Below are 72089 nucleotides of genomic sequence, written 5' to 3'. Positions count from 1 at the left end.
ACTTATGTCCTAGACTTTCCCACCATGTGATACATCCTTTCCACACCTACGATGTCTAGACCTTCCAGCATTCGAAAGGCTTCAGTGAGAACTCCAGCCCCCCCCAGCCCCCCCGACACACAGTGACACGTCATCCTTCTGAAATCCTGCGAGTACAGTCCAAGAGGCGTCAAAAGTCCCTCGTATGATAACCCTTTAATTCCTGGAATCATCATTGAACCACCTCCTTTGGTCCCCTTCGAACACTAGCACATATACTTTAAGAGGGAAGGGGGCCCAAAATTGTTCATAATACTCAAAGTGAGGTCTTGCCAATGCCTTAAAAAGCCTTAGAATCGCATCGTTGATCCTGTATTGTATGACAATTAGCTTCGTCACCACCGACTCAACCTACAAGTTAACCTTTAAGATGTTTTGCACCCGGGTTCCCAAGTCCCTTTATATCCAGGATTCCTTGTTTTTCTCACCATTTAGAAAAAAAAAAGTACACACTTTTATTTCTATTACCAAAGTTCAAGACCATGCAATTTCCAATATCGTATTTCATTTGCCACTTGTTTGCTCATTCTCCTAATCTGTCCAAATCCTTCTGCATCATGCCTGTTTCCTCAACAATACCAGCCCCTCCACCAATCGTTCTATAATTTGTAAAATTGGCAACAAAGCCTTCGAGTCCAACATCTAAATAATTTATAAACAGCAGAAAAATAAGTGCCCCGAAAAGCGACCCTTGCGGAAAACCACTCGCCACTTGCCGCCAGCCAGAAAAGGATTGATTTATTCCGACTTGCTGCCTCCCACAAATCCACCAATGCTCTGCCCATGTTAGCTACTTCCCTGTAATACCATGGCCTCTCAACGTGGTAGTTAGCTTCATGATGTGCCGCATCATGTCAAAGGCCGAAGTCCAAATATACAACATCAACTGCATTCGCTTTATCTATCCTACTAATGTACTCAAATAATTCCAACAGATTCTACCTGCAGGATTTTGCCTGAAGATAGCCATGCCAACTTTCTTCTATCTTGTTCCGTGTCAGCAACCATTCCATAACCTCATCCTTAACAATTGACTCTGACATCTTCCCAACAATTGGCGTCAGGAGAACTGGTCTATAATTTCCTTTTTGCTGTCTGTCTCCTTATAAGCAGTGGAGTAACATGTGAAATTTTCCAGTCCTCTGTCACTATGCCAGAGCCAAATTATTTTTTAAAGATCATTTCAAATGCCACATCAATCTAAATCTACCTGCTTCAGAACCCTGGGGTGCAGTTACGCTGGTCCGGTTGACCTACGTACCTCTAGATCTTTTAGATTTTTGAACACCTTTTGTGTAACAGTATCTACACTCACTTTTCTTCATTCACACATATTCATTTAGTTGATCAGTCATCTCTTAATTCCCCCCCCCCTTATTATTTCTCCTCCCTCACGTTCTAGTGGTCCTACATCCACTCTCCTTTCTCTTCTATGTTTCATGCACTTGAAACCACTTTTACGATCCACTAGGATATTGTATGTGACCTTGCTTTCATATCTTATCTCTTTTTCGTGGTGATGATATTTTAGTTCGTCTCTGTAGGTTTTTGAAAGCCTCCCAATCCTCTATCTTCCCACTATTTCTTTGCTTCATGGTCTGCACTTTCTTTTGCTTTTACAATAGCTTTGACTTCCCTTGTCAGCCACCGTTGTACTATTTTACCATTTGAATATTTCTTCAGCTTTTGAATACACATTTGCTGCACTTTCATAATTTTTCCCTAGACACGCACGCCATTGTTGCTCTGCTGACATTCCTTCCAGCAGCTTCTTCCAATTTACTTTGGGCAACTTCTCTCTCGTACCACTGTAATTTCCCTTACTCTGCTGAAATACTGCTACATCAAACTTTACTTTCTCCCTGTCAAATTTCAATTTGAGCACAATCACATTGTGATCACTGGTATCACTGGTTTTTAAGGTTTTTTTTCTCTTTTTTTTTTCTTTATTCCCTACGGGTCAAATCGCCTCCGGTTCATTACATAACACCCAGTACCATAAAATCCAGTATCGATGATCACCTTGTAGGCTCTACGGCACACTGCTCCAAAAAAAAAAGCTATTACTTAAGCATTCAACAAACTCACTCTCTTGAGATCTATTTACCAATGTATTTTTCCAATAGATCTGCATTTTTAAATGTCCCATGACTACCATAGCATCGCCCCATTAGCTCGCCTTTTCTATTAAATGTTTTAATTTTTGGTCCACCTCCTATCCACTGTTAGGAGACCTGTATATATATGCCAACGACGTCCTTTCTGCCTTGCAGTTTTCTTTTCACTCATTCCAGAGATTCAACATCTTCCGATACTGTGACTCATCTTTATACTGATTTGATGCCAATCTTTACCAGTAGAGGCAAACAATCCCCTCTGCACTATCCCTTCGATCTACCCTGTAACCTTGGACATTCAGCTCCCAACTACAACCATTATTCAGCTACGATTCAGTGGTAGATATAACATCATACCTGGCAATTTGTAATATTGCAACAAAATCATTCGCCTTACTCTTTATACTGCGTGCAGTTAGATGCAACACCTTGAGAAAGGTATTTGCTATCCTTTCTGACTGCATCCCTCATAATTTGTCAGTACGCTGGAGCAGGGATCTAATTGCAGACCCGGTACTGTGCACACAGTGATATTAATTGAATAACAAATCCCGTGCTGCAAACCAAGTCGGCGTCAAAGTTCAGGCAAAGATCAAAACATCCACAGAAATCCAAAAATCTGAATCGGGAAACAGGTTGAGTCTATATTCAGACAGATAGAGTACAGATTCAAATGCTTGAAAGACTCAGGAAAATTCATTGGCACACTCTGGCAACACGCAGGTGAACACAGGAGTAAAATACACTGAGTAATCAACAGAGAGGCAGATGATAGGTGGAGCACAATGAGACACAGATGGCAAAAATACAGGTAATAATGAGCAGCTGATGAGAGGCAGAGTCCTCAGTAATACAAGGACAGGAGTATAGCAGAGGGAGCGGAAGAACCACACGGTATTACAAAACCACAGACTGATTGCTATGGGGAAACACACTAAAAGACGAAATTAACCTGGAGGTACTGCCTGAATCTTCCCCCTACGGACGCCTCCTGCCGTCACGGCAGGGTGAGCTGGGTTCTGGCGATGAAAGTCCCTGTTCGGAGAGGTTTCCATGATATTATGGGTGGGGACACAGCACCCCTCCTCCGGATTGTAGCCCTCCCATTCCACAACGTACTGGAGGCTACAGCCCCGGCGATGAATGTCCAATAGAGGACGCACCGTGAAAGTCTGTGACCCATAGATAAGCTGTGGCAGAGGGGAGGTCTTTGGGTCAGTGCACAGGGGGTTGCTCTTGAAAGGCTTGGTTCGGGGCAATGAAAGGTGGGATTAATGCGGCGGGGAGTGGATGGGAGGTTGAGACGGACATCATCAGGGCTGATAATTTTAGCAATGGGAAAGGGGCCGATGAAACGAGTGGCGAGCATACAGGAATCTACCTTGAGGGTTAGGTCTCGGGTTGAAAACCCTGCTGTCCATGGCAGTAACGTGGGGCCTTTGAACGATGGCGGTCAGCTTGAAACTTGATTCTAGCATGGCAAGGAGAAGGGACTGCGAATGCGTCTCCACATACGCTGACAACGGCGGATGAATGCCTCGGCAGATGGAACTCCAACCTCTTCCTCCTGAGTAGGAAACAGTGGGGATTGGTAGCCAAGGCAACACTCGAAATGAAACAGACCGGTGGATGATGACGGATGAGAGTTTATGGTGTACTCGGCCCAGGGTCGCTGCTGACCGCACGCAGAGGGGTACTGTGAGGACATTCGCCACAATAGTCTCTCTAGCTGTTGGTTGGGCCGCTCGGTCTGGCCATTGGTCTGTGGGTGGGATTCTGAAGACACACTCACGGAGATACCCAGAAGATTACAGAATGCCCTCCAAAAGTTGGATGTGAATTGAGAGCAACATCTGAAGATGAACCATGGAATTTATAAATATGTTGTACTAGCAATTTGGCTGTTTCATTGGCCAACGGGAGTTTAGGTAAAGGAATGAAGTATACAGGATTTGAGAAGCGATCGACTACTTTGGGAATGGTGGTATTAACACCCGATGGGGAAAGACCGGAGAGAAAATATAGGTCAATGTGGGACCAGGATCTCTTGGGGATATAATGGACCAGCCGGTGACCGGTTCGAGTCCTTGCTTTGAGAACAGACCGAGCAAGCTGAGACAAAGTTGCGGATGTGATTCCCCCAAAGAGATCCAGCAGAACCAACGACTGATGGAGGCCTGAGTACGCTCGGTTCCATGGTGACAGGATAACCAAGAAGAATGATCTTACTGCCATACCTGTGAGCGGCAGAGCTGGAACATAAACACGGTTACTGGTACATTGACTAGGAACTGCCTCAGTCTGTTGAATAGCTAGCACCATGACTTCTATGTCCCATTGTACTGCACCCACGATACAGTGAGCAGGGAGGACGACATCGGGTACCTCAGGCGCCCTAGAGGAAGGAAATATTCCGGAGAGGGCATCGGGTTTTCCATTTGCGGAACAGGGACAGAAGGACAGAGTAAAATTGAATTTTGAGAAAAACAGGGACCAAAGAGCTTGACGGGAGTTGAGACGCTTGACTGTACGGATATATTCCAGATTATTGTGGTCAGTCCAGATTAAGAATGGCATCTTTGCTCTCTCCAGCCAATGCGACCACTTATCCACCACTTCACAGCTTGCAGCTCCCGGTTTTCGACATCGTAATTCCACTCCGTGTGAGTGAGGAGGTGACAGAAATCTCAGTTGTGCACCTTCGCATCCTTAGCAGAGCGCTCAGGAGAACAACTCCTACATCAATGTCAGACGCATCCACTACCATAATGAACCTCCGTCAGTTTCAGGTTGAATCAGGATGGGGGCAGAGTTGAAACATCCCTTCAGGTCAGAGAATGTTTTTTTTTAGCAGCAGGGACCAGGAGAATCTGGCAGCCGATGAGGAAAGAGCAGTGAGTGGTGCAGCCACTGTACTGTAATTTCTGACGAAGTGGTGATAGGTAGTGATGCCCAAGGAGCGTTGCAACTCCCGACGAGTCGAAGGTTCTGGCCATTCGACCACCACTTTAACCTGTTGGTCCATCTGAATGGAACCGCTTGAAATTACATGCTCCAGGAAGGAGACTGTTTTACGCCGAAAATCACATTTCTCAGCATTCACAGAGAGCTGGTTGTCCACAAGGCTCTGCAGAAACCTGGGGACGTGACCTCTGTGTTCAGCAAAATACTTAGAAAAAATCAGTGTGTCGTCAAGATGCACAAAAAAAATTGATTCAGCATGTCCCTCAGCACGTCATTTACCAGGGCTTGGTAGATGGCGGAGGCATTGGTGAGGTCGAAATGCCTGACCAGATACTCGTAGTGGAAGAGATGGAGTTGAAAACCGTTTTCCGGATGCGGCCAAATTGGTAGGTGTTACGGAGAACAAGCTTGATGAGAACTGAGACTCCTTCTAGTCGTTCAAATGTCGAGGTCATGAGCGGAAGAGAGTAATGGTTCTTAACAGTGACTTTATTCAGTCACAGATAATCAATCCCTGGACGCAAGAAGCCGTCTTTCTCTTCAACAAAGAAAATACAAGAACCAGCAGGGGAGAGAGACAGCCGGATGGTGCATGCACCCGGAGACTCTTGAATATATTCATTATTGGCTCCAGTTTCAGGTACGGAAAAGGAATACACGCTGTCCCTGAACCGGAAATGTGCCAGGCAAGAAGTCAATGGTGCATTCATATGGACGATGAAGCGGTAGGAAGTGGCGCAGACTTGTTGAGCTAAGCCTTGAGGTCCACGTATTCAGGAGGCATGGCACTAATTTCGGAAAATTCCTCGGGATGATCTGGGTTTGGAGACAAGGGGATCTGTGCATGAAGAGTGTAGTGAGAGCGACAGAATGGGCTGCAACCTACAATCTTGCGACTGAGCCAGTCAATGTGGGGATTGTGTCTGACTAACAGGGAATGGCCCAGGGTAATGGGAGCTTGAGAAAAATCAGTAACATGATGGTTTCCGAATAAATTGAGACTCACCGGGGCCGTGTCATGGGTGATGTTCGCCAGTCTCTGAACATCCAACGCTTTGCCCATTCATAGTGACTGCAGAGCAGATGTGGGTACCCCAGTGGGCAGCGAAGCTGGAATCGATAAAACCCCCCTTCGCACCAGAATCGACCAAGACAGAAACTGGTCGACGTTGGACAACCCAATCCAGAGGAGCTGGTGAGAAAGTGAGTGGTATCGAGAAGGGTAGGACAGGGGTAACGTTGGCCAGTACTCCTCGTCCTCCTGGTGAGCGCTGGCTTTTACTGGGACGCTGGACATGAAATTGCCCGGTTGGTCACAATAGAGACAGGACCGAGTGCAGAATCTGCTTTGTCTTTGAGTCGGCGTCAGGCCGGTACGGTCAACATGTATTGCCTCGGTTTCTGGAACGGGAATTGTAGCTTGAGGCGAACGACAGGTCAATGCACACTGACGAGGAGCTTGGAACTCACCCAGTGCCACAAGGGACCTTCTGGAACTCCACCCTCTGCGGACCTGCTGAAGGCGTACAGCAATATGAATGGTCCAATCCACCAGGGCTTCAAAGGTGTAGGAAGATCCTAGGTGACCAGCTCATCTTTAACGTTTTCGGAGAAGCCTTTCAGGAAGGTGTCGTACTGTGCCTCTAAGTCCCAGCTGCTTGAGGTGTCTAGCACACTGATCTGCGCCCCGGTGAATCTGTAGCAGTTCACAGTCAGCCTGTTTCCCATGCGATCATACATTCTTCTCATCTCCTCCGAAAATAACTGAAAATTGCTGCAGAAAGGGGAGCCTGCCTCCCAGATGACTCTTCCCCATTTTCTCGCCCGACCGGACAGTTGGCTCGATCTGTCGGAAATGTTGTTGGTCTTAATTCAAAAATTAACGTACACTGGGAAAGAAAAGTGTGGCAGGTTATGGACGCAGCTGAGCACTTTTCTGGAGGAGACAGTCAGGGCGCAGAGGACGGGGCGGAAGATGCCGTCGCAGAATGTTGATGGGCGCTTTGAGATAGCTGGAGTGACTGCGTCCGGACCCGAAGATCGGCCACATAGGCGGAAAGTGACTCTGCTGCCCTGAACGCAGACTCCAGTTGTTTCTGGATTCTCACCAGGATTATTCCCTGTTTTTCCAGGGCAGCTCGCAGACGAACTGGGTCCGCTGGATCCATTTTGAGCAGATTGTACTGTCAGGGCACTGCAGCAGAGATCCAATTGCGGACCCAGTACTGTGCACACAGCGACATTAATACAATAACAAATCCCGAGATGCAAACCAGGTCGGCGTCAAAGTTCAGGCAGAGATCAAATCTTCCAGATAAATCCAAAAACTAGAATCCGGAAACAGGGAGAGTCGACATTCAGACGGACAGAATACAGATACCAATGCTGGTAAGGCTCGGGAAAACTCACTGGCACAATAAGGCAACAATCAGGTGAAATCACAGGACAAAAATACACTAAGCAATAAACAGAGAAGCAGATGATCAGTGGAGCACAATGAGACACAAATGGCAACAACATTGGTAATAGTGTGAAGCAGATGAGAAACGGAGTACTCAATAACACAAGGGCCGGAGTAGAGCAGGAGCGGGAACAGGAACACATTGCAATACAAAACCACAGTCTGGCAGCGAGGGTAAACACACAAATGAACCGAGTTCAACTGGACGTACTGAAATGATTGATACTCAGCCTACTGGCAGCTACCGAGCCCCAACACATGCCTGCCCTTACGGACATTCTGACTGTACAGTATCTTTTCTACCAGCTGTCTTTTCCTAAATCCCAACATGCCGTTTCCCAGTCCCTGCCAGTTAGCTTTAACACACTCTAGCAGCTCAAGCAAACCTGCCCATGAGAATATTGGTCCCACTGGGGTTCAGATGCATCTCAATAGACAACAGACAACAGAATGGTGCAGAATGGTGCAGGAGTAGGCCATTCGGCCCTTCTAGTCGCCATTCACTATCATGGCTGATCATAGACAATCAGTGCCCCGTTCCTGCCCTTTCCCCATATCCCTTGACTCCGCTATCTATAAGAGCTGTATCTAACTCTCTCTTGAATGCATCCAGAGAATTGGCCTCCACTGCCTTCTGGGGCAGAGCATTCCACATATCCACCACTCTCTGGGTGAAAAAGTTTTTCCACATCTCTGTTCTAAATGGCATAACACTTATTCTAAAAATGTGGTCTCTAGTTCTGCTCTCACACATCAGCGGGAACATGCTTCCTGCCTTCTGAGTGTCCAATCCCTTAACAATCTTATCTGTTTCAATCAGATCCCCTCTCATCCTTCTAAATTCCAGTGTATACAAGCCCAGTCGCTCCAATCTTTCAACATATGACAGTCCCACCATTCCGGGAATTAACCTTGTGAACCTAAGCTGCACTCCCTCAATAGCAAGAATGTCCTTCCTCAAATTTGGAGACCAAAATTGCACACAATACACCAGGTGGGGTCTTACCAGGGCCCTGTACAGCTGCAGAAGGACCTCTTTACTCCTATATTCAATTCCTCTTGTTATAAATGCCAGCATACCATTAGCTTTCTTCACTGCCTGCTGTACCTGCATGCTTGCTTTCATTGACTGATGTACAAGAACACCAAAATCTCGTTGCACTTCCCCTTTTCCTAACTTGACTCCGTTTAGATAGTCATCTGCCTTCCTGTTCTTGCCACCAAAGTGGATAAGCTGACATTTATCCATACTGAACTGCATCTGCCATACATTTGCCCACTGATGCAACCTGTCCAAGTCACCCTGCATTCTCATAACGTCCTCCTGACACTTCACACTGCCACCCAGTTTTGTGTCAGCAGCAAATTTGCTAATGTTACTTGTAATCCCTTCATCTAAATCATTAATGTATATTGTAAACAGCTGCGGTCCCAGCACCGAACCTTGCGGTACCCCACTGGTCACAGCCTACCATTCTGAAAGGGACCCGTTAATCGCTACACCTTGTTTCCTGCCAGCCAGCCCATTTTCAATCCATGTCAGTACTCTGCCCGCAATACCCTAATTTTGCCCACTAATCTCCTGTGTGCGACTTTATCAAAAGCTTTCTGGAAGTCCAGGTACACTACATCCACTGGCTCTCCCTCGTCCATTTTCATAGCTACATCCTTAAAAACCTCCAGAAGATTAGTCAAGCACGATTTCCCCTTCATTAATCCATGCTGACTCGGACTGATCCTTCTACTGCTATCCAAATGTGTCGTAATTTCCTCTTTTATAATTGACTCCAGCATCTTTCCCACCACTGATGTCGGGCTAACAGGTCTATAATTCCCTGTTTTCTCTCTCCCTCATTTCTTGAAAAGTGGGACAACATTAGCCACCCTCTAATCAGCACGAACTGTTCCTGAATCTATAGAACATTGGGAAATGATTACCAATGTGTCCACGATTTCTAGCGCCACCTCTTTAAGTACTCTGGAATGCAGACTATCAGGTCCCGGGGACTTATCAGCCTTCAGACTCAGCAGTCTATCCAACACTGTTTTTTTGCCTAATATAAATTTCCTTCAGTTCATCCTTTACTCTAGTTCCTTTGGCTACTATTATATCTAGGAGATTGTTTGTGTCTTCCCTAGTGAAGTCAGATCCAAAGTACCTGTTCAACTCGTCTGCCATTTCCTTGTTCCCCATAATAAATTAACCCGTTTCTGTCTTCAATGGCCCAATTTTGGTCTTAACTATTTTTTTGCAATTCTCATACCAAAAGAAGCTTTTACTATCCTCCTTTATATTCTTGGCTAGTTTTCCTTCGTACCTCAGTTTTTCTTGGCGTATTGCCTTTTTTGTTATCTTCTGTTGCTCTTTAAAAGCTTCCCAGTCCTCCGGTTTCTTGCTCATTTTTGCTATTTTATACTTCTTCCCTTTTATTTTTATACTGCCCTTTACTTCCCTCGTCAGCCACGACCTCTCCTTACTTCCCTTAGGATCTTTCTTCCTCTTTGGAATGAACCAATACTGCACCTTCTGCATTATTCCAAGAAACACCTGCCATTGCTATTTCACTGTCTTCCCTGCTAGGGTATTGTTCCATTGAACTTTTGTTCGTCACCTTTGAACGGGTCATACCTCCTCCAGAAGAGATCCCAATTATCCAAGAACTTGATGTCCTGTCCCCTGCAGCAGCATCTCAGCGACACATTTATCTGCAAAATCAGCCTGTTTCCTTCCTCACTGGCGCGTGTCACAGGCAGCAATCCGGAAAAAAATAGCTGCAAGGGAGGTTCTGCTTCTAGGTCTTCTACCTAGCTCTGCAAATTCACTTTTCAGGACTTAATTAACTTAATTCCTATGGCAAATGTACCAATGTACCATTAAGTACCAAGACATTTGGCTGCTCGCCCTTTCCTCCTCAAAATATTGTGGACGCGATCTGAGAAATCACTGACCCTTGCACCTGGGAGGAAACATACCATGCGGGTGTCCCGTTCACGTCCACAAAAGCTCCCGACTGTTCCTCTCACTATCGAGTCTCCTCTCACTACCGGACCCTTCTTTTCTCTCTTTGCCTTTTGCAACACGGAGCCATGCTCGATGACCGTCACTCGGTCGCCAGATATTTCTCCCGGGAGTACATCCCACACTAAATCATCTAAAGCGGTACACTTGTTTTTGAGGGAAATGTCTACAGGGGTGCTCTGCTCTAACAGCTATTTCCATTTCTTCTCACGGTCTCCCAACTACTGGCCTCATGCAACTTCGGGGTGAGTACTTCAATGATGAAATAGATGATAAGCGGAAGTAGGTGTCAGCAAGCTGTTTGTGTGAATCGGCGAGCTATCGCTTCATGTCAGCGAATAATTTCTTTGATAAGCTAGAGAGAGAGAGATCAAGAAAGGGAGAGAATTGTCTGATATGGATTCTGAGATTTTATGGGGATGATAAAGTTGGTAGCGAATAAGATCAATTTATTCAGTTTTCACCGGCGTAGGGGAACGCATTTACTTGCCAACGGAAAAGCGCCAACGTAGACTTCAACTATGGATTGCTCTACGTAGCTAACAAATCGATATGCATATCTGGAGTCAATGCAGGTCATTAAAGTTTTCCGTAGATTCACTATGTTGTTGAGAGTTCTTAAGTTATTGAGGGTTAGGGCAAGTTCTTCCAGCGAAGTTGGGCGTTCGTGGAGGTGATCTGGTTGAGCCTGAGTTCTAGAAATAAGCAGAAGTCCCTTGGAAATTTTTGCTGGGAATCTCCAAGTGCAGTGGACATCCATGTAAAAATTAAATAGTGGGGGATTGGGAATTGAAAGTTGTCAAAGTGGTCGTGGGCATACATAGTTAAAAGTTCGAAAGTGTAAGTTTTTTTTACAGAAATAAGTAGATGGCACGATATACTGAATGGATATTCATTTACTTGGTGTCATTTACAGGAAAGCAAAAAATGACAAAAAAAAACTTGAAAAGAAGAGATACCCTAGATTTTTTTTAAAGTGAATACCTAATACTGAGAACATGAAACGCAGATTTATTGAAAGTTAAAGATCTGTTTTTCACAGACAGAAAATTACATTACTGGTTATAACTGCTTCTGTACTAGGACATGTTGCAACTAATGAAGGTATTCTCCACTAGCTATCTATAACAGTTTGTCAAAGTTTTAGATGGATTACTGAATCTACACATACCTCTGAAAAACTGAAGGTAGTTTCATGCTTTCTTTTTGCTGTCACTGGCCTTTGTGTAGCTCTCTATAACAGTTTGTCAAAGTTTTAGATGGATTACTGAATCTGCACATACCTCTATAAAACTGGAGGTACTTTCATGCTTTCTTTTTGCTGTCACTGGCCTTTGTAACATGTCCTCCGGACAGCATATTCGTCCTTGTCAGCAGATTTGATAGTGATTTTGAGATTTCTTCGAAGAGATTGGAGAGCAGTTAGTTCAGAGGTAGTGGGGCAAAGCTGAGAGTGGAGTAATTTGATCGTGAAGAGACTATTCATTCTCACGGTGGGCGAATCTGTTATAGCAGCCGGACATTGAGGGTTGGTATGGAACCATCTGCTGCTTTGACTAGAAAGACAATTCTATAACTTTAAGGATGTCTGGGATGTTGCGTGATTTGTTACTTGGATCAACTCTTTGAAATCTGGTGTCATTTCCTGTGAGACGATACCGACCAGTTCAGTGCTCGCGAAAATTTCCAAGCCTGTTTCTTTTGAACTTCAAAGGGCACTTTTGAGACATTTATCAACCAATTTGTGCGCGAGCGCGCGCTTGTATGTGTGTGAGTGCATGTGTAAATAATATACAACGTTGTATTTTTTTAACTCGAACTGACCAATCAGTGTGCGTTGCGCTGGGTTGAGATGGGAATTATTTTTTTTTCCTGTTTGCTCAATTCATAAGGTGTTGATCATCTTACACAATTCGTACAAACGTTGTTCAGGTTTGAATCTGTAACGTGATCTGCTTTCCATTGTAAGCAACATTTTAAGATTTGGATTGCAATTCCTGATACTATCAAATTGTTTCTTGTAGTGATTGAACAGACTATCAGAATGCAATGTCTACATATTATAGTGTTATAGAATCCAGGTCCTGCAGTTCAAATGTCATTTATCCTTATGGTGCCATTGAAGTTAACTACTCAATTGATGTGACACTTCCTCGAGAAAAAAATCCCCTTCTGTGCCACTTGGCAACACGTGTCAAATTTGCCAATCCTTTCCTTTCACCGTTGTTATCGAGAATGTTGCAGCTTTTTTGTGGTTGTTGTTCGATTTCTCTTGTATTACACTGTGCTATCTTGCTAGTCTCCTAGTTTTCATCCGTTGAATTCTGAACTTTACTTGTTTTTTTACCTGATAGATAATTTTGTTTTAACTACATTCCTGAAATCTGCTAACTAGCTGCACGAGGGGCAAGTTGTTTCTGTCCTTTGATAGAACGATCCTTTTGTCCGGCCATCTTACAGAAGCTTATAAATTTTTTTGGACAATAGAAAATATAGGATATTTCGAAAACTCCTGTTAAATGTGCTTCTATTGCTCTTTCCGTCAATGCATTACATTCTTCATGTTTGATTCATTGATCCATGCATTAACAAAGAAAGCAAGGACGCTTTTCAATTTAGAATATGTATAGTGAAAAGTGATATAATAAATGTATTTAAAGTATTTCAAAATTCATTCGTAAATCTCTATATCCAATTACAATCTTCGATTACATTACTTTTCATAAAGGACAATAACGTATCTATAACCGGCAAGGTATTATATCCGAAGTTTTCTTTATCAAAAATATATCTCACAGTCTATAATTCACAAATTTATGAACTTTCACTTTATTGTTTACCTTCACTGTAGCTTTTTATGTTATTGCTACTCTTTATTGTTTATTATATTTGTTTAACCTTGTTCAAATTCAAGAATTTCATCAATCTGAAAAGCATGCGAACCCAGATTTTCATTGTATCAAGGTACATATGACAATAATATACAAATACAAGTGATACTTAACGCTTTTATGAAGCCACTTTCCCCATTAAGTGTCGTTTTGAATTCCTCTCCGGCTTGAACAAAATGATGTAACATTTTGGCGCAAATATGCAGAACAGTAAGCCAAAGCTGGAAACCAAAATGGCAAACTCTTCCACGGCCACAGTGTATTTCCCGGGAGAACTGACATAAGCTGGAATGAAAGATATCCAAACAGCGCAGAATATCAGCATGCTAAATGTGATGTACTTCGCCTCATTGAAGTTGTCCGGTAAGTTTCGTGCCAAAAAGGCAACGGCAAAACAAAACAATGACAGGCACCCAATATAACCCAGGACGCAGTAAAATGTCACATTGGACCCCACATCACATTCTAGAAGGATCACTTTCTTCGAATATGTCATGTTTCTAACGGGGAGTGGTGGGGTTTTGATGAGCCAGACTGTACAAATTAAGCACTGTAGCAGTGTAAGAAGAAACACAGTGAGGCGTTGTTGAAGGGGACCAAACCACTTCGCCACATTATTGCTGGGCAGCTTAGCCTGAAATGCCATCACCACAACGATAGTCTTTCCTAACACACAAGAGACGCAGAGAACAAAAGTAACACCAAACATGGTGTGCCGTAACATACAGGACCACGCCGACGGCTCGCCAATGAATGCGATTGAACAGAGGAAGCAAAGACTCAATGCGAGGAGAAGAAGGAAGCTGAGCTCGGAATTGTTAGCCTTCACAATCGGAGTGTCTTTGTGACGGAAGAAAATGCCCCCAATCGTGGCAGTGATGCAAGTTCCGATCAGCGCCAGCGAGGTCAAAACAATCCCCATCACTTCGGTAAATGACAGAAAGTCCAGCCGCTTCTGTATGCATTGGTCCTGCCGGTCGTTGGACCAGGAATCCCTGGGGCACATCATGCACACAACTGAATCTTGAAAGAGGTAAGGAAAAGTAGATTTATAAGAGGTCTGAATACGCCAATCATCACTTGAATAATAGAGATATTACTTGTCCGTTACCTGTGGTGTTACTTATCGCCCCTTCTGCGCACAGAATGCAATCAAAGCAACAAATAGGCTGTCCCCTGCGAGCTGCCTTTCTTGTTCCAGGGGAACAGCTGTTAGAACATACCGCCCTGGGGACCTTGTAGCAGAGAACGGTAACGAGTTAGTTTTCCTTTCAAAGAATTATCATTTGGGGTGCAAAAGTTATAGGGCACAGGTTTTTCACACAGAGAATGCGGGTTAATGGAACAAGTTACAAGGGAAAGTGGTTGACGCACGTGCAATATCGACATTTACAATTCACCACGATAAGAATATAATGATGAAAGCTTTAAAGCCATATGGGTCAAAGGCGGGCATATTGGGCAATCTTTGATCTCATTTGGCACCAATTCCTTGTTGGATACGGTCTCATTCGAGAGCACTGATTTTGTCTACAATGGTGATCGTGTCTACACGTTTGTATCCAGAAAATCTCTAATAATTCAGAGAGAGTATAAGGGCACATCAGTATCATTGAGAATAGGAAATGGCATCGCAAAGACATCTGTGATATCAAGTTCTAAAGTTAGGGAGAAAGCGAAGTAGATAGGAATACAGATAGCTGGAGATTGCGTTTGTGTTTGTATTGGTGTATGCATGCACGCACGCGCGCATGAGTAAGAGAGGGAGAGAGAGGGGGGAAAGAATGAGCAAGAGACAGACAGACAGGTAGAGAGACTTAGTGAACTATTACGCCGGTCGTAAAAACATGATGAGTACATAGGATGTTTAAAGATCTCAATGTTCGTTTTTGTACAGCGATGTCAATTAATTCGGCCGTTGAAAACTGGAGGGCCGCCTGTAGTTTGCGGTTCAATAAATTCACCAACTATGCTGCTAAATTACAGAAATAAATTTGGCATTTAAAGATCAAACTTAGTTTGTTAAAGCTACAACAACATTTACACACATTACCTCTCTGCGACCACCAGTCCAAACAATCGCCCCTTCATTTATCATGACTTGTTCGGCTGAAGCCGCGGATCCGTCATAATGTCCAACTGTCAGTACAACAGCATTTCCTTTGCTACTCATTTGCCAGTTCACAATATCATACGTCGCTACCGAATCCCGTTTTCGCCGAACTGTACTCTTTCCCCGACCTTCGTGGTGAAATTTAATGATTGCATGTAATGCAAAACCTACCAGAGGAGGGCACAGACGATGAAATATGACATTGGTTACCCAACGGTTTACTTAAACAAGTAATTTTAATTCGACGGTGTTCGAATTAATTGACTAGTTCTACGTACCTGCCACGGCTGAAAGTTAGTAATATTTGCGCAAGTCTGATTGACAAATGGACCTTTGCCGCTTTTACATGAAAGCATATTGTGAAGTGCATGGGCTATAGCATAAGTCGCCTCATAAACTTTGTTGGTCACCCTCAGCTGAGATGTGTCTGTGTAAGTGTTAGACACAGTCTTTAGGCTCTCCGTTCCTGAACATTCATGAGGCTGTGCAATGGCCGTCAGGTTCTCTGTGTTATTGTCCATTCTTTTCAGGCTACAGCCGAAAGTCTTTTCCCAAAATTCTTCCACTAAAACATTACCGGGATAGACAGACGGATGAAGACGTGTTAAGAATTCTTTGAACCCCGGGATATTAACATTACGTATCGCGACCCCGATGGCCCCAATAACGAATCTTTTGTTCTCCTCAGGAGACAGAAATGATGTTGCGATCCACGCCTCACTGCCCACCCACTGGATACCAGAAATGTTTTGTCGAGCAATCTCCTTCAATAAAATTGCCATGTCCGCTTGTGTGAGAAAAGCCACCACGACTTTCGTGGACGCTGTCCGAATAACGCGGATAACGTGAAGTAGTCTTTCTCTCGAATATCTCCTGTGAAAAGACTCGGAGAAAGCAATGCAAACTCCATGCTGCTGAACCGCCTTAGTGAAGGCCTGCATCCCAAAGTTGCCGTAATCGTTGTCGCTCCTTACCGTTCCAATCCAAGTCCATCCAAACCGCTTGATAAGTTGTGCCAACGCTTTGGTCTGAAAGTAATCGCTTGGAATCGTTCGAAAAAATGAGAGGAATTCTCGCCGGTTGCTGAGACAGGCACACGTAGAGAAATAGCTAACCTGGTTAAAAAAAAAACACATGGAAAACAGGAGAACAGCGAAATTAATTTGGTCTCTGGGGGAAATGACAGAGCGGAGACCATTATCTATAAACAACAACAAATGCCCTATTGGATACAGTAAGAATCATAGTACAGACACGAACTTCACGTCAATCCATGACGATAATAATAGTCAATGGTCAAAGCACTTTTATTTTAGTCCTGACAGTATTCTATAATTTTAATTTTGTCATGGTCCGTCCGTAAAATCGACGTTCCGGCTCAAGGTCCCGTCCGTGGACTCCAGACTTCGGGTCTTTCGGCTGTCCATTGTCTCATTTGGGGCTTAATCGTCGGCACCTGATTCTTGTCATGAAGCCGGGAACTAAGTGGCCCGTGTTCGCGTGTAGGGGCTGGTTCATCATGTCAATATTCTGTCCTTGTTTCTGTGGGGTTGGCTTGTCAGTATCCTGTCCTTGCCTCTGTGTGGGTTTGTCCCGTTCGTATCCTGTCCTCACCTCAGTGGGGTAAATCACGCTATCCTTGCAGTTTCCCTACGGTGGGATCAGTCCCTCCTGGTCCTTGCCTCCATTGGCTAAGTCAAGCCGTCATTGCCGTTACCCTGAGGCTGGACTGTTCCCTTTCTTCCCTCCGAAGTCCTGCCCTGCAACCTGTGTCTGGTGCCATGGCTCTGCCTGGAGCCTTGCCTTGCCTCGCCTTGCCTATACCAGACACTTATTGGCCTTGCCTGTGTCTGGAGCCTCGCCCTGTTTGGAGCTGTCTGTCTGTGTCCACGCCTTCTCAAGGTAGGTCCGGCAGATTTGCCGATACCTAGCATTGGGAACTGTTTCGCCGTGTTCTGCGTTCTGTGTAATTAGTCCCAGTTCTACATCGGGTATCCAAGGAGGGGTCCAGGCTCTGCGTTCTGAGTAATGAGTCCCGGCCCTACGTCCCGTATCCAAGGAGGGGTCACGGCTCGGTGTTCAATGTTCCTGTCTCTCCCTAGGCTTTGAGTTCAACGTTCTTGTTGTCCCTCGACCAAGGCTCTGTGGTCTCCTCTTGTCAATGTTCCTCGGCCAACCCAGAAGTATCTTGCCCAACCCGGTGCTGGGATTCTCTCTTCCTGTGATGGGGGCCCTTGTCCTGTCCAGGAGTCTTCGCCCTGTCCTATGCCTCACTATTTCCTGTAGCCACGTCTTGTCCTCGCCTGGTTCTGGAGTCCGAGCCCGAGTCAAGACCAAGGTTCTGGGTCCTTGTCCAGTTACTGGCTCGGAGTCAAAACCCATTTTCCTCGTTCCCAGTTCCATGTCCTGGTTCCGCTATCCTCGTAAAGTCCTAGTTTAGGCCCGGAATCCTTGTCTCGTCCGGGGTCTGTGTCATGTCTAGCGTCCTTACTTCACCACTTTCCTTGCTCCCTTCTCACGCCTAGTCCTGTTCCTGGAAATTCAGTGTCGGTGTCTTGCTTTTGGGTCCACTCCCTTCGCCTCACTTATGACAAATTTCTGATTTCTAGTTTCGACAACATCCTGGTTTCTGACTTTTTCTTTATCCTAGTATGAGTAAAGGTAAAATTCTTACAATCCATCCTCGTGTTTTAAGACTGGTCTAGCATCATGGCAGCTTTCCCACATAAAACAGTTCATGCCACATAAATATCACATGCTTCTAACTAATATCTCCCAAGAGAATCAAGACCTTGGGGTGGTTTTCAGGCTTGTCTGCTCACTGACCCGGCGAGCTATGTTGGCTGGAGTCAGGGCCATGTGTTTTGGCTCTTGGTAGTGTCTGCCATGGCAAACGGGCCACAATGGAGAAGCCCGACTGAGAGTGGGGAGTTCTCCAAGTCCTCAAATTCAGCTTATATCTAACAATCCTGACTGTTCAAACAAAACTTAACGGATACAACAATGAAGAATTACTCTACATATGTGTGTGGGTGTATTCCTGACTTTCCATCCGAAACCTACATGGCTGACTTCCGTGTAAACCGAGGAAGATAATTGTGCGATGCACAAAGTACAGAAGACAGCCAAAAATCAAGACAAAAATGGAGAGACAAATAAAGGAGAGACAGATATGATGGATATTCATAGCTGCTCGAAACGTCAGTGGCGTGCTGACAGAAAGTGAGTGAGAAGGATAACTGGTGTTAAGTTTGAATTGAATTCAGGTATTATTTGCAAATACCGATTATCTGCTTCTACATGCCTTTAATCATCCTCCAGGTAATTTTTATTTTCTCTGCAGCTATCCACATCTTCATACTTATACCAATTAGAAAAAAGCAACGCGCACAAAACACACAGAATGATGGCGAACTAAACAAGCAGGGAGGCACCTATGATGAAGGATACATTCGACGTTTCCGCCCGAGACCCTTCAATAGGAGGGCCCTAAACGTCGGCTGTACATTTTTTCCGGGCATGCTACCTGGCCTGCTGAGTTCCTGCAGCATTTTGCGTGTGGTGTTTCGATTTCCAGCATCTGGCGGTTTTCTCTATGTTACATAGAAACACTGAAAACCTACAGCACAATGCAGGCCCTTCAGCCTTCAAAGTTGTGCCAAACATGTCCCCACCTTTGAAAGTACGAGGCTTACCCATAGCCTTCTATTTTCTAAGCTCCCTGTACTTATCCAAAAAATCTCATAAAAGATCCTATCATGTCAGTCTCCACTACTGATGCTGGAAGACCAGTCGACGCATTCACCACTCTCTGCGTACAAAAAAAAAAAAAAACACCTGACACTTCCTCTGTACTTAACCCCAGGCACCTTAACCCTGTCCCCTCTTGTGGCAGCCATTTCAGCCTGTGAAGTTCAGCCATTTCAACCATTTTAGCCCTGTTAGCCTAACGTCAGTCGTGGGGAAGATGCTTGAGTCCATTATTCAGGACGAAGTAGTGGCACATCTTGATGGCAGTAATAGGATTAGGCCGAGCTAGCATGGATTTACCAAGGGCAAATCATGCTTGACTAATCTGTTGGAGTTTTCTGAGGGTGTAACAAGGATGTTAGACGAGGGTAAGCCAGTGGATGTTGTGTACCTAGATTTTCAGAAGGCATTCGATAAGGTGCCACATAGGAGACTGGTGAGTAAAATCAGAGCTCATGGCATTGGGGGCAGGGTTTCAACATGGATAGAAAACTGGTTGGCAGATAGAAAGCAAAGGGTAGCAGCGAATGGGTGTTTCTCGGACTGGCTGGAGGTGACTAGTGGGGTACCACAGGGCTCTGTATTGGGACAACAGCTCTTTGCGATTTATGTCAACGATTTAGATGAGTGCATTGAAAACTATATCAGCAAGTTTGCTGAGGAGACTAAACTGGGTGGCAGTGTGACATGCGAAGAAGACGTTAGGAGAATACAGGGAGACTTGGATAGGCTGGGTGAGTGGGCAGATACTTGGCAGATGTCATTCAATGTGAATATATGTGAAGTTATCCACTTTGGAAGCAGGAACAAGAGGGCAGAGTATTGTCTGAACAGTGTAGAGTTAGGTAAGGAAGAAATGCAAAGAGACCTAGGAGTCCTAGTTCATCAGTCAATGAAGGTGAATGAGCAAGTGCAACAGGCAGTGAAGAGGGCAAATGGAATGTTGGCCTTTATTACAAGGGGAATTGAGTACAAGAGCAAGGATGTCCTTTTGCATTTGTACAGGGCCTTGGTGAGACCACACCTGGAATATTGTGTAAAGTTTTGGTCTCCAGGTTTGAGGAAGGACATTCTGGCAATTGAGGAAGTGCAGCGTAGATTCACTAGGTTGATTCCTGGGATGGCAGGGCTGTCTTACGCAGAGAGATTAGAGAGATTGGGCTTGTACACACTGGAATTGAGGAGATTGAGAGGGGATCTGATTGAAACGTTTAAGATAATTAAAGGATTTGATAGGATTGAGGCAGGAAATATGTGCCAGATGTTGTGAGAGTCCAGTACCAGACGGCATGGATTGAGAATAAGAAGTCAGTTATTTAAAACAGAGTTGAGGAAGAATTTCTTCTCCCAGAGATTTTTGGAGGTGTGGAATGCACTGCCTCGGAAGATGGTGGAGGCCAATTCTCTGGATTCTTTCAAGAAGAAGCTAGATATATATCTGATGGATAGGGGAATCAAGGGATATGGGGACAAGGCAGGGACTGGGTATTAATAGTGAATGATGAACCATGATCTCAGAATGGCGGCGCAGACTCGAGGGGCCGAATGGTCTACTTCTGCACCTATTGTCTATTGTCTATTGTCTGTTGAAGTAAAACCTCTGACTATCCACACGATCAATGACTCTCGTCATCGTATACACGACTATCAGGTCATCTCTCATCCTCTGTCTTTCCAAGGAGAAAAGACCGTGTTCTCTTAAACTGTTTTCATAAGGCATGCTGCCCAATCCAGGCAAAATCTTTGTAAATCTCTGTTGCACCCTTTCTATGGTTTCCACATCATTCCTGTAGCGATGCTAACAGAACTGAGCACACTACTACAAGTGAGGTTTGACAAGGTTCCTGTATAGCTGCAACATTACCTCTCGGTGCCCAAATTGAGTTCGCGATTGATGAAGGCCAATATACCATATGCCTTCTTAACCGCAGTGTCAACCTGCGCAGCTGCTTTGAGCATCCTGTAGACTCGGACCGCAGTATCCACCTGATCCTGCATACTGCCAAGAGTCTTACAATTAATACTATCTTCTGCCATCATATTTGACCTACCGAAATGAACCACTTCACACTCTTCTGGGCTGAAATCCATCTGTTACCTATCAGCCCAGTTTTGCATCCTATCAATGTCCCGCTCTAAACTCTGAGAGCCCTCCACCCTATGCAAAACGCTACCCAAAATCTGTGTCATCAGCAAACCTACTAACCCATCCCTTCACTTCCTTATCCAGGTCAAATATGAAAATCACGAACTGTGACACCACTGGTCCCCGACGTCAATGCTAAATATTTTCCTGTCTACACCCTAACTTTGCCTTCTGTGGACAAGTCAGTTCTGGATCCACAATGCTATATCCCCTTGGATCCCATGCCTTCTTACTTTCTGAACAAGCTATACAGGGTACCTTATCAAATGCCTTCGTGAAATCCATTGCACTACATCTACTGCTCTTCCTTTGTTAATGTGTTTAGTCACATCCTCAAAAAAATCGATCAGGCTCGTAAGCCACGACCTACCCTTAACAAAGCCATTCTAACTATTCCTAATCACATTATACCTCTCCAAGTGTTCATACATCCTGCCTCTCAGGATCTTCTCAATCAACATACCAAACATTTACAGATTAGAATCAAAACACTCTGAGGAACGAATGTTTCTGAGGATGGTTCTTCTGTCTAACGTCATAGTCATAGAGCCGTAGAGTACCAGAACTCAGAAACGGGCCCCCGGCGCCACCTAGACCGCAATGTTCATCTGTCTAGATGACAGACACCTCAGTGGTATGACTTCTCTATCCGTTGCCTGAGTAAATAAAGATAATAAAAATACTTTTAAGATTTCCTATCACTTCTGACCCCAGGCACAAATGATCACGCTGACCTTCAGGAGGATCCATTTGGCTGCCATTGTAACTTCGTGACTTGATTAAGCCTTACTGGGCTCTTCTATTTCGTCCGCTCCCAAACCTGTTATCATCGCGATTTACTCTAAAAGGATCAAACAAACTTTGTAATCTCATTTTTTTCCACTTTTGAAGGCGTCCCTGTTACCAAATGTCTCCTTGTCAGATAATCATCTGTCCCAATCCGCACTTGCCAGACCTTTTCTGATGTCACGGTAAAGAACCATTTTCCAGTTTTGAATTTCAACCTGGGAGACTCTCGTTCCCATAATTAGTATTAAGCTAATAGTATTATAGTTACTAGTTGGAAAATATTCCTCTACACACACTTCTGTCACCTTATTAATTACGGAATTTTTCCAGAAACTATTTGACAGACATTATCTTGTCTAGTCCTTGCACAAAGAATGATTCGAGGTAAAATGCCTCATATGCACTTTTAGTACCTAGTTTCTTTTCCAACACTCCTTCAGAACTGCACAGGAGAAACCGCCGTCCATTTCCCTCCACGGGCCTGGATGACCTGTTTAGTCCTTCCAACATCTATTTCATCCTCCAGCTAGTACTGCTGCTAAGCCTCTTAATTTGAGGTCAACCTCCGGTTACATGCGTGTGGATTTTTTTTAATATAACTTCCTATCGTTGGTGACATTACCCTGGGTACTCTAATTTCACCCCCATCGCAAATGTGATGCAGGTGAATTCATCACTTTAAAGTACTGTCCAATACATATAAGGAGCATGGGGTAAAAGAGAAGCTGTTAGAAAGTAAGTACCTATCAACTTCAGGAATGCGGTTAATTCAGGCGAGACTAAGGCAAGCGAAGCTATTGAGCTGCGGTGATTCCCGAGCACAATAGACGGAATAGCTATTTTCTGTGTAGGATTAAGTTTTTTTTTAAGTGCTTGCTATATAAACTAAAAAGATGTTCATTCGTGTGTTGAATCCCTAGACAACAGTAAACTGAAATCTTGCAATAAAAATAGCGTAAAATTTAGTATTGAATCCTGAGGAAAGTAAAGCACTACGTGTTCTATCAAGTTCTTATCTTGAGTCCGTAGATCAACTGTAAGGATTTGAAATGAACGATCCCTAAAGACAAGGCAGAGACAGTAAGAGAGAATCCTTACCATGGGGACTTGGAAAGGACCTATTGACGCCGCCACTGCCAGCGACTGTGAAGATCCCGATTCAGCCACGATGGCTGGAACGATTGAGCGCGGGAGACAAGAGTTCCATTGGGATGTTGGGTCATGTCCATTAATCATTTCAAAAGCCGCTTTAATTGACAAGCGGGCCAGATTACATGAATCATAAATCCTGTAGCCCAGTGTTATATTTGGGAGGAGAACGGGACTCCTGTTTATCTCTTCAATCGCAAATATCATCGCCTGAATGAAGCGGAACATTTGGAGTTCTAATCTGCAAGGAGAACATATTTCGTAAATCAGCAATTTGTTAAATAGTTTTATTGTTGTCAAAAGTGCCCTGGTACTGTGGTAAAATTTGCTTTGCATGCTATCTACACAATTTATTACATTACAGTTCATTAAGGAAGAACAAACGAAACCAATAACAGAATGCACAGAATAAAGTGCGACTTATCATTAAAGTGCAGTAAAGGCAGACAATAAGGTACAAGGTTATAATGAGGCAGATTTGGAGGTTAAGGGTCTCTTATTGTAGTAGGGGGGGTTTTAATAGTTATGTTGCAGTTGACTGGATGCCGACCTTGAGCACGTATTGACCTTTCTAATTTCGGACGTATGGGAGTCAGGAAAGCGATTTGTTGGGGTGGATGAGGTGTGGGATTACATAGGCACGAGGCACGAAGAAGTGATGATAGATTCAGTTATTTTCCTTTCTAAAGTCCACGGAGTATTTAGCTGCAGTATCGCATCTTTCAAGTACACGTACTTGGCTGATGGATAATTTATGCAGGTTGTGGACGTGGACGATTGGCGAAGACTCGACAATGATACTCTAACGGCCCAGAGAAAGATTCCAAAGCATGCTTAGTTTTAATTTAGCAAGGTTCAGCACTTTTTGTCTTTTATTTCGAATTTCAAAATTTATGGATAGGTATTATATGCTTCTAGAACATAAAGGAACATTGCCATAATGGCCACTGAACTACTGGTTGGTCGCAAAGGTTGAGCTCCAGGAAGGCCACAGCTTGTCGGGTAGTAATTGTGGGGCGAAATGGATAGTAGACACTTGGGATCGAACCCTAATTGGCGTGTGTGCCCTGTTGCCATTGTGCTAACGGTGCCTCCTACAACTGATTATAAGTCACTGTTTCTCTTCGTCAGATGCGTGGACAAGTGGAGCATGTTACATGGACAACAGCTTGCCTTCCATATTGTACTGCCCTCGCTTGCGTACCGAGAAAGCAAGTACGTGATATCCATGATCGACCCTGACCGGAGGCGACGTCATCGGTGTATTATGAAGTCAAGTAACCACCTTATCATATGAGTAACTATGGAACAATCTAACTCCATGTACCAATCTAAATGCTCTTAAAATACCCTATTGTATCCGCTTCCACTACCTCCTCCGGCAGTGCATTCCACGCACTGACCACTCTCCGTGTGAAAAATAAACCCTGACATCCCCTCGGTATTACTTCCAAGCACCTTAAAAACTGTGCCTCCTTGTGTTAGCCATTTCAGTCCTGGGAAAAAGCCCACATGATAAATGCCCCTCAACATCTTATAGAGCTCTATCAGGTCCTCCTTTGTTCCAAGGAAAAAGGGCCAAGTACACATAATCTATTCTCATAAGGCAGGCGCTCCAATCCAGGCAAAATCCTTGTAAATCTTATCTTCCCTCTATCTATAGTATCCACATCCTTTGTAGTGAAGTGACCAAAACTGAACACCGTACTGCAAGAGGTGTCTGACTAACGTCTTAAATAGTCGTAACATTATCTCACGACTCTTGAACTCATACCCACGGTTGATAAATGGTAACACACCATAAGCCTTTTTTAACAACACTGTCAACCTGCACAGCAGCTATAAGTGTCCTGTCGACACGGACCCAAGGACCTCTCAGTCTTCTACACTCCCAGAAGTCTTACAATTTATATCATATTCTGTACTCAAATTGGTGCTACCAAAATGAACCATTTCACACTTATCTGGATTGACGTCCTCTGCCACTTCTCAGCCCATTTCTGTATCCTATCGATAGCCCGTTTTAACCGCTGACCACCCAGCAGACTATCCACAACGCTCTTAACTTTCGTGTCATCAGCAAACGCACTAATCCACCTTCTACCTCATCATCCAGGTCACTTATAACTATCAGAAAGAGGAGGGGTCCCACAACAGATCACTGTGGAACACTAGTGATCACCGACCACCATGCAGAATATGAACTATCCACAAACACCCTTTGCCTTCTGTTAGAAAGGCAATTCTGGATCGGCAAAGCAAGGTCTCCTTGTATCCTATGCCTTTTAGTTTTCTGAAGGAACCTTACATGGGGAAACTTATCAAATACCTTACTGATATAAAATACACGTACTGCTCTCCTTCATCAATGTGCTTGTTTACATCCTCAACGATTTCAAACGGGCTCGTAAGGCAAGAACAGCCTTTCACAAAGCTATGCTCAACATCCCTAGTCAGATGATGTCTCTCCAAGTGCGGACAATCCTGCTTCTCAGGATATTCTCCAAAAACCTGCCCACCACTAAAATCAAATTCACTGGTCTATAATTTCCTCGGTTGCCTTTACTCCCTTTCTTGAACAAGGGAACGACATTTGCAACCCTCCAAGCCTCCGGTACTTCTGCTCTGTCTATTTATGACGTAAAGATCATCGCAAGAGTCTCAGCAATCTCTTCCCTTAATTCCCTGAGTAACCCGGGTTATATCTCATCCCGTCCCAGCGACTTTCCTAACTTAGTGCTTTCCCAAACCCTTGCACATACTATATTTTTTAAAGTCTAAGTGCTCAAGCGTTTTAGTCCGCTGTAAGTCATCTCCACAATTGCCATGGTTCTTTTCTTCCTGGTGAATACTGAAGCACAATGATCCAAAAATCTGAATCGATGCCCCCTTTTCAAATGTTTCAGCCTTACATTTATCCGCCACCTTAGTCTATTGCAATACTCACTGATCTGTGGCACAGACATCAATTATGAGACTACTACTTTTAAGGTCCTACTTCTCAACTTCCTTCCAAACACCCTAAAGTCTGCTTTCAGGACCTCCACCTTTTTCTGCCAATGTCGTTGGTACCAATAGGTACCACGACCTCTGACTGCTCACCTTTCTATTTCTGGAAATCGCGCCCAGAAATATCACAAACCCTGGCACCTGGAAGGCAAACTACTGTCCTTGTTTAATTTGGCGTCCGAAGAATCATCTAACTCTCCCTCTAACCATAGAATACCCTATTACCGCTGCCCTCCTCTTCTGTCCCCTAATCTTTTCAGCCATCTGACCAGACTCAGTGGCAGAGTGCGGCCAATGTTGCTTCTGTCAGGTAGGTCGTCTCCCCACCACCCCCAGTAGCATTCAAAATGGAGTACTTATTGTTAAGGGGACAGCCACAGTGACGCATTCACGCCTTCCCGTCCCTCTTCTGAGAATCACCTACTTGTGTTTGTCCTGTGGCTCCAGGGTGACCACCTGCCTATAACTCCTGTCTATCACCTTCTTCACCCTAAAGAGCCGAAGCTTCGATTCCCTAACTCGATATTTAAGGAGCTGCAGCTCCATGCCCCTGGCGCAGAGGTGGCCATCAGGGAGACTGGAACTTACCCGGAAATCTCAAACTGATGCCTAGAACAGAAAACTGGACTTGCAATCATACCCACTATTCTGCCGGGCACCGCGGAACGCTCCTTTTCTATAAGATTCTCCCGGACCTCGACAAAGCTTTCTTACTGCACGAATCGATTGTTCCGCTGCCAATAAGAAATATAATGTTGTGATTTCTCAAAATAGTATTACAATTTCCTGGAGAACAGTGTTTGTAGAATAGGGTTCGACGTATCTCTGCTGCTTATCGAATTTATTGGAAATGAAATTAAAATAAATTTGAAAGAAACCTTTCAATTCCTTCTGTTTATCATCACAATAAACACATTTAACGTGAGGTTCACGAGCGAACTCAAGTGCGGAAATCAGAAGTTTTCAGGTTTACTGTAAAAATTTACTGGAGTTAATTATCGAGAGCGTGTACAAACAATAGAACCTTCATGAACTGAAATCATCCCTGATACCGAATAATGCGGCCTGAGCTTCACCCGACAAGGAACCACAATGACTCATTAACTTAACTGAGAGTGGTTGGCAAACTGTACCACAACCTCCTACCCCTCCCACTGTCCCCGAAATACACCCTAGAGCACGAAGGAATTCTGGACACTGAAAATACTATGCTAGTTAAATTATCCCAAATTAAAGAGAGTAAGGATATAGCAATCTGTTGATTCCAAAACAGACAACTTGAAAATAAAAGTTATAAAGCGCTAATGTAAAGTCTATCAGTTGGACGTAAAAGGCAAACAATCCAAGGACAAAACATGCGCACGAGATGACATTGAGAAAAATACAGTCCATATACCAACTGACAAAAATACATTTCTTAAAAACGATTAGCAGTTGTGATACTTAACGAGAAGAGGACACGTGCTGTTGAATATAATATAGAAAATAGTCGAGAAAATGTTGCTACCTCGAAGATTACCCATTGATGCTCACATAGGTGCCGATATGTGATTACATTCTAGATTATAATTTTGGACTCGTGGTGCTGAAAAAAGAAAGAAACTAAAACATAAAATTATGTATGTGCACAATGCAATGCCACCACGAACCCCATTCCCTTCTCCAGTTAACAAGTTCAATACCAAAGTAGGAAATGCGAGAATATATATAATTTGCAGTTTAGGCACCATCTCCGGAACGAAAATCGGAGTTAAGATTTAAGGGCGAAAACACTTTATTAGAACGGGAAAAGACAAAAAGTAGATTTAAGTTGCAGAAAAAGCGAATAAAACCACCGCTCGGCTCAGTAAACTGACCTTTCACATTTCACAGCTCTAGGTCTTTTTTCAAATGAAAGTTCCGATTTCTCTATACGGGAATGCAGAGCAAATATTCCACCGATGTCGATGTCTCCTTCCTTCGATAAGCTAAACAAATCAATCATTTCTCTGCGTTTACATATCAGGCTGCCACCTGACACTACAATAGGAAACAATAACCCCCAAATCACCACACAACACATATTTTCTTTCGTTCTGACTCCTACTGACAAAGGACCACGTAAATATGTATTGGAACTCTTGCATGGACGAGCAATGTTGTTTACCCGGATTAAAAATATGACGTCGAGGAGGGAATAAATTGGCACTTTAATCTAATTAGCGCCAAAGAAACGCAATTATCAGTGTCATGCTATATGGTCGCAAACAGGGGAACATGAATCCAGCTGTGCAGCTGTATTCATACTTCCGGGAAAAATTTACTTAAGTAGTTATGTCCAGCTGAAGGCAGAATTTGATGGAATCATTATAACTTCACCTCTCTCCGTTTACCGCTTCCCCTTCCCCGCTGGTGGTCTCATTTTCGACTGAAAACCATGGACTTCTAAGCCTTCCCCATGATTTGGTATCGCCGCAAATCAGTGGAGTGTTGAAAACCACGGATCGACCATTCAGTCGGTTAAAACCGCGGATACCATTGCCGGAATTAGCTTCTATTCCACAAAAGTGCACAGAAGAGCATGTCAGTTGAGATATTCTTTCATTACATATTATACATTCCCCGCTGGATTTATTAAGACAATAATGGACAACATTCGACTGTTTTCCACAGTACTGCACCGCATAATATATTACACAGAAAAATAGACTGAATATCTGTAGTTATTTGTTTACTTCACCTCTGTCACTATTTCCACTCCTCTGTCCATCATGTTTATCATAACAGCGTACACAACTCCTGTCACCAGCATTCACCTATCTTCCCTCAAACTCTGTCATTATTTCAATTCCTCTCTCCTCATCCGCTTATCTACCCCTCTTCTGATATTTATGCGCCTATCACTTCCCAGCCTCTGCCACTCTTTCACACTTCTGCTAGCTGTCTACTACTCCCTCCATACCAGGATCCGCCCATCACCTGACAGCTGTCGCTGCACTCCTTATGCCTCATCTGCTCATGTTTGCCAATTCCCCTCTATCGTTCAGTGCAGTTAAAATATCTCGACCTGAAATTTGGATTGTCCATTTCCTTGCTCAGATGCTGCCTGACATGCTGAACTCCTCAGGTGTTTTTGCTTACATCTCCATGTACTGCACAAATCCAGGTATCTGTGTGAAGAGGTAAAATAAGACGACAGTATATGTATACGCCCTGGCAGATGCTGGACTTGTTCGCATTTTGTCTTTAAAGTGATCTGTGCTGTAAGCAAATATAGCTTAACTGGAATTGTGAAGACACAGGCAGCCAGATTCGACACATCGGATCTTTTTGCTGTGTAAACAAATAAATTGCATATGACGTTGCAGAAGTATAACTTGCAGTTTTGTTTTCAGTTCTGGCGACCTACCTACAGAATAAATAGCAATAAGACTTAAAGAGTGGAGAGAAAAATTACATAGCTGTTGCCAGTACTTGAGGACCTGACATAGAGAAATGTTTTATAGGTTAGGATTGATCATCTGAGCAACCCTGGAGGGCCCAATGTAGCAATGAGCTCATTTCCGCTACTCAGCTTTCAAGGGGAGGCCTTGGGTAGAGAGCCAAATGCGCAAAAATAAGGATCTTAAGCTTTCCTCCTTTTGGCATGAAATGGCTGCCGCACTGAAGCATGCTCACAGTCCTCTTGGGTCGAAGCCATCTCGACCTACAACGCTCAACAAATTGTTCTGCAATTGTTCTGCAATTGTTCTGTTCGACGACTTCCAACTGCTTGCCGAGAAAGATAGGGTGCTTAAACCGAAGCTTTCATTCAAGTGGAGACATTCTAATCGAAAGATGCCGAGGGATGTTATGAGCTATCTCTGCCCAAATTAAATGTTCACTCCAAGAGGCTTGGTTACCAGAAACAAGGCAAGGAAGAATGCGTTAGAAATCTTGTTTAAATATCTCCGACTGACCATTTCTTTCTACGTAAAATAACTTGGGGAAAAAGCCATAAGTAGCTTCCGTACGTTTAACAGGTTTACCATAACTTGAACGTAAATTATGGGCCCCAGTCACAGACAATATCAGAATGAAATCAATGTACTCTGAATATCTGCGACAAATTAAATATGCGGTTTCACGGGTTTGGCAATTTAATGGGGTGAAAATAATTACATGTCATGGAAAATTTATCAAAAAATACTAAAATAACAGTAAAAGAGCATGAAAGGAGCATGCAGTGATAAAATCCAGCAAGAGCTGGGAGCTAGGGCGGAATGGATGAGGAGGGGCCGGACAAGATACTCAAGAGGAGAATTGGAATCTTTGGAATCGGCACGGACGACAGATGTCCGGACAAATTATTTGAAGTCCCTATTAATACCAGCTTAAAAAAATCATGAAATCTGGGCTGCGTGAAATCCGAGGGTGTGCTGTTATCTTGGATGCGTACGTTTATACAGGCGGTACGGGGAGAAAAGAAATGAGAGACGAAGGTAAGTTAGCCAAGATTATAAAGGAGGATATTAAAAGCTATTCTTTAAGTATGCGAAGAGAAAAAATATATAGTTCAGACCAAAGTTGGGCCCGAAAAAACAGAAACGGCTGAATTTATTGTGAGGAATAAAGAAATAGCAGACGATTTAAACCGGTACTCTGGATCTGTGTTTACTAGGGAAAGCACTAACAATCTCCCAGATGTAATAGTGGCCAGTGGACCTAAGGTAACGGAAGAACTGAAGGAAATTCACATTATGTCGAAACTGGTGTTGGGTACACTGAGGGGACTGAAGGCTAATAAATCCCCAGGGCCTGATGGTCAGCATACCAGGGTACTTAAGGAGGAGGCGCTAGAAATCTTGGCCGCATTGGTAATCATTTTCCAATGTCCTATAGATTCCGGATCAGTTCCTGTAGATTTGATGGTAGCTAATGTTATCCCACTTTTTACGAAAGGAGGTAGGGAGAAAACAGGGAATTATAGACTTAGCCTGACATCAGTGGTGGGGAAGATGCTGGAGTCAATTATAAAAGATGAAATAGCGGCACATTTGGATTGCAGTAACAGGATTGGTCCGAGTCAGCGTGGATTTACGAAGGGGATTTCATGCTTGTCTAATCTTCTGGAATTTTTTGAGGACGTGACTTTGAAAATGGACAAGGAAAAGCCAGTGGATGTAGTGTGCCTGGATTTTCAGAAAGCCTTTGATAAGGTCCCACATAGGAGATTAGTGGGCAAAACCAGAACACATGGTATTGGCGGTCGGGTACTGACATGGATAGAAAATTGATTGGCAGACAGGAAACTAAGTGTAGGGATTAACGGGTCCCTTTCAGAATGGCATTCAGTGACTAGAGGGGTACCGCAAAGCTCGGTGCTGGGACCGCAGCAAGTTACAATACACATTAATAATTTAGAGGAACGAATTTAAAATAACATTTGCAAATGTGCAGATGACACAAAGCTGGGTGCCAGTGTGAAATATGAGGAGGCTGTTATGAGAACGTAGGTTGACTTGGATAGGTTGGGTGAGTGTGCAGATGCATGGCAGGTGCAGTTTGTTGTGGATAAATATGAGGTTTTCCACTTTGGTGGCAAGAACGGGAAGGTAAATTACAATCTGAATGGTGTCAGGTTAGGAAAAGGGGAAGTACCACGAGATCAAGTTGTCCTTGTTCAGCAGTCACTGAAAGTAAGCATGCAGGTGCAGCAGGCAGTGAAGAAAGCTAATGATATGTTGACTTTCATAATTAGGGGAGTTGAGTATAGCATCAAATAAGGCCTTCTACAGTTGTACAGGGCCATGGCGAGATCACACCTGGAGGCTTGTGTGCAATTTTGATCTCCAAATTTGAGGAAGATCATTCTTGCTATTGAAGGAGTGCAGCATAGGTTCACGATGTCAATTCCCAGGATGGCTGGACTGTCATATGTTGAAAGATTAGAGCGACTGGGCTTGAATACACCCGAATTCAGAAGGATGAAACGGGATTCGATTGAAATATATAAGATTATTAAGGGATTGCAAACGCTAGAGGCAGGAAACATGATGATGTTAAGGGAGTCCAGAACCAGAGACCACAGTATACGAATAAGGGGTAGGCCATTTAGAACAAAGTTGAGGAAAAGCTTTTTCACCCAGAGAGTTGTGGATCTGTGGAATACTCTGCCTCAGAAGGCAGTGGAGGCCATTTTGCTTGTTGCTTTCGAGAAAGAGTTAGATAGAGCTCTTAAAGATAGCGGAATCAAGGGATATGGTGAGATGGCAGAAACGGGCTACTGATTGTGAATGATCAGCCATATCACATTAAATGGCGGTGCTGCGTCGAAGGGCCGAATGGCCTACTCCTGCACCTTTCATCTGTTGTCTATTGTCTATATGCGGACTTCCGATCTAGGTTCAGTCGGCATAAAAATGCGACCTGGAGGTAAAAAACTAAATTGGCAACTCAATTACTCAACAACTGTTTGTCTGCAGTGGGATTAATACCCCAAGTGCGAGGAACCAAACTTTTATTGCATCCGGCCTGTCATTTTGATCTGAGTGTATAAAACTGACCAGATAGAGCATCAGGCTTCGTGTTCTTCGAACCGGGCAGAGAAGTAATGAAAAAGTTGAAGCGCATAAAGGCAATGTCCAACGGGCTTGGCATAAGCATTCTTGGTATGTACTAAATTCTTATGATCCGTACAAACTATAGGAGGGTTTTCCGCCCCGTCCAACCAATTCAGCCACTCTTCTAAGACCAGTTTAACAGCCAGCAACACCTGGTTACCTATATCATCAGCGGAATTGGGTGGAGACAGCTGTTTGGAAAAGTAATCACCAGGATGTAACTTTTGATCGGTGATGGAACGTTGAGACATGACTACCCCTAATCAGCACTCGAAGGAATATACCTCAACAACAAAGAACAGATCACTGCTAGGTGGGTGCAAAATAGGAGCACTAACAAACGGATAAAGGCTGAGCTCGCCTCTGCGTCCAACAGAAATGGCCCAACTTTTTCTTGGAAAGATTAATCAGTGGAGCAGCCACGGTACTACAGTTCCTAATAGCGGTCATATAAAGTTAGCAAATGCTAAGAATGACTGCAATTGTTTGACAGAGGTGACAGAGGGCCAGCGTCGAACGGCAGTTGTTTTACCTAAATCCATAAATAGGTCTCCCGGGGAAATTAAACAAAAATCATTAAAAGGAGGCTTTAGGAACATTAAATGCACATTTCCCTATCTTGTGAGATAAGAGCTTATATAATAAATGCAAAAGAACCTGTAGGATAAGTGTTAAATACCCAGTGGGAATCTTGTGACTGGTACATGACCATGATGTAATTGAGTCTCTGCTGGGCATGATGTAATTCTCTTGTGATGTTGGTGTGATGTAATTTCCCGCCATTCAGAGGTCATGTAATGGCTTGTTTTAACAAGTATAAAACGGGAAAGGCTTGTTGTGACGCAGGACAGTTCGTCGTTTAATTTGTCAGTGACTCCGTTATGCTGCGGGTTCGTCTCATGACGCAGTTTTTTTTTATCGTGGAGTTTTACTTTCATGTTAAGTCTCAAAAGTTATTGCCACCAGAGTTCACCATAACACTGCAAGTTTTAATCCCTACATTTGCAATCCAGTCAGAGAGAGAAGATTTACGGAAGTGCGGAAAACCCGAAGGCTCGAAATAAAGTTGGTGTCACCGGCGGTAATATAGGATCGACCTTATGCCATCTTTGTTCAAGGAATCAGTAGCCTGCAACCAAGATAGCTCCTGCATTGTAAAAGTAGAAAGAGGTGGACGTAGCATTATTCGCCAGGGAAAGGTCAATGCCTTTAATCTGTCTTTTTCCTTCGCATAAGGCATATTTCGGCTGGGATCAGCAGTAACGTCACGTCGTCGCGAAAAGTCTTTACCTCAAGAAAGTCTCTCCTAATTGGCTGTGTAAATCGTTTGGCCTTTTGCATTTACCCCCTTTAAGAACTGTGTCCGCATTTATCACTTTAAGAACCGTTTGAGCTGCCGTATAGCAGTTATCTTCCGGTTAAGTTAGTCGCTTGTTTACTTTTGTTTTTATTAAATTGAGCAGTGTTTAATAAATGTTTTATTTGTTTATAAAATACTTGTCTCAATACTATATTCATTGTTGGCGTATTATAACGTATGGGACACAGGTTCTAGAAAATATTTTAAAAATCAAAATATTATTTTGGCATACAAAGACGACTTTAACATTTCCATCAAGACATCATTCATGAATATTTGAAAAGCTACGGGTATGTTAACAATCCCCAAGATCTTAATTGGATATTCATAATGCCCGATAGGATCTTGAATTCCATCTTCCATTCATCAACCTAACAAATCTTAATTAAATGATAGCCACTTCTGTGATCTAATTTAGTGAAAATGTTGGTCACTTGTCGCATATCAAATGCTGCGTTCATTAACGGCAAAGGGTAATGATCTTAATGGCAATCTTTTTGACCTCCCTGCCGCCAACACCACTGTGATGTAATCGTCCATAGCCCGTCTCTCCTGACCAGATAGCGAGAACAGCTTGCTCTGAGAGGGCCAGGAATCTGGTAGTAATTCAGTTAAATGGCACAATCATAATTACGATGGTGTGGCAGCAAGGTAATATTTTCCTTTCTAACAAAAAGGAAAGGAAAAACCTCTAGGCGATCTGAGCGTTCGGGAGCAACTCAGTTAGTAATATTGCTAACTTCCAACTCAACCCGGTCGGACAGAAAGTCAGGAATCTTCATTTGTACCTGAGGCGCACGGGACACAGACGAGCGATTCCGGAAAACCGACCATAAATAAACGCACATTATGGTAACTTGGGGACCAACCAGTAATAACGGCCTACCCTCGCTCCCCGACCACTCAATAACAGAAAAATACCGGAACAACCACCGATCCCTCAAAATAAAATTAATGTTTTGCGGTGATTACCTATCCGAAAGCCTATAGGTTTAGAAAAGGAACAAATATTAGCCATCCACGGCAGAGGCTGTAAGCAGATGGTCAAGGTTAGGGATAGTTACCCATTTGTTTCGCAATGCCTCCATCTAAACTACTACCGGCTGAAACCGAGTCAACAAATGTCCCAATGAAAATCTCCTGTTGGTTCCATATCAAACACGTGTAAATATGTAACCTCCATGATGTGCTTATGGGAAAAGCCCTGTGGATCGTCACTGATTCCTCCTGACTAGGTGGCTCCCTGGAGCACCCGATTTCGTGAGGCATATGACCAGATAATACAGCTTTCCCTCTCAGCGGAAAAAAAGACGTCTTTCTTTAAATGTTCCATCGCCTACAGCAACCGGGAGATGTGTCCTGCCCAACTGCATGGGTGCAAACGCTTCCAAGGAGTAGGTCGGCGAAGACGTGTAGGACGAAATACTGAGGTCGAAAGAGGGTGAGGTCAGGTAGGATAGAAGCGGGGGAACTGCTGACAACCCTCTCGTCGCCGTTTTGACAGATGGATGGCTAGACGAATGGCGAAATCAATTAGACCCTAAATGTCCGCTGCAGGATCGGTTGCGGCCAGTTACACTTTAAGATTGTTGTCGAGCACTTTATAGAACTTGGCCATCAAAGTTTCGCTGTTCCACCTACTATCGAGAGCCAAAGTTATGAATTCTATGAAATAGTTCGCAGCTCTCCTTGATCGCTGTGCCACCGCAATCTACTGCCCAACGATGTAATGATTTGTTACGCACCCCGTAACTGGGTGTCAGACCAGCAAAGATAGAAGTATCTGTTGAGGTCTGGTGGCACTATATTCAAAAGAATTTATTAGTAAAGTAAGCAAAGCAATACCAATAATGCAAATATACATATAACACAAGTTAGCAATAATAAACCTAAAGTGTAGGAATAATATTAAGCAATAATAAACAAGCTCTATCGATGTCTAGGGGTAAGTGAATTATCATAGAAAAGTATAAAGTTCAATTCATTTCACGCGAGCTGAGTTAGGAATAGTTGTTGTATGGTAATCGTTGGAGAGAGAGAGAGAGAGCGAGAGATTAAGCAACTGCAGTCAGCAAATCTTATTGTTGCATTTTGATTCCGTTGCACCGTTGTTGTGGTGTTCATTCAGCTATGGCCCATCCGTCCTTCGGGTAGACCGTTCTTCTGTGGTGGACTCGTCATTCTGGCATGTGGACACAAACACAGGTCCCCACAGGCCCTGCTGTCACACTGAGTTTTATTGACCGATCTCCTGATTCGGTCAACTTTCTTGTGGGTTCACAACCCTCAATCAGGGTCCACTGGTGTGTCTGAAGGGTGTCTCTCCAGACCTGTCTTTTATCCCAACTAATGAGGTCTTAGCTATCCATGAACTCTGAATGACTACGTCCATCAAATCAGGCCACTCCTGCTATCTCCTGAGGAATGTTAACGAACAAAGTACAGTGCTTATAGTGGAAGGTAAAATAATGCAGGAAGAGTCATAATACAGTAAATCAACAGTCTCTGTCTCTCTTATCTGTAGCAAATGTTTGTGCCTGTGTTTCGTCTCTCTCTATCATGAGTAGCATTGCAACAGCAATAGTTCATGGTTCTCAGGGAGGGGGGATGGGTAACTGCACCCCATTGTCCATCAGATCTGTTCATCACTCATAACAGATTAAACACTCTCTGTAGAGAACCAATAAAAGACCATTCGGGGTTGTCTCTCTCTCCCTTCAATGTTGCGCATTACAGAGCTTTATCCAAGAGGAGGCGAGGAATGTTAGCAACGTTGCTTTGTTCGGTAGGAAACGTGGGGCATCCTTCCGAACACGTGATCACACAGGGCTATAAATTCCTGGCAATACCCGGGACTCCCGATAAAGCGCTCCAGAGTAGGCAGCAATCGGAACTTTCACTAAGCCAGCCCAGAGGTCGTGGCGTACCTGGTTCCTGAGCTTTTATATTTAGATGGCAGAGCAATCTGCAACCATTTGGATTTGTTGTTTGATCGTGCCTACTGACCGTGGCATTCTGTTTTGCCAGATTCAAAATGCACGTTGAATCATGCTCAGCTTATTTTTTAATTTGATTGCACAGCGTAAATTAATAGCGAATTCCAGTGCAGGAATCACGGTGTTACAAACAAAACTAGGGATGTATTGTAAACATTAACCAGAAAAGCGAACAAGAGCTCAGCAAACAATACAAACTATTGACAAACTGGAATTACTCATTGAATTTCACCTGACAAGGGAACACAACGGACCAATCAAAACAGGGTTTGTATGACCCCATGAAATACACCCTGGATCACGTAGAGATTCCGCACATTGTCGTTACTGGGCTCTAAAAATTATCTCGAGTTCAATACAAGTGATAAAAACAAAGTTTAACAATTCCCTTGATCCGTAAAGAGACACCAGCAAATCCTGATCATATTTGAAAGAGGAATACATGTGAATGACTGAATATCAGGCAACGTGGAGGAGCATAGGAACTTGAAATCCATGTACATAGATCCGTAAAAGTTAATGTGCAATTTCTTAGGGTTTTTCCGAAAACTTACAGCACTTTGGCCTTCATTAACAACGGTGGTTAGCCAACACTTGGAATACTTTTTTCAGTTTTGGTTTCCCCGTTATCAGAATGTCGAGGAGCATCCAAGTGGGTGCAGAGGAGGCTTAACCTGGACTAGAAAGCAGGCCAACTGAGTAAAGATTAAGTCATCTGGGGCTATTCATTTTGGAGCGAAAGGGATTAAGACTTCAAACAGGCGTATGACATAAAGATATAGATCAAATGTATAACTATAGTTTTTCCCCCTAGGGTTGAAACTCCAGGGAGAAACAGACAAACGACAGAGTGATTGCTGAGTTCGTGGCCTAAGGCAGAAGGATTCAGTGTTAGAAAACATAGCACATTTATTTTTCTTACATTTACACACTTAGACCAGCTGTCTTGGAGCATACGGATCTCTTCTTTGTAGAAGTCGGCGTCTTGGACCTCCAGAAGTGGTCCACTACAGGAGTGATTGATACTTTCGTGTCTTTAGGCCTAAAGTAGAAGGAGATAAGTTATTAACTTCATACTTTCTGCATTTTCACTCAAACAGCTGAACTTCACGTGCATATAACGAGAGCTGTGTAACTCTTCTGCCTCCACCTTAGGCCACAAACTTATCAATCATCCCTCGTAACTTTAAGATGATTGCAGGAAGTATTGAAGGAACAAGAGGTGTCAGTGATAAGTCATTTAATAACAGAGAGTTGTGTGTGAGCCAGATATATTAGGATAATATAAGAAAATGTTAGATAGACATATGGACGATAGACTTTGGAGGAATAAGTAGCAGGAATGCGTTAGATTAATCTTAGAGTAGGTTAACAATGGTCAGCACAAAGTCGTGCCTAGGTTCAATGATAAACCGTCATGTTCTATCTTCTACAGAAAATGATGGATACAGCCCATTGCTCACATTCAAAACACTATCCATCATTGATCGCATTTACAAGTAATGCTGCAACAACAAAATAAATATATTTTTACTTTTGAATTTGAACGCTAGTTCCTACCGTGCCCCTTCACTCTACCTCATTAAATTGGCTATCGTTGTCTCTCTACATTTCAGTTCAGATGAGGGGTCTCAACCTGAAAGGCTGACTGTCCAATTTTCACTCTTTTAACTCTGGTTTGACATAATTTATTTGTGAGTGCAATATATCCCATGTATTATTTGCCACATCACCGTTCTCATCACGTCATTTTCTACCCCTCCCATTGGTCAGAAAATGTATACTAGGCTCAAGGATGGCCACTATCCCTCTGTTAGAAGCCTATAAAATCGATCTCATCTGGAAGAAATTGCGTTATTCAGATCACAATCTAACTCGGCCCAGCCCTTGCACTTTTTCGCCACCACGCAGAATTTGCAGGAGCCTCTGAACTCACACCACCAGGTTCCAGAGCAGTTAGAGCACATCAGCCATCATGCTCTTGAACCAAACGGGGGAAAAAAATTGACTCAACTTGACTTACCCGAGCATTGAAGTTATTTACAACAACAGTTCATCTCATGTTTCCGATGTCAATTGTTTATGCATTTCATTAATTTTCTTCTTTTTTTTTTGCATTTGCACGGTTTAAATTAGAAACATAGAATCACAGAAAAACTACAACACAATAGAGGCCCTTCGGCCCACGATGCTGCTCCGAACATGCACTTATCTTATTAATTACCTAGTGTTATCCAGAGCCATGTATTTTCCTAAGCTCCATGTACCTATCCAGGAGTGTCTCACAGACACTATCGTATCCAGGACTGTTGCTGGCAGTGCGTTCCAAGCACTCACCACTATCTGCGTAAAAAAAAACTACCCTTCGCATCTTCCAGGTAACTACTTCTATGCATTTTAAAACTATGCCCTCTCGGAATAGTCATTTCAGCCCTCGAGAAAGTACTTGAACTATCCCAGCGATCAATGACTCTCATCGATTTTCTTCTTCACAATGGCTGAACATCAAAGACGGTACATTCTTCATGGATTCGGTAATGGATATTATTCTCAATATTTTCAGAGCATGGCCGTGACACAAAGAATCTTGGGGTTGTATATGATGGCATATACCGACCTTGCTAACACATTTTCTTTGAACTTTGCACATAGAGAAACTAAGTGACTGGAAAAGACCCTGAGAGATGAGAGGGAGCAGGAAGTGTACGCAAACTGCTGTGGGAGTCAATAGGTTTTCATCAGATTCCGGCAGGTAATTTGTCGCTGAGATGGAAACGGAAATATAAAGAAACTTAAGAGGGGTGTCAGATATGGACACAAACAATTCGTGGGCGTTGTTGAAGTCTGTAGCGGAGGCAGACAGGTGGGTCACGGTCAGGAAGGGGAAGAGGCAGGTACTAGAGAGTACCCCGATGGCTGTACCCCTTGACAATAAGTACTCATGTTTCAGTACTGTTGGGGGTGGGGACAGCCTTCCTGGTGGAAGTGACAGTGGCCGGGCCTCCAGCACAGAGGACGACCCTGTAGCTCAGAAGGGTAGGGATAGAAGTAAGAGGACCATAGTAATAGGGGACTCGATAATCAGGGTTTCAGACACGCGGTTCTGTGGAGGTGATCGGGAGTACCGGATGGTAATTTGCCTCTCTGGTGCCAGGGTTCGGGACGTTTCTGATCGCGTCCAAGATATCCTGAAGTGGGAGGGTGAGGAGCCAGAGGTCGTGGTTCACGTAGGTACCAAGGACATAGGTAGGAAAGAGGCAGAGGATCTGAAACGAGAGCATAGGGAGTTAGGAAGGCAGTTAAGAAGAAGGACCGCAAAGATTGTAATCTCGGGATTAATGCCTGTGCCACGCGACAGTGAGAGTAGGAATAGAATTAGGTGGAGGATGAATGCGTGGCTATGGGATTGGAGCAGGATGCAGGGATTCAAGTTTCTGGATCATTGGGACCTCTTCTGGGGCAGGCGTGACCTGTTCAAGAAGGACGGGTTACACTTGAATCCTGGGGGGGACCAATATCCTAGCGGGGAGGTTTGCTAGGGCTACAGGGCAGACTTTAATCTAGTAAGATGGGGGTGGGGGCAGAAATCAGGTTGAGGAAACAATGGGAGAAGAGTTTAGTTCACCAGTAGAGCAAGTAAATAGACAATGTGTGAGGAAGGAAAGGCAGGTGATGGAGAAGGGATGCGCTCAGCCCGAAGATGTAGGGGAGAAGAAAGAAAATGATAATAAATTTCAATGCATTGTTAGGGATGAAAAGAGAGGAGGGGGTGGAGAGTATCTTTAATGTATCTATTTTAATGCTAGGAGCATTGTAAGAAAGGTGGATGAGCATAAAGCGTGGATTGATACCTGGAATTATGATGTTGTAGCTATTAGTGAAACATGGTTGCAGGAAGGGTGTGATTGGCAAATAAATATTCCTGGATTTAGTTGCTGCAGGTGTGATAGAGTAGGAGGGGCCAGAGGAGGAGGTGTTGCATTGTTTGTCCGAGAAAATCTTATGGTGTGCTTTGGAAGGATAGATTAGAGAGCTTCTCTAGGGAGACTATTTGGGTGGAATGGAGCAATGGGAAAGGTGTAGTAACACTGATAGGAGTGTATTATAGGCAGCCTAATGGGGAGTGTGAGTTGGAAGAGCAAATGTGTAAGGAGATAGCAGATATTTGTAGTAAACATAATGTTGTGATTGTGGGAGATTTTAAATTTCCACACGTAGACTGGGAAGCTCATTATGTAAAACGGCTGGATTGTTTAGAGTTTGTGAAATGTGTGCAAAATAGTTTTTTGCAGCAATACATAGAACTCCCGTCTAGAGAATGGGCAGTGTTGGATCTCCTGTTAGGGAATGCGATAGGTCAGCTGACAGATGTATGTGTTGGGGAGCACTTCGGGTCCAGTGATCACAATAGCATTAGTTTCAATATAATTATGGAGAAGGACAGGACAGGACCTAGAGTTGAGATTTTCATTGGAGAAAGGCTAACTTTGAGGAGATGCGAAGGGAGTTAGAGAGAGTGGATTGGGTCAAGTTGTTTTATGGGAAGGATGTAATAGAGAAATGGAGGTCATTTAAGGGTGAAATTATGAGGGTACAGAATATTTATGCTCCTGTTAGGTTGAAAGGAAATGTTAAAGGTTTGAAAGCACCATGGTTTTCAAGTGATATTAGAAATTTGGTTCGGAAAAAGAGGGATGTCTACAATAGATATAGGCAGCATGGAGTAAAGGAATTGCTCGAGGAATATAAAGATTGTAAAAGGAATCTTAAGAAAGAGATTAGAAAAGCTAAAAGAAGATACGAGGTTGGTTTGGCAAATAAGGTGAAAGTAAATCCGAAAGGTTTCTACAGTTATATTAACAGCAAGAGGATAGTGAGGGATAAAATTGGACCCTTCGTGAATCAGAGTGGTCAGCTATGTGTGGAGCCGGGGAAGATGGGACAGATTTTGAACTATTTCTTCTCTTCGGTATACAGTAAGGAGATGGATATTGAATTGTGTAAGGTGTGGGAAACAAGTAAGGAAGTTATGGAACCTATGACAATTAAAGAGGTGGAAGTACTGGCGCTCTTTAGCAATTTAAAAGTGGATAAATCTCCGGGTCCTGACAGGATATTCCCCAGGACCTTGAGGGAAGTTTGTGTAGAAATAGCAGGAGCTCTGACGGAGATCTTTAAGATGTCATTAGAAACGGGGATTGCGCCGGAGGATTGGCGTATTGCTCATGTGGTTCCATTGTTTAAAAAGTGTTCTAGAAGTAACCCTGGCAATTATAGACCTGTCAGTTTGACATCAGTGGTGGGTAAATTAATGGAAAGTATTCTTAGAGATAGTATTAATAATCATCTGGATAGACAGGATCTGATTAGGAATAGCCAGCATGGATTTGTGCGTGGAAGGTCATGTTTGAAAAACCTTATTGAATTTTTTTGAAGACGTTACGAGGAATGTTGACGAGGGTAAGGCAGTGGATGTAGTCTATATGGACTTCAGCAAAGCCTTTGACAAAGTTCCACATGGAAGGTTAGTTAAGAAGGTTCAGTCGTTAGGTATTAATGCTGGAGTAATAAAATGGATTCAACAGTGGCTAGATGGGAGATGCCAGAGAGTAGTGGTGGATAATTGTTTATCGGGATGGAGGCCGTGGACTAGCGGGGTGCCTCAGGGATCTGTTTTGGGCCCAATGTTGTTTGTAATATACATAAATGATCTGGATGATGGGGTGGTAAATTGGATTAGTAAGTATGCCGATGATACTAACGTAGGAGGTGTTGTGGATAATGAGGTGGGTTTTCAAAGCTTGCAGGGAGATTTATGCCGGTTAGAAGAATGGGCTGAACGTTGGCAGATGGAGTTTAATGCTGAGAAGTGTGAGGTTCTACATTTTGGTAGAAATGCATAGTGCATAGTGCATAGTTCCCTGAAGGTGGAGTCTCATGTAGATAGGGTAGTGAAGAAGGCTTTTGGAGCGCTGGCCTTTATAAATCAAAGCGTTGAGTACAGAAGTTGGAATGTAATGTTAAAATTGAACAAGGCATTGTAAGGCCAAATTTGGAATATTGTGTGCAGTTCTGGTCACCGAATTATAGGAAAGATATCAATAAATTAGAGAAAGTGCAGAGACGATTTACTAGGATGTTACCTGGGTTTCAGCAATTAAGTTACAGAGAAAAGTTGAACAAGTTAGTTCTCTATTCATTGGAGCGTAGAAGGTTGAGGGGGGGATTTAATCGAGGTATTTAAAATTTTGAGAGGGATAGATAGAGTTGACGTGAATAGGCTGTTTCCATTGAGAGTAGGGGAGATTCAATCGAGAGCACATGATTTGAGAGTTAGGGGGCAGAAGGTTAAGGAGAACACGGGGTGTATTTCTTTACTCAGAGAGTGATAGCTGTGTGGAATGAGCTTCCTGTAGAAGTAGTAGAGGCCAGTTCAGTTGTGTCATGTAAGGTAAAATTGGTTAGGTATATGGACAGGAAAGGATGGGAGGGTTATGGGCTGAGTGCGGGTAGGTGGGACTAGGTGAGATTAAGAGTTCGGCACGGACTAGGAGGGCCGAGATGGCCTGTTTCCGTGCTGTGATTTTTATATGGTTATATGATTATATCATGTTTGGCAAAGACACAGGGAGCGGCACCAATTTTTTTGTTGAAGGGAAAAATGATTTGGTGATCATCAACCTGGTATAATTGAAATAAGGACTGCTCCACATAGCAAACAAAATGACAGGCGTATCTGTGGTTTATAAAACTTACTAGTGGTTTACGTAGATTTAACATATTGTTGAGAGTTGCTCTGTAATTAATGGTAAGTGCAAGTTCTGCCATGCGGAGAAGGGCGTTGGTGGAGGGGAGCTGACTGAGTCTGTCTTCTCCAAAGAAGCAGAGAGACATGGGAACTTCATGAAGAGCAAATGGGAATGTACTGGAGGTCCATGGTGAAATTCATCGATGAAAACTGAGGAATTGATCGTTGTTGAGGTGGTTGTGGGCATGCGGGTTTCAAAGTTCAGTGTGTAAAGGTAAGCAAAGACTCACAAAATAAATATGTTTACCGAAGTTGTAGATGGCATGCCGAATCTATGCATGCCTTTAAGAAAGTAAAGGTACTGTCATGACACTTTGGTGATGTTATCCAAGCCTTGGGACAAATCGCCTCATATGGTAATACCAAGGAACTTAAAGTTATTGACCCTGAATCCAGATTTGTGTGCAAATTGACCGTTTCCGGTGCAGAAGTAACAACATGGTAAGATGCGGGGAATACCAGGTGGGACAAGAAGTGAGCGGAGAAGAGGGATAATTAGTTTGGAGGCGAGAGCAACAGAAGCGACGAGGTCTGTATTCATATGGGACGTAGTCGCTTGATTGTTGTTGAACATTGCTACATTTTCAGAAGTATTTTATACACTAAAATATTAGATTAATCATAGAACAGGTTTATAAAAAGGTGAACACAACATCGTGGCATGGAGGAATTGGTTTCTGTTACAAGGTATCGTGTTCCATCTTCAACAGAAAGTGATGGATACGGTTATACTCACTGCAAAAGCCCTTCCGACTACTGACTGAGCACACTTACATAGCCTAACGCAAGGAAATTAATTTATGTCGACTTTGACTCGGGATTTCACCATTGTCGTTATTTCCTGCATTGATCCTTATCCCCACTTTTTTAAATGTCCTATCCTTGCCTCTAAATCTTTCAGATCAAATTAAAGGTCACGGCCACAAATGCTGACTGCTCCGATTCATCAGCATTTTGACTGTCGCTTAAAAGTCCACGTGCAGTGAAGATGCACATGCCTATGGGAAGAGATCATATCGATGGATCCCATGGGTCAGCCCTGGGAAGTACTGAACCCGATCGCAGATTGTACCTTATAGTGAACAGTAACCTGTGTTGCAAGCCAGATAGAGTTCCAACTGAACAAACACGAGGAAATCTGCCGATGCTGGAAATACAAACAACACACACGAAATGCTGGTGGAACACAGCATGTGAGGCAGCATCTATAGGGAGAAGCACTGTCGACGTTTCGTGCCGAGACTTTGCGTCCAGACTAACTGAAGGAGAGATATTAAGAGATTTGAAAGTAGTGGGGGGAGTGGGAATGGGAAATGATAGGAGAAGACCGAAGTGGGTGGGATGAAGCTAAGAGCTGGAAAGGTGATTGGCGAAAGTGATACAGAACTGGAGAAGGGAAAGGATCATGGGACGAGAGGCCTCGGGAGAAAGAAAGGGGCAGGAGGGAGCACCAGAGGGAGATGGAGAACAGGCAGGGTGATGAGCGGAGAGAGAGCGAAAATAAACAAACAAACAAATAACTAAATGTGCAGGGATGGAGTAAGAAAGGGAGGAGGGGCATTAACGGTAGTTAGAGAAGTCAAAGTTCAAGCCATCAGGTTAGAGGCTACCCAGCCGGTAGATAAGTTGTTGTTCCTCCAACCTGAGTGATGATTCATCTTGACAGTAGAGAAGGCCATGGATAGACATATCAGAATGTGAATGGGACGTGGAATTAAAATGAGTGGCCACTGGACGATCCTGCTTTCTCTGGCGGACCGAGCGTAGGTGTTGAACGAAACGGTCTCGCAGTCTGCGTCGGGTCTCACCAATATATAAAAGGCCACACCGGGAGCACCGGACGCAGTATACCACACCAGCCGCCTCACAGGTGAAGTGCGCCTCACCTGGAAGGACTGTCAGGCGCCCTGAATGGTGGTGAGGGAGGAAGTGTAAGGCAGGTGTAGCACTTCTTTCACTGACAAGGATAAGTGCCAGGAGGGAGATCGGTGGGAAGGGATGGCGAGACAAGTGGACAAGGGAATCGTGTAAGGAGCGATCACTGTGGAAAGCAGAAAGGAGGGGTGGATCTACTGTCAAGATCAATCCACACTCCGGCTGAAGAAACAACACCTTATATACTGGCTGGGTAGCCTCCAACCTGATGTCATGAACATTGACTTCTCTAACTTCCGTTAATGCCCTTCCTCCCCTTCTTACCCCTACCCTGACATAGTTAGTTGTTTGTTTTCTCTCTCTCTGTCACTCTGCCCATCACCCTGCCTGTTCTCCATCTCCTTCTGGTGCTCCCTCCTCCTCCTTTATTTCTCCCGAGGCCTCTCCTACCAGACCCTTTCCCTTCTCCAGCTCTGTACCACTTTCGCCAATCACCTTTCCAGCTCTTAGCTTCATCCCAAGCCCTCCGATCTTCTCCTATCATTTTGCATTTCTTCCTCCCAGCCTCTACTTTCAAATATCTTGCTATCTTTCCTTTCAGTTAGTCCTGACGAAGGATCTCGGCCCGAAACGTCGACAGTGCTTCTCCCTATTGATGTTGCCTGGCCAGCTGTGTTCGACCAGCATTTTGTGTGTGTTGTTAGAGTTCCAACTGGAACGTGAGAAGACGGAAAACAGCCGTAGTCAGCAGACGAATTGCATTAAACAGCTCTTTAGTGGAATAAATAATCACCCCGATTCAAATCTTCCTTGACATAATTTATAAACGAGATTAATATTCCGCATATATTTCTTCCACTGAAATAATCGGTATGGATGGCAGTCAGGTCTATGTGTTTCTCTGTACCTCCGTAAATGAAAGAGTACTAATTGAATTTACGAATTTAACAATTCAAAATATCATCATCAAGTAACTATATCCTAGCTTCTATGTTAGCCAGTCAACAAGAACATTATTCATTGGGAAGTATTCTGTGTGATAAAGGCATTTAGTCACCACTCCAGGTTTCTTTCGAAGCAAATCTTAAATTGGTACAATAACTGATAGTCTGATTGGAGACGAGAGAGTGCACATGACACCAGACATTGAGAGCTGATAAGTGGGTGCAACCATGGGCTGAATAAGACAGAGGAGAAAGAGGAGCATTGAATCAAGGTCAGAGTTGGGGAGTGCAGATGGGAAAATTGGAGGTGGAGCATTGGTCGAGTGCGTGGGAGATGAAATGATGGAGAACGCTAAGGTGGGGAATGAATCATGGCGTTGGGTCTTGGATAGATCAGGAGAAATAGAAAAGGGACAGAGAGCGAGCAAATTACTGGGAAGTACATAATTTATTGATAAGTATTCCTGTTGTAGAGAAGGTAAGTAGAGGTTAGTAGGCCAGTTTACATCGGCGGATCAGAGTTGGAGAGGACAAGCAACGTTAGATTCCTTAATATTATTTTTTGTCGGAGGAACAGAATGGCCCAGGTCGTAATGATAAGGAAACCACGCTAGGACCTCTGTTTCCTTAGCTGTTTGCAAAAAAAAAAATGGCATGACGTCTAAAACTTTGACAAACCTCTGTGGATATTTAGCTCACAGTATACTGACTGATGTATAACTGCCTGGTGTGGATAAGCACCTGTGCCCTTGAACATAAAGTTCTACAAATGTAGTGGACATGCTCCAGTCCATCACGGTTTAGCCCTCCCCACTAAAGAGCACACAGGCATAAAACACCTGTCAATGAAAGGTGCATCCATCATCAAGGATTTCCACCACACGGGACATGCTCGCTTATTGCGGCTGCTATCAGAAAGAAAATAAAGGTTCCTCACAATTCATACTCCCAGGTACAAGAAGAGTTACTACCTGTCAGCCATCATGCACTTGGACCGAAGGGGTAGCTTCAGATAACTCATTTGTCCCATTAATAAAGTATTCCCATGACCTATGGACTCATTTTCAATGATTCCTCCTCTCACATTTTTCATAGTTATTGTTATATTATTATTATTATTATTATTATTATTATTATTACTACTACTAATACTACTACTACTACTACTACTACTACTACTACTGCTGCTATTGTTATCGGTAGTAGAGTAGCAGTATTCATTTTGGTTTTGCATACTTTGCTGTCTTTTGCACAATGGTTGAACATTCAAGCTTGTGCACTCTTTCATCGATTCTGTTTTGGGCATTTTTACACAGCTTTCTTGCATTTGCTCGCAAGGAAATGAATGTTAGGGTTGTACAAGATGAAAGATATATACTTTGATAACAAAACAAATTTGAACTTTGATTTTAAACTTTTTGCATATTGAAGTCAGGGAAATGAAAGGACACTAACAGGTGAGGGGGCGAAGTAGGTGCAGACCATACTGTCTATGGAAGTCACTGGGTATCTGATGGATGGCAGCGAATATTTTCTTTGCTGAGATGGAGCTGCCGAGAGCAAGAAAAGGGAAAGCATTGTTAGATATCGCACGTAGAATTAGCAGGCGCAGTTGAAGTTGGTAGCGAAATTATGTTTAGAACAGGCACAGGAAAGGACACTGTGTTGCCTTTAAGGCATTTGTTTAGTTTATTATATTTTCGCTTTAGTAATTGGCTTGTAATTATTTTTTAGTTAAAGTTAAGGTTGTTTAAAGTAAATTCGGGGTCTATGATATATCGTGGTATGTGATGACGTCACTTCCGGTTCCGCTGCGTCTTGAGGAAAAATACCGCTTTGGAGAAACGAGAAGGAGGGGGTTGTGTGTGCAGGATCAGCGCGAGAAATGTTTTCTTTCTGCGCACTAGAAGCATCAGAGAAGCAACGCCGTAAGTTCATCGATATATTGAAGTAAAAATGTTAACGCTGATTCTGTTAAAAGTAATGAAGATTGATAGTTTATGTTCTTTGTTATTTAAAGAGTTGCGGATAGTTTGTGTTGATGTAATTAAAGCTAATCGATGGCGTAGATAGATTCTGACTGTATGTTGCACTTTAATGTAATATAGTTGTTGTCGTTTTACTTTCGCAAGTATTTATGATGTAAATGTGATGCCAAGAAGGAAACAAATACTGTATATATTTTGTATTGTTTTATCAACAGTTTTCACCATACGTTAATGTGGAAGAGTGAACAGTAAACGGTTAATCTTAATAGGATCGCGGCTCATTGACTCGGTTTATACTGCGTGTTTAGTTCAGAGTTTTTTTACACCTGTCCGAGAACACTACAGTGAAAAGGCGGCATTACCGGGTGTCTCAAGTGCTACGATGGCATCACGATCCAGCATCAAGTCGTTGCCATCCAGTGCCAGGAGCAGTAGGGCATCAACAAATAAGTCTGCCCATGCATGTGCTAAAGCAGAAGCCGCTAAGGTCCGAGCGACATATGCTAAACAGGAAGCAAAACTGAAAATGGAAGCGGCTGCCAGAGAAGCCGAAACCCAGTTGGAAAAGGTAAGTCAGAGACAGAGTTAGAAGTGCTGACGCTAGACCGAGAAGTCGAAGCTGCCAGGGTGGAAGCAGAGATATTTGAAAGTGCTGAAGAAATGCATGTTCTGGAAGAAGTAAAATCTACCTCAGAAAGGACCAGATTGGAACGCAAAAGCGACTGCATCCAGTCTCAAATGAACTTGAAGATTTGTTCTTCCTCTCCATAAGTCCTACCTCATGAGGTGTCTCAGAGAGGTCCAATTGCATCACATCCATCCGAGGAAGACAATTTATCCTTGCAGCTCCATGACGAATTCAAGAATGAAAGGACTGATGACAAATACTTCTCGACACCAAACTTAACTGCTTTGGCGAGAGAAGGGGCAAAGACTGAATTCTGAACCGCAACTCCCAGAACAAATGTACATCCTCGGTCATATACTCGTCGACATATTCCCCCAGCCAGCATGCCACTTGCAGTTGAACCCATGGCACAGTATTTAGTACGACGAGATCTCGTCAGTTCAGGACTACACCAGTTTGACGATTAGCCTGAAAATTACCGAGCATGGTACTCCTCATTCTGCAGCGCTATCCAAGGAGTCCAGCTCGGGGCAACCCAAGAGTTGAATCTTATGACAAAATGGCTGGGAAAAGAATCATGCAAACAGGTGAGCGCATACGTTCAGTGCACATCAGCAACCCCAAGCTAGCCTTACGCAAAGCATGGGAGAGACTTCGGGAGTGTTCTGTGGCCCCTGAACTTATTGAAACGGCTCTATTTCGACATCTGGAAAATTTTCCTAAGGTGTCAGCCAAGGACCACACTAAGTTAAGAGAGCTCAGAGATCTACTCATGGAGATTGAATGCGCTAAATAAGATGGCTATTTTACTGGCCTGTCATACCTAGATATTTCATACGGGATTAGACCAATCGTGGTCAAACTTCCATTTGGGCTGCAGGAAAGGTGGGTCTCTGTTGGCTCAGAATACAGGGAGGAGAACGATGGCCGATTTCCTCCCTTTCAGTATTTCACTAGGTTTGGGGGCAAGGAGGCGAAAAAGCGAAACGACCGTAGCTTCATCTGTCAAGATAGCAGTACAATTCGCATCAAGCCAGAAAAGTCCACTTCGAATAATTGTAACATCAATAAACCTGTCTCAATGCGTAAAACCGAAGTCTATACAACTAACAATGACCCGAGCAAGAATTGTCCATTGCACAACAATCCCCACCCCCTCAAAAATGTAGAACGTTTGGGGAAAAGACCCCTTGAAGAGAGGATGGCCCTTCTGAAGGAGAAAAAATATGTTTTAAATATTTACCTACCTCTACCTCTCACCTTGCTAGAGATTGTACGATCCCCCTGAAGTGCTCGGAATGCATTAGCACTAGTCACAACGGGGCCATGCATCCCGGCTCGTTACCGCAAACCGACAAAGCACCTTCACCCTCACAACAGGACTGCGGGGAGGGAGAGGCTCACTCCAGAACAACTGTTGTCAGCTCGAGCTGGACAGAAGTTTGCGGTCAAGGTTAGTCACGCCGTTCTTGTTCAAAGATCTGCCTCACTAAGGTATACCCTAAGGGAGAAAAAGACAATGCCATTAAAGCATATATAATTATGTACGACCAGAGCAGTCTCTCACTAGATAGACCAGTGTTCTTTGACTTGTTCAACATTGAGAGTAATCGGTTCCCATACTACCTTAGAACCTGCTCAGGCAGCGTGGAAACTTATGGAAGGAAGGTAGAAGGCTTCCAGCTCGAGTACCTGGATGGTAAAGTTGTCATCTGTTTCCCTCCCCTCTTAGAGTGTAGTGAAATTTGATAAACCGCACTGAGATCCCGACGCCAAGTGCAGTGCTACACCAACCGCATCTCCACCACATTGCCAAGCACATCCTAGAACTGGGCCAAAAGCAGAGATACTCCTACTATTAGGAAGATATGTTCTCCAGGTGCACAAGGTCAGGCAGCAGGTCAATGGACCACACGACGCCCCCTTTGCCCAACGCCTGGATCTGGGCTGGGTGGTGATAGGAGAGGTGTGTCTTGGCAATGTACACAAACCGACAGTTTACACACTCAAGACCAATGTGCTAGAGAGTGGCCGCCATTCAATTTTTCAACCCTGCACAAGTTTCATGTGTATCAAGCAAGCACGACAATGCTTTAACAAATGTAAAGTAACCGACAAGACGTTGGGGCAGTCAGTCTTCTCTCAAACTGAGCATGATAATAAACTTGCTCCATCAGCACAAGACGCCATCTTCTAAAAGTAATGGATACCAAGGTCTTCAGAGAGGAAGCAAATAACTGGGTTGACGCACTACATTTCAGAGAACCACGCCAGCGCTTGCCAAACAACAAAGAGCAGGCAGTCAAGCGGTTCACGTCCTTGCAAAAAACCCTGAAAAGGAACCGTGAGATGCAGCAACAATACATAGCACTTATGGAGAACATCTTCGGTAATGGACATGCTGAAGTAGCTCCGCCACCGAGAGAAGGCGAGGAGTGCTGGAACCTCCCAACGTTTGGGGTTTACCACCCACATAAGACCAATCAGATCAGGATGGTCTTTGACTCCAGTGCTCAGTGCGCTGGTATCTCCCTTAATGACGTGCTCCTCACAGGCCCCGACCTGAACAATACCCTTCACGGGGTCCTGCTGTGCTTCCGGAAGGAGAAGGTCGCAATCATAGCGGACATCCAGCAGATGTTCCATTCCTTCTTAGTACAGGAGGACCATCGCAATTTCCTCCGTTTGTTATGGCACAAAAGCAATTACATTAACAAGGAAGTCATTGAGTACCGGATGAAAGTCCACGTTTTCGGCAATTGTCCATCACCGGCCGTGGCCATCTATGGGCTGCGAAGAGCCATCAGAGAGGGCGCACAGGAGCACGGCAATGACACCGTTAAGTTTGTAGAAAGGCACTTCTATGTCGATGACGGCTTGATATCGCAACAGAAAGAAGACGAAGCAATCGATCTGCTCCGACGTACACAAGCCTCACTTGCTGAGTCAAACCTCCGCTTGCATAAGTTCGCATCAAATTGTCAGGCAGTAGTGAAGGCCTTTCCACACGATAACTGTGCTCCGGCTATCAAAGACCTAGATCTAGATGGAGAAACCATACCCACACAAAGGAGTTTGGGCATCCTTTGAGAGATTACGACTGACACATTCACGTTCTCCGTACCGACCGTAGTCAAGCCATTCACCCGCCGTGGAGTTCTCTCCACTGTCAACAGTGTTTTCGATCCCTTGGGTCTACTGGCGCCAGTTACGATCCAGGGAAGAGTCCTTCTCTGAGAACTTACCTCTGAGCTCTCCGACTGGGATACTCCCCTACCAGAAGACAAGCTAAGCAAATGGGAGGCGTGGAGAGATTCACTTCAAGACCTAAAACAGCTTCTTATCCGACTTAGGTAAACTGCGACCTCACCCACCGAGGCAGCGCACAGGGAATTGTGTGTTTTTTCGGATGCGTCTATCAAGGCCATCGGTGCTGTGGCTTACTTGAAAGCAGTCGGGAAAGGGCGGTCAAGTTGAAGTAGGATTTGTAACTGGGAAGGCGAAACTCACTTCAGAGTCCGAGCAAACAATTGCAAGGCTTGAACTGTGTGCAGCTGTCCTGGCTGTGGAAATGGCGGATCATATCCAGGACGAGCTAGACCTAGTGCTGGACGACATCAAGTTCTATACAGACAGCAAAGTAGTGCTTGGTTATTTTTATAATGAATCAAAACGTTTCTACGTGTACGTTCATAATAGAGTTCAACCTATCCGCTTGTCATCAAAGCCTGAACAATGGCATTATGTACGTACAGAGGATAATCCTGCAGATAATGCATCGAGATCCTTACCTGCATCCCGTCTGGCGCAGAGTTCCTGATTCACCGGAACCCCCTTTTGGTATCAGCCATCAACAGAAAAAAACTCAGATGAGCGAGACATTTGAGCTGATCGAACCCGAAAGAGACTCAGAAATTCGGCTGCAAATACAAACAGGACTCACCTACCTCGAAGAATCAATACTTACTAACGAACGCTTTCAGCGTTTTCCACTTCGAATTATTTAGTGAGAGGACTTGCGTTCATCATTCAATGGCCAGAATCACTGCCACACTCCCTAGTAGAGATGGACATGTCAGGAAGGTTGAGTTGAAAACTTCTGACCAAGGTGATGTGAAAACCTACCAAAGGCCAGTTGCAGAAGTCATTCTGCTTCTACCTAAGGACTGATTTAGAGACTGAAGTTTTGTATCATGTTCATAGTGACCTTACAAAGGTCAAGCTGGGAGTGTGTTGCCTTTAAGACATTTGTTTAGTTTATTATATTTTCGTTTCAGTAATTCATTTGTAATTATTTTTTTTAGTTAAATTTAAGGTTGTTTAAAGTACATTCGTTGTCTGTGATAAATCGCGGCAAGCGATGACGTCACACCCGGTTTCGCCGCGTCCTGTGGAAAAATACTGGTTTGTGGAAATGGGAAGGAGGGGGTTGTGTGTGCCGGATCAGCGCGAGAAAAGTTTTCTTTCTACGCACAAGAAACATCAGAGAAGTAACGCCGTAAGTTCATAAGATAATCGATATGTTGAAGTAAAAATGTTAACGCTGATTCTGTTAAAAGTAATGACGGTTGATAGTTTATGTTCTTTGTTATTCAAAGAGTTTCGAAAAGTTTGTGTTGATATCTTTGAAGGCAGTCGATGGCGTAGGTAGATTCTGACTGTATGTTGTACTGTAATGTAATATAGTTGTTGTCGTTTTATTTTTGCAAGTATTTATGATGTAAATGTAATGCCAAGAAGGAAACAAATACTGTACGTATTTTGTATTGTTTTATCTACAGTTTTCACCATACGTTAATATGGAAGAGTGAACAGTAAACGGTTAACCTTACTGGGATCGCGCCTCATTGACTCCGTTTATACTGCGTGTTTAGTTCAGAGTTTTTTACACCTGTGCGAGAACACTACAACCACCAATCTTCTTGTCAATGAAAAAGGGTGTTCGCCGCCCGAGTAGAATTGAGATATGGATTTCTCTACGTCATGAAGGAAACGACAGACATATCTGAGATTTATGCAAGTTGATATGAGATTTCCGTAGATCCGGCCTGTTGTTGAGTATCATTTTCTAAGGGCAAGTTCTGCCAGATGGAGAAGAGCATTGGTAGAGGTGAGCTGGTTTCGTCTGTCTTCTAGATGGAAGCAGAGAGCTATTGGTACTTTGTGATGGAGAAGTATAAGGGCAGTGGACGTCCTTTCTGACGTAAAATGACATGGGGCTGGGGAATTGAAATTTGTTAAAGAAGTTGTGGTCAGACCTGGTTAAAAGTTCAACGTAAATTCATTTTCAGAAGTATTTACATGGCATCATATAAGACAATAAGTTATAGGAGCAGAATAAAGTCATTCAGTCCATTGAGCACGCTCATCCATTCTATCACGTCGAAAACAGATCTCACTCGAAGAGTCACATCTGCCTTCCGGTCATATACTTTGATGCCCTGACCAACGAGTAAACTATAAATCTCTGCTTTCAATATACCCATCGACTTGGTCTCCATCGCAGTCCTTGACATATCATCTTCAATTCACTACTCTCTGGCAAAAATATCATCCTTAACACTTTTCTAAAAGGTTGCCCGTCCACCTTGAAGTTGTGCCCTTTGGTTCTGAATACCCCCACTATAGGAAACATTCTCTCTTGTATACTACAGGAAGATACATTTTCTTGCATGCATTTACAGGAGAATTGAAATATATAATATAATTAATGAAAAGCCATACATAAACAATGGCTGACAATATCCATATAAGTTTTTCAAAGTTTGAAATGGCCTGCTGACTCTATGTATACCTTTAGAATTGAAAGGGGCTGTTACGCCTTACTTGTGATACCCTGCATGTCCTAGGACAAATCCTCTAATATGTTAACACCATGAAATTTACTGATACCAAGTCCCGGATATGGGTGTAAAAGGACTATATATGGGCGTGAAAACGATTGCAAGAAGAGTTGAATGGAGCAGAATCAGGTAGGACATGCCTCTACGGGGATAGTCTTGCAGGGTAAGACTTAAAATTAGGCATTGCGAGAGGAAGGGTGCCTTGATGAGGAACAATCAGGTCGGAGGCTATGGAGACGACAGGCACAGAAGTGATGCGATCTGCATTCATACGGGACAAACTGGCCGGAATTTTGAGGATGGCGTCGAAATCCATGGTAGGAAATGCTATCCAAGACCTCTAGCTTATCTTTGTATGGAATAGATAAGCCCTGCAGACTACAATATGTTTGCTCTGGTCTGCAGGGTTAATGGTGCCTTCGGAGTTTGTGTGTGGCGAGCAGTGCGTTCAGGGTTGGTAGTGCTAGAAAACATTAGGGCCGAGAGTGAAGTAATTTAATTTTGAAGAAATATTCATTCACATGGTTGATGAGTCTGCTGCTCATGCCAAACATGATTTATCAAGGGACGGTTTGGAACTGCCTGATTGTGTGGCTAAGAATGACTTTTCTATTCTTCTTACTTCAGCGGCATTTTCCATGTGTTGTTCAGATATTTGTATAGAATCCTTCGGCTCTGGACCAGTTCCTAACACCGTCTTTTACCAGTTCGGCGCTTTCTCTACTTCACAAAGTATCAATTCGCAAATACTGCAAATTGCACTTTAGAGACAGTTAATGAACAGACAGTTTGTGTGCGTGCACGGGGGGGAAGGCGGGGGGGGGGTGAGGCGCAGTGTCATATATTTGTCAGCTTTGCTCAATCCTAAAATATTATTTCTCTTAAACAAATACGTTCAAATTTTAAGTTGGTGTGTGTTCGACTTAGCATTGTAATCAACTGTTGAAAAAGATGATTGAAGTTTCTCTGAGTAGCAATGAATAAATACTTTCTTAGAGCAATTGAACAGATTATCACAATACAATAGTAACTGATGATCGTGTTAAAAGATCCGAATCTTGAATTCAAAATGTGCTTTTATGCGCCATTAAAGGCAACTATTAATTTAACTGTCATTTCCCCGAAATAATCATCCCGTTCTGACTCTCTCGGGAACCTAAGTCAAATTTGAAAATCGTTTTATTATATCATTTCTGCCGAAACATTGAAAGTTTCTTTTTGCGTTTCAAGCTGAATTTCTCCTGTATTTTGCTGCGCTATCATGGCAGTCTCCTAATTTTTATCTGTTGAATGCTGAGCTTTTCATTCTTTTCGAAGTCATAGATATTTTAGTATAATCTACAGATTTTAGCTCTGCTGTCTTGCCACAAATGGGGAGCGTTATTCCTGACTTTTGACAGAACGAACAGCTGATTGTTATACATACCCGTGTATTTCTTTCCTGTACAATAGTAAATCCGAAATATTTTGTAAAATGCTGTTTGGTAAGCATCTATCACCTTTCAGACGATACATTACATTCTCAATATTTGATGCAAGGATCCATTAACCAAAAAAAAACAGAAGGCTCCTTTTAAATCGGATCGAGTTAAAACATATTTATTGTACAGCGACATCATCGGTTCATTCAAAGTACATCATTAATGCTTCCCAAATACAATCCTTAATGGCCGTAACTTCGTTTAAGGAGAACAAAGTAACTAAAAAGGACAACATTTATATCCAAAGTGTTCTTTATCGAAACGTGTACCTCACAGCCTCCTGATACACAACTTTATTGATGACCTGCCTTGCAGCTTTTTATGTTACTTTTACGCTTTATTCTGCGTTATTGCTGTGTTATCTTGTCCTTTTTCAGTGATATGATAATTATGAACAGAATGCAAGATAAGCTTTTCCACTATAACTAGATACTCGTGACAATAATAATCCAAAATAAATACTATTTAATGTTTTTTTTTTACGAAGAAACTTTCCCCATCAAATATTTCTTTGAATTTCTCTCTGGCCTCAGCAATATGATGTAACATTTAGGTGCAAAGATACAGAAGAGTAACCCAAAGCTGGAAACCAAAATGGCAAATACTTCCACCGCCACAGCCAATTTCCCGGGAGAACTGATATAAGCTGGAATGAAAGACATCCACACAGAGCAGAAAATTATCATGCTAAATGTAATGTATTTAGCCTCGTTGAAATTATCCGGCAAACTTCGTGGCAGAAAGGCAACGGCAAAGCAAACCAATGACAGGAAGCCATTGTAACCCAGGACACAGTAAAATGCTACTTCTGATCCCACATTACATTCTAGAAGGATCACTTCATTCGAATATGTCATGTTTTTGACAGGGAGGGGTGGGGACTTTATGAGCCAGACGATACATATTAAAGCCTGCAGCAGAGTAAGAAGAAACACAGCCAGACGTTGTTGGGGGGGGAAGAAACCACTTGGCCACATTATTGCCGGGTAGTTTTGCCTGAAACACCATCACCACAGCAACTGTCTTGCCCAAAACACAGGAGACACAAAGGACAAAAGTAACACCAAACATAGTGTGGCGTAGCATACAGGACCATGGCGACGGCTCCCCAATGAATGTGATTGAACAGAGGAAGCTAAAGCTCAACGCGAGGAGAAGAAGGTAACTGAGCTCCGAATTGTTTGCCTTTACGATCGGAGTGTCTCTGTGGATCAAGAATATACAGCCTATCGTGGCAGAGATGTAACTTCCGATTAGCGCCAGCGTGTTCAAAACGATCCCCATCACGTCGGCAAAGGACAGAAAGTCAACCTCCTTTTGTATGCATTGGTCCTGCCTGTGGTTCGACCAGGAATCGCTCGGGCACATCTTGCACACAATTGAGTCTTTAAAGAAGAAAGCGAAAGTTGATGTAATAAGTGGACCAGCGACGCCTGTTAATACTTTAACAATGAAGTTGTTATTACTCCATACCTGTGGCGTTGCTGATCGCTCCTTCGGCACACGGGATGCAATCAAAGCAACAAATAGGTTGTCCTTGGCGAGCAGCTTTTCTTGTTCCGGGGAAACAGCAGTTGGAACAAACTGCCCGAGGGACCTCGTCGCACAGAACGTTAGCGTGTAAGATTATTTTTCAAAGAAATATCACTAGGTTGGAGAAAGCAAACTTGAGGGCATAACATTAAGCTGATACGGGAATTAAATCTGTGTATAAGAAAAACGGATGGGCAACTTTTTCCAGAGGGAACGATGGGTATATGGAACAGTCTTCCGTTGTAAGTGGTTGAGACAGTCAGATAAACGATATTTAATAGGCGCTTCGATAGGTTTGTTATGAGGATTTAATTCGTGGGTTGCGGGTCAAATGATAAGCGAATTGAATCATCTTTCATCTCGGTCGATGCTGTCTGACTTTAGAACACAAAAATTCTCTGTCCCACTTGGACTTTGATAGTGGTATCCAGCGAAATCTGTAACACGCACTTGGTCTTTTTTCCGCAAGTAATTCAGGTGAATTATGAATTCGTAACAGTATCACTGTGAATAGTGAATGCCGTTGAAAATACATAGCTGATAATAGGACGTTCTGAAACCCCAGCGAAAGGTAAATATAGATGTATATGTAGAGAAAGAGTACCTGTGACTGTGTCTGTGTGTGTGCATGAGAGAGACAGGCGAACAGACACCAGACGGAAAGAGTGAACCAGTTCTGCCCTTCTTAAAACAAAGATGTTAAGATAGACATTTGAATATAATATTGTTAATGGAACTCGTTCCTTTCGTCAATAACTCGAGACCGCCTTTAATGATGCAGTTAATTTACTTCAGCTACAATATTACTATATTACAGAGAGAAAGTTGTCTCTTAAATTTCAAAATAATTTCTTAATAGTACTGTATACCCCCATTTTCATGCATTACCTCTCTGCGACCACCAGTCCAAACAATCGATCCCTCATTAATCATGACTTGTTCAGCAGAAGGCGCAGATCCGTCATAACGTCCAACTATCAAAACATTGGCATTCCCCTCGCTATTCACCTGCCAGTTCACAATGTCGTACATAGCCACCGAATCCCCGTTTTTGTCGAAATTTACCCTTTCCCCGATCTTCGTTGTGAAATTTAGCGACTGCATGTAATGCAAAACCTACCAGAGGAAAGTACAGACGATGGAATATGACATCGGTCACCCAAAAGTTTGCATAAACAAACAAACAGATATAAAGGGTACTGCCTTCGAATCACTTGCACAGCCTTACCAACCTGCCACGGCCGAAAATTCGAAATGGTTGCACAAGTCTGATTGACAAATGGACCTTCGCCGCTTTTACACGAAAACATTTTATGAAGTGCGTGAGCAATAGCATAAGTCGCCTCGTATACTTTGTTGGTCACTCTCAGCTGAGATGTGTCCATGTAGGTATTAGTCACAGTATTTAGGCTCTCCGTTCCTGTACACTCATAAGGCTGAGAGGTGGCTGTTGTGTTCCTCGTGATGACATCTATTCTTTTCAAGCTACAGCCGAAGGTATTTTCCCAAAATTCTTCAATTAAAATATTACCGGGCTAGGCAGACGGACGAAGACGTGTTAAGAATTCTTTGAATCCCGGAATATTAACTTTACGTATGGCAACCCCGATAGCACCAGTTACGAATCTTTTGTTCTCCTCTGGAGACAGAAGCGAAGTGCTGATCCATGCCTCACTGCCCACTCATTGGATGCCAGAAATGTTTTGTCGAACAATTTCTTTCAATAAACTGACCATATCCGCATTACTGAGAAAAGCCACCACAACTTTTGTGGATGCTGTCCGAATAACACGTGTAACATGAAGTAACCATTCTCTCGGATACCTCCTGTGGAAAGATTCAGAGAAGGCAATGCAAACCCCAAGCTGCTGAACCATCTCAGTGAGAATCTGCATCCCAAAGTTGCCATAATCGTCGTCGCTTCTGACCGTTCCAATCCAAGTCCATCTAAAACGCTTGACAAGTTGAGCCAGCGCTTTAGTAAGAAAGTAATCGCTTGGTATCGTTCGAAAGAAGGAAGGGAATTCTCGCCGGTTGCTGAGGCAGGAACATGTGGAGAAATAGCTAACCTGGTTAGAAAACATAATAGAATTAGAACAATAGTGAAATTATTTTGTGCTCTGTGATAAAATAACCATTCGAAAACAACTCCCGACATGCCCTATCCGATACAATCAATGTCTTAGTGTCGGACGGGGCAGCAACAGGCCTTTCGGCTCTGCTCCTCCTTTACCAGCCCATTAAGCTGGTGCCATATAATTACATTTGACGCACGTCCATTTAAACCTTTTCTGTCTAAGTGCTTCGAAATGTTTGTAATGTATCTGTCTCAACTATTACTTCTGTGAGTTCCATCCAACTCCCCTCTGCGCTCTGCGTGAAAAAAATGACCCCCCGTGATTCTGTTAGACATTTTCCTTTTCATGTTAAACCGATTACCTGTATTCCTTAATTTCGTCACATCTAGTAAACATATGTTTTGAATTCGTCTCATGTATCAGATCAGGACGGAAACATAGCCAATAATCGGGCAAACAGACCGATAATCTGTGGGGATGCTTCCGGTAAATAACAATCATTTTCATATCAATATTGCCAGCATTTTCTTTTTTATAAGTTACAAATTTCTAATATTAACAACACTCGGGTTTCTGATTTAACTTCTTTCTCCAAAATGAGAGAATGCCGAATTCTTTCAAACATCCTCTTAACTCCACCGTTGACCAGCGTCCTGACAACTTTACTGCATGAAACAGCTGATAGCAGATAAATATCAAATGCTCGTCTTCTCCAAGAAGATCAAGACTTTGTCGTGGTTTGGAGTCTTGAATGGCTCAGTAACCTAGGGAGCTTTGTTGGCTGGAGTCAGGGCTTTATACCCTGGCTCTTGGTAGTCACGCATGCCAAAAGCTCAAAGAGTAGAGGCTAGACAGAGTGCACGACCGAATCTCCAGGTCCGGTGTTGAGCTCAGGGCTAATAAACATATAACCATTTAACCTTATAACAATTACAGCACGGAAACAGGGCATTTCCGCCCTTCTAGTCCGTGCCGACGCTTACACTCACCTAGTCCCATCGGCCCGCACTCAGCCCATAACCCTCCATTCCTTTCCTGTCCATATACCTATCAAATATTACTTTAAGTGACAATACCGAAACTGCCTCTACCACTTCTACTGGAAGCTCATACCACACAGCTACCACTCTCCGAGTAAAGAAATTCCCCCTCGTGTTACCCTTACACTATTGCCCCCAAACTCTCAAATTATGTCCTCTTGTTTGAATCTCCCCTAATCTCAATGGAAAAAGCTTATCCACGTCAACTCGATCTATTCCTCTCATTATTTTATATACCTCTATCAAGTCCACCCTCAACCTTCGATGCTCCAAAGAATAAATACCTAACTTGTTTAACATTTCCCTGTTACTTAGGTGCTGAAACCCAGTTAACGTTCTAGTAAATCTTCTCTGTATCCTCGCTATTTTGTTGATAACCTCAAATGATCAAACAAAACTATTACAGAAACAACTATGCAAAATCTTTCTGTATCTGTGGAAAACGGTAGTCCTGAGTCTCCACCCAATAAGTGTGTGGGGGATAGTTGAGAAAACCGAGAGGAAGCCACATGGACACAGAAGAAAACCCTGATATCCGCTGCGACCCAGACCAAAATTGCAAAAGGAGAGACAGATGTGGGAGTCCTTGTTTGCTGCTCTAAACGCTAGTGGAGTTACTAGCTGTAAGTAAACAGGTAATGCCGCAGAATTTGAGCAATACACACTAAGTGCTGGAGGTAGTCGGCAGGCAGGACAGCAACTGCAGAAAATAGTAAATAGTCGATGTTTCGTGTCAACACCAAGAAGGTGAGAAGCTAAAGAAGGTTTGGAAGGGGAGGAAGAAGTACAAGATGATAGGGGTGACATGTGAAACCGGAAAGGGGGCGGTGTGAAGTAAAGAATTGGGATGTTGATTGGTGAATGACATAAAGGGCTGAAGAAAGGGAGGGATCAGACAGGAGAGCCGAGATGAGAACTAGAGGGAGTGCCACGTAAGGAGATAAGATGACAGACAGAAACAGGAATGCGAATGGTCAAGGTGGAGGCGCGATTAACGGAAGTTCAATAAATCGATGATTCAAGGACGAGACGACACAGATGGAATATATGGTGTTGTTCTTCCAACCTGAGTGTTGGCTTATCACGGCAGGAGTGAAGGCCATGGACTGACATATCGAAATGAGAATGGGAATTGAAATGGGTAGCCACCGGGATTTTTTTTTCTGGCGGACAGCCTCGTAGGCGTTCGTCGAAGTAGTCTACAAATAAACGTCGGGTCTCGCCGATATTATGGGGACCACACCGGGAGAACTGAATGTAGTACACGACCTTAAGAGAATCACAGGTGAAGTGTCGCCTCACCTAGATGGACTGTTTGGGGTCCCGAATAATTGTGACGGGGGAGATGTAGGGGCAGGTATGGCACTTGCTGCGCTTGCAAATATAAGTACCAGGAAGGACATCACTGAGGAGGGACGATGAACAACGTAGTCGTGACATGAACGATCACTGTGGAATGTGGACAGTTCGGGGTGAGTGAGGGGAAGATGTGCCTGGTGATGGCTGGTTCCAGTTCACTTTTATTTTTTCAGTTGCTCCTTCTCTAGGTTTCACCAGCACCTACCACATTGTACTTCTTCCACCTCTCCCAGTATCTCTTCCAGTATCTGCAGGTTTACTCGTCATCGTCAATAATTTGTGTTCAGTTTATGCCGCTGATCTGAGGCTGTGCGCATGTGATTATGCTGAAAGTAAGGTTTTTTTTTCACTACACCTACGCACATCTGCATACTTGTACAGATAACAAATACGTTTAATTTAGAGGAGTGAATGTTTCTGAGGAAGATCAGTTTTACCTGGCTGCTGTCTGAGGTCATAGCCATAGAGTCGTAAAGTACCACAACACAGATACGGGATACAAGGTTCATCTAGACCGTGCCGAAATGTTAGTAATCCTGGACCTATCGACCCACACTTCAGTCTTATAGTCTGTCTGTCAATCACCTGAGTAAATGAGAAAGTCAAAAAGATCAGTTCAATATTGCTCCATCTCTTTCGGCTCTCTGCAACGATAATGAAACTAATCTTCATGAAGATCAGTTTTTTTTTTCCGTACAGTTCTGTTTTGGTGCTTGTGATTCTCCTTAACTTTGTTTGCTGAGGCAAATTTCTGCTTTCTATTAGCCCTCCTGGATTCCATCTGAAGCATTCCTTTGCATTCATTCCTTGCTGACAATACCTGCTCTATAATTCCTTAGACCAGAAAACCAGACAAACATAAGACTGTCATAGGAGAAGAATTACACATTTAGACCATCGCGTAGTCTCTGCCATTCATTCCTGGCTGATCCTTTCTCCCCCCCCCCCCCCCGTCCCACACGGCACCACCATCGGAAACATCCTTTCACCATCTACTCCGTCAGCGCTTAACAACATTCGCAAGGTTTCAATGAGATCTCAACTCATCCTACTAAATATGGGCGAGTACGAATCAAAACTCAAACGACCTTCCTGATAAGTTAACCATTAAATTCCCAGTATCACCCATGTGAAATTCCTCTGAACCCCTTAAACTCCAGCGATTCTTTCCTGAGATGATGAGCCTAAAACTGTTCACTATACTCAAGGTGAGGACTTACCACTGCCTTTTAAAGCCTCAAAACCACAGCCTTCTCCTGTATTTTAAACCTCTTAAAATGACTGCTAACCTTGCAGTTTCCGTTTCCTTCCCCACCATCGACCCCACCTGCAAATTAACCTTTGGTCTGTTCTGCACAAGGGCTCCCAAGTTTCTTTTCATCACAGACTTTTATTTTTTCTCCCTTTTTAGGGAATAGTCTCCACATTTATTTCTACTAACAAAGTCCATGGCCATAGAAGTGGCATATGAAATACAACGCTGGAAAATGCATGGTCATGAACCTTCGTAGTAGAAATAAGTGAGCAGACTATTTTCTAAACGGGGAGAAAATCCAGGAATCTGAGATGCAGAGGGACTTCTCCTTGTGCAGAATAGCCTGAAGGTTAACTTGCACGTTGAGTAGGTAGTAAGGAAAGCAAATGTCATGATAGCATACATTTCAAGAGATCCAGAATGCAAAGCAAGGCTGTGATGCGGCGACTTTATAAGTCACTGATGAGGCCTCTCCTTGAGTAGTGTGAACAATTTTGCACCCCTCATCTTAGAAAAGGGTCAAGGGGAAGTTCAGAAGGATGAATCCAGGAATAAAAGTATTAACATAGCAGGAACGTTTGATGTCTCTGAGTGTGTCCTCGCTAGAATTCAGACGGATGACGGGTAATTTATTGAATCATTTCGTATGTTGAAATTCTAGACAGAATAGATGTGGAAAGGATGCCTTCTATGGTGGGAGAGTCTAGGACAAGGAGGCGCAGCCTCAGGATAGAGGAACGCATTTCAAAACAGAGATGCGTAGAAATCTCCTCAGCCAAAGAGTGGTGAATTTGTAGAGGTTGCTGCCACATGCAGGAGTAGAAGCATTTGTGGCGGCCAGGTCAATGAAAGTACTTAAGGCGGAGATTGATAAGTTCTTGATTGGACTTGACATCAAAGTTTACAGGGAGAAGGCCGGAAACTGTCCTTGAGGAGGAGCTTAAAAAACGGATCGCACATGATTGAATGGTAGAGTAGACTAGATGGGCCAGATCACCTAATTCTGCTCCTATGTCTTATGGTCACATTATCTCCTTCTGCAACAATACTTTGAACTGTCCACTGAAGAAACCGGCTCCAACAGAAACGTCGACTGACTAACTGATTTACTCTAACATCTCCTTTCTCAGACTAGTTATGACTGCTTCGATGCGCCCCGTTTCGCTGCCTTACACTTGATTTGCATATCAGAATGTGAAAGGGCAACCTTACCATGGGGACTTTGAAAGGACTGATTGACGCCGCCACTGCCAGAGACTCCGATGAGCCCGCGTCTCCCACGATGGCGGGAACCAGTGATTGCCGGGTACAGGCGTTTTTTTGGTATGTTGGGTCCTGTCCGTTGACCATTTCGAATGTCGCTCTCACTGAAAAGCGAGCCAGTCTGCATGAATCATAAATCCTGTAGCCCAGTGTTATATTTGGAAGTAGAATGGGGCTCTTGTTTATCTCCTCAATCGCAAATATCATTGCCTGTGCGAGGCGGAATAATCGAAATGCTAATCTGTAAGAATGAGATGCTTTGTAAATTAGTAAAGTAGTGGATTATTGTATTTTTTCTCAAATGTGCTTTGGTACTTTCTTTTGTATGCCATTCATACACATCAATATATTATTGTTCATTGAAGTAGAACAAGAGAAAACTTTAACAGGTTTCACAGAATAAAGCATGTTATTGAGAAAGTGCAGTAAACGTCGATAATAAGGCTAAAGAACATAACAAGGCAGATTCTGAGGTTCAGAAACCATCTTTTCGTATGAGGTGTTTATTGACTAGTTTTATAACAGCGGGATGTTAGCCGTCCTTGAGCTTATGGATACAACACATATAGACCTATCTGTCTTCTGACTTTTTGGAGAAAGAAGAGCAAATGTCTGCGAAAGATTGGGGAAAACTCAATAACTATAAACTAAAGGTCCTCTGAAGCCAAACGAAGAAGCGATTCATTAATTTATTAAAAGCGAACATTCTCCGTCGTCCAACCTGCACCACGGAAAGTATAAAGCTCGTTTGCTTTAATTCAGCAATGTTCAGCACTTTCTGTCTCTTATTTCTTCACTTTATCATCACAATAAGGACACCGAGCTCCAGTAGTAAACGTGAGATTCCATGAAAACAAAACGCAAGTAACATACATATGCCATTTCGTCCATCGAGTATGCTCCTCCATTTCACCATGGTTGATCTATTTTCGCTCTCAGCACGAATCTCTCGCCTTCTCTCCGTATCCTTTCATGCCCTGACTAATCAAGAAACCATCAACATTTGCCTTAAACATACCCAGTGAAGTGGGCATTCACAGCCGGCTATGGCACCTAATTCCACGTATTCACTACCTTCTGGCAAATGAAATTCCTCCTCAACTTCGTTCTAAAAGGATGCCTGTCTTCTCTGAAGCTGTCTCCTCTTGTCTGAGAGTCCCCCACCATAGGAAACATCTTCTCTACAGACCCTTTATCGAGGCGTTTCACCATTCAATAGGTTTAGATGAATTAGCGACTTCTTCTGCATTGTTGTGAGTGCAGGTCCAGAGCATTCAACCGCTTTTCATATGGCATATCTTTCAATCCCGGAATCAGTTTGGAGAATGTCCGTTGAAACCTCTCCAATATCAGCACATCCTTTCTTAGGCAAAGTGCCAAAACGGTTCACAATACTGCAAGTCTGGCTTCATAAACCATGAATAACAAATACTTGCTTTTACATTCCATTCTTCTGAAAATGAATGGTAACATCGCATTTGCCTTCCTTACCATCGACTAAACCTGCAAATTAAACTTTAGAGAATCCTGCAGGAAGACTTCCAAATTCCTTGTAACTGGGATCTTTTTAAAATTATACTACCATTGAAAAATTATCTACACTTTTAATTCTACGGTCTAATTTCATGACCATACATTTCCCAACACTGCATTCCATCAGTCGTATCTTTGCGCATTCTCCTAATCTGTCAAAGTGTTTCTGTAGCTTCTCTACTTCTTAAGAATTATCTGCCCCGCTATCGGTCTTTGTATTGTCCGCAATACTGGCCACAAAACTATCAATTTCTTCCTCTTGATATATAACGAAAAATGAAGCAGTCCCAACACAGACTGCTTTGGAAAAACTCTGGTCACCGGCAGCCAGACACAATCTAATGGAGAATTTAGCCTAGAAAATTCTGTTACATCAACGATAGTCGATTTATGTTCTTACAAATGCGATATACAAATAAATACTGCATTATAATTTTGGAGATATGATCCCCAGCAAGAAACAGCTACACAGACATAAATTGAAAGCGATTCTACCGCGCAAATATTCTAGCACCCAGGAACCACATTCCTGTCCCTAGTTAACAAATTGAACAACAGTCCAGAAAAATGCTGAACAATTCCCTACAGTTAAGGCAGCATCTGCGGAAAGAGGATGCTGGCTAATGTTTCAGGACAAAGATACATTATTCGAACAGGAAAAGACAAAACAAAACAAAAAAAAACTTTTGTTAATGCCACAATGGAAGTGATAAACCCGTCACTTGGCGCATTAAACTGACCTTTCATTTTTCACAGCTCTCGCCCTGGTTTTAAATGAAAAATCCGATTGTTCTATACGAGAATGCAGGTCAAAAATTCCGCCGATGTCGATATCTCCTTCCTTCGATAAACTAACGAAATAAGTAATTTCTCTGCGTTTACATATTTGATTGCCAGTAGACAGTGTAACAGCTAACAGTAAACCCCAGATCACCATATAGCTCATATTTGCTTTCGTGTTTACTCTTGCTGACAAAGGACCATGCAGTTTTATATTGGAGCGCAAGCTTGTGCGAGCAATATTGCTTCACCTGATTAAGGATATGACTCTCAGGAGGGACTACATTGGCACGTTAATCTTATTGTGGTTAAAGAAATTCAATTAACTGCATCACGCTGTAAGAAACTAAGGAGACATGTATCCCGCATTGTTGACTCTGTTGGAATAAGTGAAAGAGCCAGTTGTGTACAGCTCACAGCTGGTGTTCATAAGGATCATAATAACTCCATCTCTTGGTTAAACTTTTGCACTGCGCAGCGGTCTGTATAACTTTATGTTAAAAACATTGATCCCAGTTATATGCAACCTTTTTGAACCAGTTTTTTGAACCAGTTAAGTACGCAGAATAACCTTGCTAGGAGTAACCTCTTATTGCACAGGAATTCACTAGATAGCACAATAGTGGAGAGAAATTGTAGAGAAATCACTTTAGTTTCTAGCTATAGATTAAATAGGAAAATAATAAACAAAAAATGAGTTGTTTCCACAGAGCTTTAACACACCATGCATTACAAAAATCTGAATACTGAGCAGTTATCGGCCTTTGTTGACTCCACTATTAACTCTGTCACTATTCCCACTCATCCCTACTCGTTTCTCTTTCATACCACATCACCTGGATACATCTGCATATCATTCCCTCCTCTAACCTACATCCAATTACCTCTTCCCAGACTCTACCACACAAACAACTCATTCTTCTGAAATCTGGCTATGAATCTGTCCACGACTGGATCCCTTTACATATCTGCCACTAACCTCTTAAATTGGAACATTTAAAAATTGGAACAGCTATATTAGAAGAGACCTCCGTGATTAAGACGGCAGAACAGTGCGACATGCAGCAAGAATATTGCTGTATCATTGCATTTCAAAAGTAGGCAAGATGGCAGAATACTCTTTGACACCAATCATCAATCACTCTCACCCCAATTTACATCTGTCATTTTTAAAGATGAGTCAAAGAAAGAATCCTGTCTGAATGCAACACAAGCTGACATTGCAAGTGCGCTGCACGTAACAATAAAACATTTCAGGAAGTTGTGAATACACCTAATTCCGCAATAGCTGCATGGAGTCAGACCTGAAAGCGCAGGACTCCAGGGATAAGGATAACAAAGCGGTGGTTGCGGAAAGCAGAGGTGCGGCTGCGGGATAGATTCGAGTCGATGGACTGGGTCATGATGACGGGCTCATCAGAGGATCTGAACGAATGTGTTATAGTTGTCTGATACATTATAAAGACTGCGGTTAGCGAGTTTCTCGCAATACAATCATTCTTATTCTGCCCCAATCAGCAGGCCAAGATTTCCGTAATCTCTAAGGCCAGATTAGTGGCGTTCAAGTTTGGCGAGGAATTTAAATACAGTAGTTCCTTGTATGACTTCCAAAAAGCCAAATCACGAGCAATTCCATGTCGAAACATGAATCGTTGAAGGATGCTCACCAGCTGTGGCAGGGATTCAACTTTATCACATCCTACAAAGCAAAAAAAAACGATATAGGTAACAACAAAGTTTAGCTCCCAGGCGGACTCCACGTCTTTCTTCCATGTTTTGAAGATTAAAACGAGCAACATATTTTATGCTCGTTTCTACTATCAACACATGGAGGAATATTCAGGAATTCCTCCGGCTGCAAGTATTCTTTTAGGGCGTATGCAGTACGATGATGCCGATGTTTTTAGATATTTTGCTCATGGAAGAAGAATTGAAAATTCTGGTGCATTTCCTTGAAAGAATACAGTCTGATTTTTTACATTCATCTGAAAAAGCTGTTTTAGATTGTTACTTAAGGAAAAATAGGACAGGTCCAAGACATTCCAACACTCCCACGCAGCTGCATAGAGCTCATAACAATTGCACTTACTTCCACTGTAATCAAGTGCTTTGCGAATTTGTCTCTGAGTAGAACATACACGTGCCTGTAGAACGTCCTGGACCCGCTGTCATTTGCCTTCCAACACTATAGGTCATAATTGACATATTTTCACTGCTTCTGCGCTGCTTTGGATCACCTAGACTAAAGGAGTAAAAACATAAACTATAGCGCTGATTATCCATTCCAGCTCAACGTTCAACACTATTATCCCCTCAGTATACATCAACAAGTTTCAAAGTTTGGACTGCAATTGGATCCTTAACTTCCATATCAGGAGAAAACAGGTATCAGTCACAAAACTCCACAATCACAGCTGCAATACCTCACAAAACTTAACCAGTAGTGCAACATCTACTGGTTGAATTACAGATGGCAACGAGCAGGCGTTCATTAGTGATATCGATGAGCTGGTTCAGCGATATCGCGACGAAAATCTTACCCTTAGCATCAGCATGAACACGGGATTCATTGTTGACTTCGAGGAGGGGAAAACAGTGCAAAAATAGCAATCCGCATTGAGGTATGAAAGTTTTAAAAAGTGTGCAATTTGACTTTCCTGGTCGGCCACATATCAGAAAGATCAATCTTGCCACGGAAACATTGGAACAATCACAAAGAAGGCACACCAGCTGCTGTATGTCATTGCTCACTTATTCCTTATTGGGAGCTTTTACAGATATAGTGAAACAAATAATAGCAAGAGGCGACATTGATCATCTGGGGATGGGAGATCACATCTGCGCTTTGCCTTCAATAACTTTCCTGGTATCTTCCTCCACAAATTCTGAAAGATGGGTTAGGCACGACCTACCACGGACAAAGCCATGCTGACTATTCTTAATCATATATTCGTTCCCTTAGAATGTCTTCTGCAGCGCTTTCACCGGACTGATTTAAAAACTTGGCTGGTTAGCTAACTCTGCAAACAGTTAAGTGATTCAGCACTGAGAAGTCCAACTTCCAAAACCAACGTACATCGCGGGTCATTATGGTCTGGGGTTCAACTAGACAGGAAAGTGTAGATGTTTTGCGGAGAACGATTGATTGTAGAAAATGTAGTTTACGTACTTCACCATAGAAATTTATCTTTTGCTAGAAAATTAACAGCTGCATAACATTACAAAATAAATATATCAATCAAATTTTCAAATTTAGCAAACAATTCTAGGAAACCAAAAGAAAATTAGAAAAGCCCATTAATGTTAAACTCGTCTAGATGTGCACATAAACCTTGTAACTAATTTCTGGTGTAATCAGTTGTATCCCTTTACTCAAGCGCTGGAACCACGATCTGCGTGACAGCATCTACTATGGTCTAATATTCAATCAAAGACCACGTCGAAGGAACTGGCTCCCTCTGGATTTTGACCCTTCCTCCTTGGAGATACTTATCTGCACAAAACAGTATATAGAACGTGGACACTCCTTCGAACGGCATCCTATTGCATGTTTCTCATGACCTGGAGATTACCCCACGTTAATTTGCCACAAGAATGCAAACATCTCCCCCAGTCAACCCTTACATACTGTTCGGTAGAAATTTGACCCATTTTGACATTTGACAGCAGTAAAAACACCCTGAATGCCATTTCGTAAGCCGAAATCTGATGACTTTTCCTGAAACTTGGATCCTTCTGCCACTTGACTGAGGCCCCTTTCATCACTTCCAGGACCCTGGTGAAACCCAGCCTACCTGTCAACAGCTAGTGCCCTCGATTGCACCCGAATCAGCCCAAAGGTTGGAAATCTATTCCTCAATCAGTTAGGTAGCAAAAGGCATATACCCACATTTCCTTATCATCCGAGTCCATATCCCTCCTACCGTCGGTCTTTCAATCACTCCGCGGCTCTACATAGCCCACTTAATAGGATAGGTGTAAGCTCCAGGTCGGTCTCTCGGTCAAACGGTAACTATCCCAGAGGCAGGAGGTGGTTCCAATGGAGAATCTTAACAGACCCATTCTCCTCCTTTGTACTCACCAGGAAAACTGCTATATATGGCACCTGACTGTCCACTACACAAAGCGTAGTCCCAGGTCCCAAATTGCTTATGAGGACTTGGTCTCCCAGCATGAGTTGGGACAACTTAACCTTTTGATCACACTTTCTCTTATTTCCTTGATTGTACTTGCTGGACGCGAAATCAGCTAATTCATAAGACTTTATGGCTGCTTTCCCATGTCAGATACATACTTC

General features: G+C 43.2%; 1 protein-coding gene and 1 pseudogene across 1 annotated transcript; both read right to left on the bottom strand.

Annotated features, from left to right (window-relative positions):
• Positions 1 to 13609: 13609 nt before the first annotated feature.
• LOC132404284 (extracellular calcium-sensing receptor-like) lies at positions 13610 to 28407 on the bottom strand. The gene is given in 7 exon segments (XM_059988457.1): positions 13610 to 14514; positions 14603 to 14726; positions 15545 to 15702; positions 15705 to 15771; positions 15883 to 16719; positions 23388 to 23679; positions 28304 to 28407. Coding segments are annotated over 6 exon segments (2370 nt in total). The 5' UTR covers positions 23667 to 23679; positions 28304 to 28407.
• A 29023-nt stretch (positions 28408 to 57430) lies between these two features.
• LOC132404281 (extracellular calcium-sensing receptor-like) lies at positions 57431 to 65686 on the bottom strand (annotated as a pseudogene).
• Positions 65687 to 72089: the final 6403 nt, after the last annotated feature.

Source organism: Hypanus sabinus, chromosome 2 (assembly GCF_030144855.1).
Source record: "Hypanus sabinus isolate sHypSab1 chromosome 2, sHypSab1.hap1, whole genome shotgun sequence".
NCBI classification, from domain to species: Eukaryota; Metazoa; Chordata; class Chondrichthyes; order Myliobatiformes; family Dasyatidae; genus Hypanus; species Hypanus sabinus.
Note: the sequence above shows the minus strand (reverse complement) of the source record. Positions and strands in the feature narration are given on the sequence as shown.